This window comes from Pempheris klunzingeri, chromosome 13 (assembly GCF_042242105.1).
Source record: "Pempheris klunzingeri isolate RE-2024b chromosome 13, fPemKlu1.hap1, whole genome shotgun sequence".
NCBI classification, from domain to species: Eukaryota; Metazoa; Chordata; class Actinopteri; order Acropomatiformes; family Pempheridae; genus Pempheris; species Pempheris klunzingeri.
The window spans coordinates 6637144-6688975 of NC_092024.1; the positions used below are offsets into that span (position 1 = coordinate 6637144).

Below are 51832 nucleotides of genomic sequence, written 5' to 3' on the forward strand. Positions count from 1 at the left end.
GGCTGGGGTGGGTGGGCTCCCTCGCAATCTTCTGCAGCGCTGCTTGGGGAGGGTGGTTCTGATGGTGCGCTCAGCCGAGCGGACCACCCTCCTCAGGGCCAAGAAGTCCTGCTTGGTGCTGCTGCCCATCCAGGTGGTGATGCTCCCAGCCTGAACACTCTCAATGGTGCAGGTGTAAAAGTTCCTGAGCACATTGAGAGGGAGCTTAAAGTCCCACAGGCGTCTGAGGTGGTAGAGACACTGTCGAGCCTTCTTCACAAAGATGTCGATGTGACAGGACCACGTTAGATCCTGCGTGATGTTGACACCCAGGTATTTGAAGCTGTCCACTCTCTCCACCTCGGTCCCACTGATCCTGAGTGGTTGGTAGCTCCTCTGCTGCTTCCTGCTGTAGTCCACGATCAGCTTCTTGGTCTTGCTGACGTTCAGGAGGAGGCTGTTGTCTCTGCACCAGTCCTCCGGGTGGCTGATCTCCGTCAAATAGTCCTCCTCGTTGTTGTTGGAGATCAGACCCACCACAGCTGTGTCGTCAGCAAACTTCAGGATGGTGTTAGAGTCTGATGTGGACAGGCAGTCATGTGTGTACAAGGAGTACAGCAGAGGGCTCAGCACACAGCCCTGGGGGGCACCGATGTTCAGGGTGCGTGGGGATGACAGGTGTTTCCCCACTTTAACCACCTGTGGTCTGCTGGTCAGAAAGCTGTAGACCCACCTGCACAAGGAGGGGGTGAGTCTGAGGTCCAGCAGCTTAGTGACCAGCGGCCTCTGAATGGTCAGACCAGCGCATCACTTCTCTTTCTGCCGTGGCCGCACGCTTCAGCTGTTGTTTGTATTTGGGCAGAAGGAGAATAGATGGAATGGAGGTTGAGTCTTTGCTGCATAGCCGTCTTTGAAAGGAGAATAACAGTGATCCACAGTTCTCTGTCCTCTGGTGGGGAAGGTGATGTGCTGGCGAAGTTCCGGCATCACCTTCCTCAGGTTGGCACTGTTAAAATCCCCTGCCACGATGAGCCACGATGAGGGCTGCTTCCTGGTGGTTAGCCTGGTAGCTGGAAATAGTCTCATGTAGCTCAGCTAATGCAGCGTCCATGTCTGCCTGTGGTGGAATGTAGACGGCGCTGAATATGACTGAGGTGAATTCCCGGGGGAGGTAGAAGGGCCGGCATTTTAGTGATAAAAGTTCCAGGTTGGGCGAGCAGGACTTGGTGAGATAGGCAACATTTCTGCACCAGTTGGTGTTAATCATGAGACAGACTCCCCCTGCCTTTAGATTTTCCAGACTCAGCCGTTCTGTCCATACGATGAACTGTGAAGAACTCCGCTGGTTGAACGGCGTGGTCCGGTTTCATGGGGGTCAGCCATGTCTCTGTGAGGCAGATAATGCTGCAGTCCCTTGTGTCCCTCTGGTACCTGATCCTGGCTCGGAGTTCGTCCAGCTTGTTGTCCAGAGACTGGACGTTGGCGAGCAGGACACTGGGCAGCGGAGCGTTGTGTGCTCTGAGCCTCAGCCTGTTCCTGATGCCGGCTTGTTTTCCCTGGGGCCTCTTATGCGGTGTGTAGCCGACGTGTCCTTTGTTGTTGTTGTTGTTGTGTAGGTCCCCTCGCAGGATCTCGCTGGGCCAGGATGCGTCGGGAGCCAAAGTGGGTGAAAATGTGTGGAAGCCAATGTTCACCAGTGTGTCTCTGTCGTATTTGATATGACGAGGGCACGACATGGTGAGGTCGGTGCAGAAAGTTAAAGAAAAAGTTTAATAAAACTAAAATAAAAAGAAAGTGGCCTGGAGCAGGTGCGACGGCAGCCACACTCACCGGCGCCATCTTGTATTCAGTATCGTATTCAATAGGACCACAATCCCAGAAACTTCTTGGAACAGGTCATTCACATGTACGATGGCTGTAGACTGGGTCAAGTGCCAGTCCATCCCGTGAAACAATGTGTCCCATATACTTGACTGTAGATTTTCAAAACCAATTTCTTTGGATTTAGTTTCAAACTTCTTGTCTGAAGCGAGTCAGAATGTCTGTCAGGTTTCGAAGATGATCCTCAAAGTTATGTCCCATACAAATGACTTCATCCAGATAAATGACACATATTATCCTGTGGAGACCTCTCAAAACAAGCTCCATTAGTCTCTGAGTATTTCAGACCCATGGGCATCACCTGCTGTGAAGGCTGTTTTGGGTTTGTCTGCAGGATCCAATTCAACTTGCCAATATCCACTTGACATGTCCATGGTGGAGAAAAACTGAGAGCCAGACAGTGCATCCAAACTATCATCAACTCTTGGGAGACGATGTGCATCAGCGATGGTAAATGAGTTCAGTTTCCTGAAATCGACACAAAATCTGTATGTGGCATCTTTCTTCTTCACCATAACTACTGGGCTTGCTCAGGGGCTTGTACTGTCCTCAATCAGATCCTGAGCATTAAGCTCCTCCACTTGCTTTCAAGGAAGGAGAGTTACGAAAGGCTCTGGTAGCTATCTTGTGTGTGACCAGGTGCATCCAAAATCATGTGAGTGTTGACTGAACACATCTGAGAAAGACTCTAAAGTGTCTTTCAGTTTCTTATGTTGCACACTTGTGAGGTCAGAGTTTGAAACAGTGTCAAAAGACTTTTTCTTTAGATTGAGGAGATTGGAGCCAGCTTGCGAATTATAACAAAGTTTAATCTTGCATGCAAGAGGAGCGTTTAACAGTGCAACAACATCATAGAGGTTACAGAGTAAAAGGCTCAACCAGAGAGCATGTACAGTTGGTTTTTATAATGGGCGTTGTGGGTGTAGCTCTCATACATCATGTGATCATCTACTGGCGTGAGGCGAAAGGCATTTCTTCTTGTCCTTGTAGATATGAGGCTACACACCATTGCAGAGCACACCCTGAATTGCCACTCTGTCTGGCAATTCGCAAGCATGTCCTTGGATGGGGATTCTTATAACATTCCCTCCTGTTTGCACTCACAAGAGTGCAACCTTCCACGTAACATATAAGAACATTACCTTACATGTACAGTGGGGAAAATAAGTATTTGATACACTGCCAATCTTGCAAGTTTTCCCACTTACAAAGAATGGAGAGGTCTGTAATTTTTATCGTAGGTACACTTCAACTATGAGAGACAGAATCTAAAAAAAAAAAATCCAGAAAAACACATTGTATGATTTTTAAATAATTAATTTGCATTTTATTGCATGAAATAAGTATTTGATACAATAGAAAAAGAGAACTTAATATTTGGTACAGAAACCTTTGTTTACAATTACAGAGGTCAGACGTTTCCTGTAGTTCTTGACCAGGTTTGCACACACTGCAGCAGGGATTTTGGCCCACTCCTCCATACAGATCTCCAGATCTTTCAGGTTTCGGGGCTGTTGCTGGGCAACATGGAGTTTCAGCTCCCTCCAAAGATTTTCTATTGGGTTCAGGTCTGGAGACTGGCTAGGCCACTCCAGGACCTTGAAATGCTTCTTACGGAGCCACTCCTTAATTGCCCTGGCTGTGTGTTTTGGGTCATTGTCATGCTGGAAGACCCAGCCCCGACCCATCTTCAATGCTCTTACTGAGGGAAGGAGGTTGTTGCCCACAATCTCGCGAGACATGGCCCCATCCATCCTCCCCTCCATCCTGTCCCCTTTGCAGAAAAGCACCCTAAAGTACGCTGTTTCCACCCCCATGCTTCACGGTTGGGATGGTGTTCTTGGGGTTGTACTCATCCTTCTTCTTCCTCCAAACACGCCGAGTGGACTTTAAACCAAAAAGCTCTATTTTGGTCTCATCTGACCACATGACCTTCTCCCATGTCTCCTCTGGATCACCCCGATGGTCATTGGCAAACTTCAGATGGGCCTGGATGTGTGCTAGCTTGAGTAGGGGGACTGTGCATGCGCTGCAGGATTTTAATCCATGACGGCATAGTGTGTTACTAATGGTAACCTTTGAGACTGTGGTCCCAGCTCTCTTCAGGTCATTGACCAGCTCCTCCCATGTAGTTCTGGGCTGATCCCTCATCTTTCTCATGATCATTGATACCCCATGAGGCGAGATCTTGCATGGAGCCCCAGACCGAGGGAGATTGACAGTCACCTTGAGTTTCTTCCATTTTTTAATAATTGCACCAACAGTTGTTGCCTTCTCACCAAGCTGCTTGCCTATTGTCCTGTAGCCCATCCCAGCCTTATGCAAGTCTACAATTTTGTTCCTGGTGTCCTTAGACAGCTCTTTGGTCTTGCCCATGTTGGAGAGGTTGGAGTTTGATTGAGTGTGTGGACAAGTGTCTTTTATACAGGTAACAAGTTAAAACAGGTGCAATTAATACAGGTAATGAGTGGAGAATAGGAGGGCTTCTTAAAGACAAACTAACAGGTCTGTGAGAGCCAGAATTCTTGCTGGTTGGTAGGTGATCAAATACTTATTTCATGCAATAAAATGCAAATTAATTATTTAAAAATCATTGTCATTGTCATTGTCAAATCATGTGTTTTTCTGGATTTTTTTTTAGATTCTGTCTCTCGCAGTTGAAGTGTACCTACGATAAAAATTACAGACCTCTCCATTCTTTGTAAGTGGGAAAACTTGCAAGATCTGCAGTGTATCAAATACTTATTTTCCCCACTGTATATCAAAAGCCCATGGAGTGTAAGAGCAAAAAACCTATCTGGCAGAACAATCAATCTTTCTGGACAGGAAAATTCTCTTACGGTCCCGCTGCCCTGGCGACCGCACTATGGCACTCCCAGAGGGTCACAATAATTGTCAAAAATAAACAGCACACAAAAGGTACACAATGAGAATAACAGCTGTTGTCTACTCTAGAAACTTTGAGTGTGGGAACATCCATGAAAGAACAAAAACTGTCCACCTCCAGGCTGGTCATCCCATCGCACCTGTTAAGTGGACCTGCCCCTAATAACTAATCATTATTTCCCTGATAGACGAAAACAAAGTAAAACATGGATGTGAGTATGAGAACACATCTATTATCACCAATCAGTATCTTTTTCCTTAAATTTTTGTTTAGTTCTATGAAATCCATACAGATAATTTGAAAATGGTAGGGTGCTTCAGGAAATTTACCTTGTCTTGGAGTAGTTTTGGTAACCATAGGTTGTAAATGTTTTATTTATCACAGATACCATCCCTCCTGTTGAGACATGTGAAATCCCATGGCTCAAAATAGGTGCAAATCAAAAATGATTCTGCTGACTGATCATGGTCATGTTGCCACTCGTCCTCCTCGTGATCCTCGTCTGCGTTTTAGCCCTCTGTCCAATGTCCAAATTTGCCACAATTGTAGCATCTTTCGTCCCCATCCTCGTCCACCTCCTCCTCTAGGATCATTTCCTCGGTAACAAACATCATAATATTCATCAGTGGGAAATTCATCACAGTCCTCAGTTAGAAAAGTATCATTACTTTTAACCTTAAGTTTCTTTTTCTTTACATTCGTTTGTTCCTCACCATGTTCTGCATCTTTGGTGGCTTGAATCCCTGCACATCTCCATTCTACGAGCTGCTTTTTAATACCATTGCAGATTTGTGCATGCATTCCGAGTAGGAATGCATTTTTTAGCTGTAGGCTGTAATTACTTGTGTCTGCATGGTCTACAGGAACACAGCTGTGAGTTGCAAAAATCTGACTCAGCCTATTGAAATAGACTAGTACTGACTCCTCTGGTCCCTGTTTGCACTCTAACACTTTAGAGTAACAAGCCTGTCCTCTGTAGTGTTGGACTATTCTACCATACAATGCCTCTGTCCACTCATTGTACTGCCCATCTTCAAATGAGATGGGTGCGTTGTTTTCAAAGGCGTCCCATGTCCCCTTCACCAAACGCCAATCCTGTTTTACCACACATCGCAGAGCACAGCTTCCACTGTGTCCAGCCTGAAAACTGTCACACAGTCTTTTTTATCTCTGTTATGAATTCTGCTGGATTTGTTTTGGGATGGACGATGCCAGCAGCAGCTTCTTTCACGTCCGCATCAGTCCATGGTCTATACACTCTGACAGTGGGTGGCTGATTACTCTGTCCTGCTCTGGGATTTGGCATTTCTATCATAGGAAACACTTCTGCATCTTTAAGTCCTAGATTAGGTACTGGAGGTGTACTGAGGTACTGTAAAAGATTGTATATATTACCACTTCGGGTGACAGGGGTGGTTGTGCAGTCATGGATGGTTGAGGCAACTGGTGGGGGGCAGACGAGGAGGAGGACGATCCTGGAGGGGAGGACTTTGAAGCGACTTTCCCCAGGAGAGGTGCGGCCAGCAGAGGTGGTTGTTGGGGATCCGGGTATGGCGGTAGACTGGGGAAAGGACCCAGGGGTGTGTATTCGTTGTCCTCTCGCTTATCTCAGGCAGAATACAATTGAGGATAAAGGTTAGAAATTTTCTCATCCCTTTCTGATTCCTTCTCCTTTTCTCTCTGTCTCTGTTTTTCCTCCCCCTCTTTTTTCTCCCTCTGGCGCAGAAGGCCAGTTTGTCTAAGTTCTGCTTTGTTTAACCATTACTGTTGGCTTAGATGTCACTAAACTCTGAATGTTGACATTGCAGACTGAACCTTCCATCACAGTATACTCATCTTTGCTACTGCCAGACATAGCATGAAAAGTCCCTATTCCACTCCCAGAATGTAGAATAATTTCCTCACTGGAAGGATTAGCCATTTTTACATAGATGGAACCATGTTCCGCAACGTCCATCACGACACAACAATGGCATTGGCAACCAGGAAATCGCAGCCCAAAATAAGAGGTTTAGTACAGTTTCTGACATGTGTCATTAGCTTGTATACTTAAATTGACTGAGATTGAGTCCAGAGGGTCAAATGTGACTCCTGTAAGAGGAACAAAGTTCTTTACAATGGGTTTTTTGTCGAGTGCAGTTGTAGACACTTCACTGATAACTGAAATGTCTGCTCCAGTGTCAACGAAAGCATGAACAGTGTCCTCAATCACAACTGATACATATCTTTTTAACACATCAACCTCAGCTAGACTGTCTCTGATATCGTCTGTTGATGAAGCATTACCATCCTTGTGGGCCTAGGTGAAGTTAGTAGCTGACAATTGGCCCTCAAAGCTAATTACTTGTAGTTTACCTTGATGAAGCTGATGTGAGATGGAGAATAAAACCGTACATGTCCAGGACTTCGAGAGTGGTGAGAGGGATGACTGTTCCCATGGCATTCTGGACAGTGGCCATGTTTTGTGTGGTCCCTTGGTGATGGGCTGTAGCCATGTGTATGGCGCTCAGATGATCCAGAATCTCGTCTGTCATACTCGTCCCTTTCATGCCTAGGAGGTCTGTGCGAGGTATCACGAGCTGAGTGTCATAGGAAGACTCTCTATAGATATTTCTATCTGAGGGATAGTAGTGGCTGCAGCCTCCATTATCAGGGGTGGGGCTCCTCTGACGAAATCTGTAGTCTGATAAACTGTGACTTGTGTGTTGATGCTGGCGTTGCACCTCTAGCTGTAACTGTTCCACATTTTCTGACTGTCTCCAGTGTTCTAAGCATTTTCTGTAGATCATCTGAGGTGGCAGAGCTGACGCAGAGAGAAGTTGAAGGTGTAGGAAGGTGAGCCACAGAGCCACTCCACATCACTCCACAAACTCCTACAGGCATCGACATCACACCATGTAGTTCCCTATCTACATCCGTGAAAATAACGCACCACCATTGATTGAATTATTCAAATTCTCTCAAACCTGAGAAGGCAATCTCTAAAACAAATAAAACAAAAACAAATCTCATTTTACACTAGCTTTGTCCACAAACTCTAACTGGGCATATATAGCATAGCATAACTATATACATGGCCAAGCAATAATTAAACCTTGTGAATGTATTGGTTCTGATTTGCTTTAATGATCATTGAGTTTGATTATTGTGATGTGTTGTAGTTTACTGTGCAGCCATAAAGTTTAGTTGATGTTAGTTTGCTCACACAGACACAGAGTCTACAGACTAACCATCCTCTCCTAACCTGGTACCTTTATCTACACACTCACAGGGGGGTCTGGTGCCCCCCCCCCCCCCCCCCCCCAAGCTTTAATCCACATGCTGTCTTCTATAATACTGTACAACTGCCAACTCTGCCAAGAACTCCAAAGTCCTTCGACTAGCTATTAATATGGCAATCTTGATAGTAGTTGTTAAGTTAACTATTAGTCATAATACCAAATTGGTAGTTTAGTTATTTCATGGGACTGAATCAGTTAAATCTTTTTCCTCATTTATTGAGGTGGTGCTCCAATCAAGGTGGACTTTACACCAAGTCCCATTAATCAATAAAATTATCAATTATCTTTCATAATTATTAAATTATTTCTGATGGCTAAATTGCCCCAGAAATGGTGCAAACCCATAATGTTTGTTCCTCACTGATGTGAGGTGATGATACCACTGCTGTGGTATCATTTAGCCAGCTGCATAGCTGTCTTTTCACGATACTGCTCTCCTTGTGTGTGTCTATAGGTACACAATTCAGCAGTAAGCCAAACTCCATTCACATGCATACAGGAGTCAGGATATGGCATCCAAGCTCCTCGTGCTTTGTTGGGTGGCGCCTTCGTACACAATCTGAATTGGAGTGAAACTAAACAAAACAAAGAATAGGATATAATAAGGAACATGTACTATCAAGTTGTACATTTTAGTATCCAGTCCATATAGCTACTATGCATTTGTATCATAAAACTTCATAGTGTACAGTCGATATGGCTTTATGAAATACAGAAGTATAAAGGTAATGAAAATACTGTCCACATATTTTTCTATGACTTGTGATTAACTGATACTCACAGACAATGTCTTCGAAGGCATAAACAAAATAACTTTTACAGTAGATGAAAAATTTAACTATTCAGCAAAAAAATATAGATGCCTGCTTAAACTAAAATGAGTGATCCAGGTCCAAGTGCATATTCAAGAGAAAGTACAACAAAATCACTAAACTAGGAGGCAGAACAATGGACATCAGTAGATCTTGGGCAAAAGAAATAATCAAAAGAAACATCATTAAAGAGTGGCAGCGCAATTGCTATACAGGGAACACAGGATGACACCTTTCTGCAATACAGAGAGAAGGTGGCGCAGTGAGGGCAACTAGAAACAATACATTTTAACAAGGCTGAAGGTAGGACACACCATACTTAATAAAACACTACATTTGATGGACAAGCTTCCCACAGGATTATGCGAGTATTTTCAAGTAGTGGAGACAGTGGAACATGTCATTCTACACTGTCAAAAATACTCTCAAGAGATCAGGAAGCATAGAGTGAGAGAACTTTTTGTTAAAGGTGTGTTTGACATTGGGTCAGAGGACTAGATTGATTAAAACAATTCAGTGTTTAGAGATATAGTTCCTTTTTTAAGCTTACGTATTTATTCATTTAGAGAAGGGGATAATTAACTCTGGTCCACACTCCAACACAGGTTGCACTAATGCACCTTAAAACGCTGGTTGCCACCCACCAAAAGACCAAAACGAAGAAGAACTTGTCGAGTGACAGCAAACTTGAGATGGCGATACCACTCTTTATTCAAACTTTAGCACCTGGCTGGAAGGTGTACCATTCTGTGCATTTGCTATTTGGTGTGTGTGTGTGTGCCAACCCTGAAGATATTTCCACTGCTAGCCTTGCTTAGCTCTTTGTCTGTGAGGGTTGCAGCTTTTGAATGGGGGTGTGCTGGTCTGGGTTATTGTTATTGTATTCTATTTCTGTGTTCATTTTAGCAATCATTACCAATACCCAGCCTCTGTTATGCAACATGGGACATGATATTAATGTATAAAACTTTGGACAAGTACATCTTTTTTTTTAAATGTATTGTCAATTCTTTCAATGTATTATATTGCTGTGGATTTTGACTATGATATACATTTTCATAAGAGTTTTTCCTCATCTCTCTACATGGCCCTTACTATATGTTCACGAGTCCAACACTCTTTTAAAGGAAAATAAAGAGTCATGAATTATCAGTCTGAGACTCAACCATGCTTCAGCTGGGGATACTACAGTGGTAGTAAACAGTAAACAGTTCAGAAAAGGAACCACTTTTTTTTTATAAGTTTCCCTTAGTCTTCAGGTTCCACACCTTTGTGCTAAATGCACCCCTGGACCCAGCCGTCAGGCCACCATTGGTCAGTGTGTGAGACATGACCCAAGACATCCTCAGGTCAAACAGCAGAGCTCCACAGTTGTTCTCTCTTCTCTTTGTCAGCTGCCTCAGCCAGCACACTGTTGAGTCCCATCTTCCCTTTTGGATATTCATACACACACTGTTGTTCTTTAGTTTGGCACATTTAGTTTGTTTGCCAACCCCTACTCTGCCAAGAAGATCCTTCAACTAGTTATCGATATGGTAGTTATTAAAGTTAACCACTAAAGGTAATACCAGTTATAAATGGCTATAATTTTCTTCCTTTTAAAAGTGGTCCATGCCACCCCACAAAGGTAGACTTTACATTAAGTCCAATTAATCAATATAACTATTAATTATCTCTGTTTATTTACGATAACCAAATTTAACCCAAATGCCTGAAAAGTGGTGCAACCCCAACACAGCTAATTAAGAGAGATTAATTCTGGCAATCTGGCAACACTTAACACCGTATATATAACTGTTTTCTACTCCTTATAAAAGTGAATGGACACTAGTTAAATCAAATCCAACAGAAGCAGAAGCAAGGAATCATTCATTTTGACATATTCATGATACAACAGTGCATTACAAAAAAATAATACCAGAGTGTTTAGATGCTCGTAACAACGGCTGAATTACAAAGGACAGAACTCACAAAATCACAACAGAGAATCTCTTTTACACTTTTTGACACCATGAAATGAATCCACTGGACTTGGGTTAGTTGGGGGGGATCAGTAATGGGATGGGATCAGTAATCCATAATCTTTCCATCATTTCAACTGCAGCACCACCTGCAAGACACAAATACATAGAAATCATTAGCAAGTCATTTGACAGATTAAGTGCAGACACTTCAAACTCTACACTTTGTTGCAGGAGGAAAGGTTGGGCTGTTGATGTAGTTATAGGGGGGGGAAATGCTCTGGTTTGCTAGTATTTCTTTAAACCACACACACCACAGTTTTGGTTGGTGCTCAACCCAGGATGTAGCGATTGCACTCTAGCAAAATAATAACTTTTTTCGGTTTTTGCCTGGTGAGCCCTGGCATTAAAAAAGCTAAATCCCCACAAATCAACTAAAACAGTAACACCTAAAACACAAAAATACATACAGCATGTTGACTATGTGATACGACTTCTACTGATAAAAAACAAACAAACATAACTTTATCCTGTGTGCCCTTGAGGTGAAGTCTGCCTCTAGAGAAGGTTGCTGTGGTTACCTATTGTAATAAGTCTGAAATGGAATGGACCACAGTGGACACAATTGAGACCGTTCTTTCACACTCATTCACACACTGAAGCTGCTTCAGGAGCAAGTTGGGGTTCAGTGTCTCCCAAGGACACTGCGACATGTTGACCCATAGGAGCTGGGGATCGAACCCCCGACCTTCTGATTGAGGGACGACCCACTCTACCACTGAGCCACAGCCGCCCATTGAAAAGCCCAGACCCTAGGGCTGTGCTACAGCCAGGTATATCACAGCCAAGGTTTCTTAATGTGAGCTGGCTCTACAAACCCTAAACTGGATGTTTCAAATAAAATGTGCAGTTACTAACTGTCTTTGTTAACCCAGGATTTCTGCTTCAGGTCCTGGCCAGGCTCTGTGCACGTTCCCATAAAAGAGGGCATTTGAGACATAGTTTTACTCTCCCACCGCACAGAATCTCTAAATGTGTTCTCAATAAAGACTAAAAGAAAAAAAAGAAATGCTCAGTGACACTTGGTGACTCTCAGTCCTCCCATTTATATATATATATATATATATATATATATATATATATATATATATATATATATATTTCTGACATAGCAGCTGTACAGTGTAAACCTCTTATTAAATATAGCAGATGTAAACCTGAAGTGCATTTAGGCCTTGTTGGCTGAATCAAAGTGTAATGAGCCTTTAATGCCTTTATTAGACTGGAGAGCTCTGACTTTGTACTGTCACAATGCCACCACCTAGTGTTGATTCTCCATAAAAGTGGAAACATTTGCAGGTGGTAGTGCTTCGTCACTACCCCATTTATTATTTTTACCAGTGTGTTCCTTTGACTTCAGTCTTAACCCTTGGTCTAACCCAGAGTTTCTCAACCTTGGGCTCATGGCCCCTTGCAGTGTAACGTGATCTGCATCACAGTTATAGAGGTCACTAAGACTCATGGTCTTAGTAGGTCTTTCATATTGACTGATATTTATTTTTCATTCATTTGTATTTAAAATTAAAGGCTGCTGCCAAACATGAATCTGTTGTTTTTCAGTTAATTGACAAAAATGACAAAGAAATGTATACCCAAATGATCCAAGAACACATAATGTTACACATCAAAGTGTTTTCCACTGTACTCCAAAAAAGGAAAAAAATAGGAGAGCCTTTTGTTGCCCTAGAGCAAGCTGTGTGAGGTCGGTCCTCAAGTCATTTCACTTTACAGACTGTTGGGCTGAGAGCTATATGTCTGTAGCTCCCTGCTTGAGGCTCCCTGCTACTAGCATTACACCACCACATCCTCCACCCTGAAGCTGGTGCCCCTGAAGGCTGTGTGCTCAGCCCTCTTCTGTACTCTCTGTCCAGACACCACTGTTTGGCCAATCAAAGCTCCAACACCTTCACTAAGCCTGATTCAAATCAATGAGGACCTGACCTGGATTCACCAGACAGACATCGTCACAGAAACACTTCTTAGTCTCAAGGCTGACTCCAGGATACTCTGAAACCTCTACAGTGAGAGTAGGCACAGAAAGAATATTCTGACTCTTCGCTCTACAGTGCTACATCACCAGGATGGAGTGTGGGATAAAATACTGAGATATCACATTATGTGACTATAATGTATTGATTAAGTGTTGATTAAGATGTAGTAGGGATTGATACATGATGGTTAGTATGACAGGAGTGTTGATCAAGTATGTAACCTCGATAAGCATGAAATAATGGAACTAAAATATAACCGAATATCATATTTTATACTTTAAATGTACAATCTTTTACACTTTGTTTTAAAATGCAGTAAGAGGAAACCCAAATCTGATGGTACAAATTGGAGTAAACACTTTGTATTAGAAAATGCAATAATAAGAGAGCAGGAACCTAACGGTGTGAGCTGAAGTGAAGGTGAAAGTGTTAAGGAGGAGTTGGGACCTGCTGGTGTCGGAAGATGGTGCTATAGGATGATGGAAAATTACCAGCTGCCCTGTGGAAGCTCACAAGGTCGGACAGAGTGATCCGGTCAGAATAAGGTCAAAGGGACAAACTCCTCCTTGCAGTAGATGGTATAATGTAATTGGTTAGGGACAGATGCTGGGGGGCAGGCAGATGAGATCATTCTGCTGATTTTAGGTTATAAAAGATGGAACCCTTGCAGTGTTTAGTCAGAACTGTTCAAGTTCGGGCTTTGCTGTCGACACTAAATCTCTACTGCGCTGAGCTCTGAAGTCTCCAGGTGCCTGTTTGGAAAACTTAGAGTCTGAGAAAATTGCCCAAATGGATTTGGGAAAAACTTTGACACTTTGGAATAACTTGGAAAAGCTTCGATCCTGGACAGAGACGATTGACACTTAGTCTCTGGCCCAAGTTTGAGGGACTCTCTCCCCCACACTTCCACAGGAGCTGACATTGGTGGAGGACCTTTCTAACATCTTTGTATCAGTATAATCCGCCTCATCCCCGATCATGTGCTCAGTCATGGGGGTGCGTGAGTATCAGTATCTGTCGGTCTGTCTGCAACATTCAAAGAAAAGTTTGGTCTCCTTCTAAACCGGATCATCTGCAGATGAATTCCACGCCTGATAAATCCCCATTTCTGGAGGCTTCACTGCCACGTTGACTGGACAGGAGACCAGGGTTGGTCAGAACACTCTTCACTCTCCACCATAGTTTCTGTGGCATCCTTTATGTTATGTAATTATTTATGTTATTCTTAAAGGTGACTGGATGATTTGTGATGAAATTCATGTTGTGCATTTCTACCTGCCGGCACCATCAGAAAATTCCCAATCTTCCCCTTTTTAAACATTTTTGCACAATTGACTAGTGGAAAGTTTGTGAAAGTGCCATGTGTGTTTTAGAGGTAAAAAAGAAACAGCATAACAACTTTGAAGCTGCAATACTAGAGACACAAATATGTTTTCGAATCCAGGTTGGGAGTTTGCATGTTCTACCCGTGCTTGTGTGGGTTTTCTCCGTTTACTCCGGCTTCCTCCCACAGTCCAAAGACATGCGGGTTAATTGGTCACTCTAAATTGCCCGTAGGTGTGAATGGTTGTCTGTCTCTATGTGTTGGCCCTGTGATTGGCTGGCGACCAGTCCAGGGTGTACGCCGCCTCTCGCCCAGTGTCAGCTGGGATTGGCTCCAGCTCCCCTGCGACCTTGAAGGATAAGCGGTATAGATAATGGATGGATGAATGGATGGATGTCCTTGGACTATGGGAGGAAAACTGAGTACCTGCACAGAACCAAGCACTGGGAGATGGGACATGCAAACTCCACACAGAAAGGCCCGAGGCTCAAACTGCACACCGGCAGGCTAACAGATTCGAACCTGGAACCTTCTTGTGCTGCCCTCAAATCAATTGTGTCAAATCGCACTGCATCGCAACAGCGGTGAATCGTATCATGTTGCACTGGTGGTAACTTCACATGTGTGATTAATGTATCTGATCATTGACAATGTATTGAGATATGTCACACTGGCCTCGGTGATGGAGATGTGCATGTGTACATATATGAATATATATACCCATAACCTGTATACCTGTGTACCTCACTAAGAACATACATTACTACATTGCCACACAAGCTGTCTAGACCCTAAAATGTAATGATTTACGTTATTGGGATCACACATACACAAACACACACAGAGTTTTTACCGTGTGTGTACCTACCTTATTAGCAGCCTCTAGTGAACTGATGAGTTTGTTTAATTCCTCTCTGTTCATCTCCATAGTGAGAGACCGGGGGGTTCTGTTCTCTCTCATATCCAGACTGAGACTGAGCAGAGGAGTGTGGAGAGATGAGATCTTATCACTGGACAGAGCTAACTGAAGGAAGAGGATGGGAAATAGAAGAGGTCAAGTTTAGACGTAGCAGCATGGCAGGTGAACGGTCTGTGTTTGTATAGTATACTACTCAAAGCGCTTCACACACTGAAGTTATGCTTCAGGAGCAAGTTGGGACACCAAGGACACTTCAACTCCATGACTTCGACATGCTGACTCATAGCTGGGGATCGAACAACCGACCTTCTGATTGAGGGACGACCCACTCTCTGAGCTCTGAGTACTGTGAAGCCACTATTTTACTATGTATACTTTAAGATTCCCTTGGCAGCTGTCATAAGCTGTCATTCAGCCCCCTGAATGATGTGGGCAAGTATGTGACCTACCAGTGACAAGATGAATCCTGTTGTTGAATTAATTACATAATCTAATAAGTTTTAAAAAATGGCCAGTGTCTCAAAATGAAGGTGGTAGTAATTCATTTACATTAAAGTCACTACTTAAAATACCACGGTTATGATGACCCCCTGACCTTAGTGCTGTCCTCAGGTCAAGTGATCAACTAGAGCCTTCTGTGTTAGGCCTCTCTGGGTGAACATGAATTAACATGGAAAAAGGTTGGGTTTTTTTTAATAGTAAGGATATTTTCATATAATGCATTATAATGTTTTTTAACCCTGTCTGCTATCAGCTCATATATGCTGCATCCCCTGGAGATCGTTTGTCATCTGTGTGTTTGCTAGACGCTCAAACAAAGAGATGGTTTCCCAAAATCTTAAAAGTGGGTGTTTGCAGTAGAGATGAGTGTGCAGATGCTTTCACTGACTTTAAGATATAACGCTAATCCAATTATGACATTTGCATTAGTAACACATTAGAAATAAGGAGTGAGGCCTATTAAACACTCAAGTGTGAAGCATTAAGTCACCTTAAGCTGCCAGTCAAAGTCCTGCAGAGTGGCAGAAGAGATGGCGTCGGTTCTGCCCAGGAGAGCACGGCGGATCTCATCTCGTCTGACTCTCAGCACGCTTAGCACAGCCTCTGCTTGGCTGCTGCCTATACCTGACAGTCTGGCCAGCACCTGGGAGGAGGAGACAATCTGACCTGATGATAAAAGTCACCAAAGACACCAACTGTTCTAGAAATACTGTAAAAACACCTGCTTCCTGCACACAGACTGTGTGCTCTGTGAATATGTGCCTTTAAATCCACAGTTCAATAACACAGTAAAAGACAAGTCACATAAAGTTTGTTTAGAATGGGCCATTTGTCACATCATAAAGGAATCAGAGGCAACTCTGCTCCAAATGGCAACGACAACCTCAGCTACCATCCGACCTGTTCTGTTGTCGCCGCCTCACCTCTTCATCAGAGCTGTTGTTCCCCACTGCCAGACAGAAGAGGGCTGTCAGGGAGTTGAGTAGCTCCAGCCAGTCCTCCAGGCTCCAAGTGGCACTGTAATCCTCCCTGCGAGGAGGACCCCGCCCACACAGGTCATCCACCACCCTGTGACACAGCTACACACCAGATAACACCGTGAGGATTTGAAAGATGAGATTTTTTTTTTCCTCCTTCCTTTTTAAACTATACCCTGAGGTTTTTTTCTTCTAAAATTCATAATCATTACATAAATCCCCATCTATCCTTCATATGGGGGACATGGCTTTAGCTAGAATATGAAACTGATTATATCCTGATGATAATAACTCCTGCAATAATCAGCATTTCATTTTCATATTCTATTTATATTATTCAGTTGTATTCTTACTTAGTGTATGTCCTCTGTACATACAGATCATTGTTATTCTAGTTTATTGTATTCCTATATTCTCATGTTTCTCTGTATCAGAGCAACTGTAAGTAATTGTGTCTCAGTAAAGCCTAGCATGCATCCACAAGAGGAAGGGTAAACCACTGGACAAGCCACAAGTTTGTCTCATGCTGCCACTCAAATTGCTGTGAGCTGAAACAAGCTAGAAATATTAAACTGAACTTTTTTATTGCTTTAATGTATAATGAATCAATTTATAGCTGCTCTTTAAAGTGCATGAACTGATCAGACACTGAGATATATAATTACACTGATGGCACACTCCTCATACCCTTGACTTAATCCAGATTTTAGAGTGAATACTTTAATGAACTAGTACTGGTACTGGGCATATACTGTAACGTTGTGTGTTTCTTAAATAGGGCAAACATGTGATCATTCTCTGAAGGCCTCCAGCCCTGATGAGAAACAGAAAACTGATATCGATATAATGATATAACTGATACAAAGTATTCCTGCCGACTGACTGACTGACTGTGTGCCCCCCCGTGTCTTGAGTACTGAGAAAGCTCTCAGTAAGAACTGCTGAACATTTAATTAACTGTCTTCTCTTAATGATCTTTTCGAGGTGCCACCCGCAGCTGTCCCGTTACACACGTAGCTGAGTGTCACTATTCATGAATACAACGATCAGTACTCACTTTCAGACATTCTGCGGCAGACAGCCCGCTCAGTAACGCCACCATGTTTTCATTTGGTTCCGCCTTCTGATCAGCTGAGCTCGGTCACGTGGTAGAGTGAGATGCGTTCACATGACTTGGAGAAAAAGGAAATTCAACGTCTTCCAAGATGTCTTAGTGTTCGCACGTGACGTTAGTAGGTTATATACTCTTTTGTACATGTTCGGCTGCTGACTATGGGCTTTGCCGTGAAACCACAGTCTCAACCATCGCGACACGGCGACACTGTACAACTGTGTGGCGCCAAACTCCGTTTAGAGATCTATCAATTCCTGTGACCTTGATTACTGGCGAGGGGAGGCAACAGGCAGAGTGGGCCAGATGGAAATGTCTAAAATGTTCTTTTACGAGAATATACGATGAAGAACTTGGATGCCGAATGTAATACGAATACCCAATGATTCGTACAAATGTGAGTTCGTATCGATATACGGATGTATTATTTCTGGTTTTGATGTAAAGGAGAAGTTCCACAGTTTGTCATTGGAGTTCTGATGAACGACGCTCAACGGGAATGCGGAACGTTTAGCAGCATTTCACATCCTGCTTTGTGTCGGCGTGTGTCTGCTGGAGTGGTCCTCTGATCTGTGGGGAACAGCGAATAGCTGCTTTTACAGCTGATGGAAATCAAAGGAAGAGCAGGGTGAGTGATGTCTGCCACCATCTCTACTGGGGACTAAGACGGGGCTCCAGGAGTGAGGAGCGTAACACTTGTTCATTCATTACAGTAATGGTGAACAATGCCTAGAGAGGAAGAGCATTCTCAGGTGGTGTCGATACTTCAGGGCTTCAGAATTCATCCTGCACGATAAAACTCTGTGTTCCTCCACTCTAGATGTTATTAGACTCCAGCAGCAGTAAGAAGCTGTTTCAGTTGGAGCCCCTGATTAGATAAGCAGGGTAAACAGGCGTGCCTCGGTGCTTTCATGCAGTCTGTGTATGTGTAAGCTGCGTCCTGTAGTTACAGTAAGTAAGTTAAGTGAAGTACATCCGAGTTCATGTTGCTATGGTGTGTGGATTAGTTCTAATGGAAGAGTGAATTAATATGTGCTGTACCCCATAATTTAGCTGGAGAGAGATGACCTGATGCTCAGTGAGGAGATGGACAGAGAGGGGGGGTTTACAGTGAAAAACATGACAACAGTTAATGAATATTAATAACACAACTATTATTAGTACAAGAGAACCACAGCAGGAGAACCAGGACCAGGATCCACAGGAACCTGAGAACCACAGCAGGAGAACCAGGACCAGGATCCACAGGAACCAGAGAGTTAGTTCTCGTCAGAACACGAACAGCAGCGTTCTGGACCAGCTGGAGAGTCTTTAATGACTTATTGGGGCAGCCTCTGCGTCATTCATAGACAGGATGGGCCTGATTTTAGCAATGTTATGTAGATGGAAAAGGGCAGTCCTGGAAATTTGTTTTATGTGGGGGTTAAAGGACAAATCCTGATAAAGATAATTCAGATTCCTTACAGTGGTGTTGGAGGCCAGAGTAATGCCGTCCAGAGTCGCTATACTGTTTGAAAATGCGTGTCTAAGGTGTTTAACCCACCTGTTGTCCTCATATTCTGTATACACCCCGTGTCCTCAGGGTCAAAATGACCCATCTTCGTTAAACCCCCAATATAAGCAACTTAATTGAATTTGAAACACCAAATCTTATTTTGCTTGAAGAAACAACTTGTCATTCACCACAAATTGTGTGAATACCTGAGTTTTCCCTCTTCACCTGGCAGAAAGATTGCATTTATTCAAGACACCACTCGTTGCTATGACACTGTCAATTGTATTATTGTTTCTTGTTGTCTTGACTCCCGGTTATCAAATCGTAGCAGTCTTGAGTAGGTGTGAAAGAGTTTGAGTGGTATTGTGGCTCAGAAAATTGGCCTTCCACTCTCTGCATCCCATAGACTAGCTGCAGTTGCATGACTGTATACACCTGCTAAGATTATGGGTATTATAGGGTATTCCTCCCCATCTTCTTCTTCTGATACATCCTCCACTTCCTCTTCTGAATCAGAGTTGTCTTGCTGGACTGTCTTGCTCTAGAGCCTGTTCGACGTTATGACACGCACTCATGGCTTCAGCACAGAGATAATTCGGGGTACTCTCATCTGCAGCACCTTTATAGCCTCTGGGAATCCACAGACAAAGGGGCAATATTGTTACATTTGGGTCAGATCAAAGGCAGAGCAGTCTGCAAGACCACCTGTCTTGTCTTGTTTATGTCTGCTACTGATTGATCTGAGACAGAACTAAAACATTCTCACATTCTGTGGTGTGTAACTAACTCTGTGACTGTGATTTCAACTCAATTTGACTGTCGGGTCATTTTGACCCGAAGACGATTTTTGTACCTTTTTTTGCACAGCTTACATGGAAATGTGAATAAAGGCAACAATTCACTTTTTCTAATGTTGGGGTCAATCTAGGAAAAGTCATCAAATTTCAAGTTGAAAAAATATCGTTTAGGGGAATTTTTTTTGGTTTTTAACACAGTGGCGGGTCATTTTGACCCGAGGACAACAGGAGGGTTAAGGCTAAGCACAATAACTTTATAACTTTACAATGACTAAGTTTTGTCTGAGTTTAGCAGCAGAAAATTGCTGCTCATCCAGGACTTTATATCTTTAAGGAGACTTGGACTTTAGTCAACTGATTGGATTCATCTGGTTTTATTGATAAGTATAATTGGGTATCATCTGCATAACAGTGGAAATTTATCGATTGTTTCCTGATAATATTACCCAGAGGAAGCATATATAAGGTAAATAGTATCGGTCCAAGCATGGAACCTTGTGGAACTCCATGTCTAACCTTAGTGTGGACAGAGGGATTCATTGTTAACATGTACAAACTGAAATTGATCTGATAAATAGGACTTAAACCAGCTTAATGTGGTTCCTTTTATGCCAATGAAGTGTTCCAGTCTCTGTAATAGGATGTGATGGTCAATGCTATCAAATGCAGCACTCAGATCTAACAGGACCAGTACAGAGAGAAGTCCTCTGTCTGATGCCATAAGGAGGTCGTTTGTAACCTTCACCAGTGCTGTCTCTGTGCTATGGTGCGCTCTGAAACCTGACTGAAAATCCTCAAATAGATTATTGGAATTTAGAAAATTACACAGCTGGTTGGCTACAACTTTCTCCAGGATCTTGGAGAGAAAGGGAAGGTTGGCTATAGGGCTATAGTTGGCTAATACACCTGAATCAAGAGTGGGCTTTTTCAGAAGAGGTTTAATTACCACCATTAATTAAAGGTCTTTGCCACTAACATTACTCTCAGATCCTCTCTGTAAAGTTAATGGAGCATGTATCCTCACAGTATAGAGTTACAGAAGTGGCTTTCTTTCAACCCAGTTAGATCATCATGGTAATTTATGCTGGTCTGGACCAGGTTATGTTAACCTGCATGTCTTTGGACTGTAGGGGGAAGCTGGTTGTACCCAGAGAGAATGGTTGCATGGGGAGAGCATGCACAGTCCTCACAGAAAGGCCCCAGATTCAAACCGCAGATCAAGCTGGCCTGCAGATTTGAAAGTGAAACTTTCTAGCTGTGAGGCAACAGTGCTAACCACTGCACCATTGTGCTGCCTGACAACTGGCTAGTATATGAACCTGAGAGATGAGAAAAGCACAGAAAGGCTCCGGGGAAGATACCAAGCTAGTAACAGACATTAAACAGACATGAGGTGTAACGATGGAAAGGAAGAGGAGGAGAGAGGAGCCCAGTGCATCTTGGGAGTCCTCCGGCAGTCTAAGCCTATAGCAGCATAACTAAGGGCTGCTCCAAAGCCTGAGCCGGCCCCAAACTATAGGCTTTATCAAAAAGGAAGGTTTTTAGTCTGCTCTTAAATGTAGAGAGGGTGTCTGCACAGGAAGTCTAGGATCCAGTTGCAGGTGTATAAGTTTATTTCCAACAGCTGCATCTTCTCAACCAGCTGCTGTGGCAAGATTGTGTTAAACACAGAGCTAAAATCAATGAGCAGGATCCTGGCACAGGTGTTTTTATCTTCGAGGCAAGTCAGAGTGAGGTGGAATAGAGTGGATATGGCATCCCTTATTTTGTGGTTTTCTGTCTGCAGGATAAGAAAAAAGTGAAAGTGAGAAAGTCCAGTGTGGACCACAGAGGAGGGTCAATCTCGTAGCTCAGCGAAATCTTGCAGCTTAGATGGAGCGGATCCACTGGGTGCAGCATCGATGTCGGCAGCTACTGGTGGGAGACTCTGACCGAGGCCGGTACTCTGCTCCTGATGGCCTGCCAAACAAAAGCTCCCTGGATGCCGACAGCTCCCAACAGAGAGTCAGCGGGAGGCGGAGAACGGTGTTTGCCTGCCATGGGCCCCACCAACAGGAGTACAAAACTGTCTCTAAAAGCTATAAGAGCAATGCCATCTGCACCACGAAGTACACCTTGTTGAGTTTCATCCCCATGAACCTGTTTCAGCAGTTCCACAGGTAAATCTTTTACTTACAAAATAAATGAATGAAATAATTTAATTTTTATACATCAATAAATATTAGAGATATTTTAATCTAATGACACAACCAAAGTGGTGGACCAAAACTGACCAACTGACAGGAGATACATGCTGGTCTCGTTGTACACCATTGTAAACGGTTTGGTAGCACATGTTTGCACTTTCACGGCTTCTTTTGTACATTTGTCTCTCCCTACTAATTTACTGCTCTGGGCCATCTTTGTAGGGCTGCCAACCTCTACTTCCTGTTCCTGGTGTTACTGAATTGGGTGCCAGTTGTTGAGGCCTTTCAGAAGGAAATTACCATGATTCCTCTGTTGGTGGTTCTCACTGTTATTGCCATCAAAGATGCTATTGAAGACTACAGACGCTACTTGTTCGACAAGAAAGTCAACAACAATATAGTGCGTGTGTTCTGTGGGTGAGTAAACCTGGGCCATTTCCATTTTCTATGTTTCTGCATGACTATGAGGCGCTACATCCAGAACACAAAGATGATGAAGCATCTACTCTTAAATCGATAGTATAATAAGCAAATGCTTAGACTCGACGTAGTGCTGTTTTTGTTGTTTGCTTAATCCTGTTCTGTATCAGAAGATAGTGAAGCGCATATGGCGCAACAGACTGCAAGATGCAGCACAATCACTTCTTAGCTTTTTTTCCCCAAGAGACAATGAAATATTGCAGTGTAATGCTTAGTCGGACTATCTTGATACTTTGAGGAATAAATAGCTTGCTTCTGGAACCATCATCTACTATGCAATCTTTGACACTACTGGAAAATGTGGTTAGGGTTAGGGTTACACTGTCTCCTAAAATATACATTCATGTCTACATTCAATATACATTCATGTCCTACTCATTTGTTGTTAAAAGAAACTGCCTGAATTATGTTTTTAGTGTCAATGGTCTGTATTTGTATAGCGCCTTTTTAGTCATTTCGACTACTCAAAGCGCTTTTACATCACATCCTCATTCACACATCATTCATTCAGGAGGAATCTAAGTTGGAGGAGACGCTTTCAACACACATTCACAAACTGAACAACAAACTGAAGCTATGCTTCAGGAGCTTCACTGAAGTTGGGGTTCAGTGTCTTGTCTTACACTCCATGTTGACTCATGTGGGTCGTCCCACTCTACCTCTGAACCACAGCCATCCCTGTGTGTATGGGACTAGTTTCAAGTGTTAAAGTCCTATGCTTTTACATCTTCCCTCCACACTTGACCACTCTTCAAACTCTTATGTTGTACAAGAACATAACACTTCCGCTGTCGCTGTAACCTAGGCATCCATTATGTTTCCTCCAAAATGTATTTAGCAAAACTATTTAGCAGTGGAGAGACATCATTTTTAGGAGGGTTGATTTATAAGCACATAGGCTGGGGATGGAATTTTTATTTTGCCTCCTTCACCTCCTCTGCCTCAGCATGACTGCGCCTGTGGCTGTTTGGGTTTATATTCATACTTTTATGAGTTGAAAGAGCCATCATTTCAGTATTTTAGAGTGTACAGTAATATATCAATATCTGGAGGATTTTTTTTATCCAGTCATGCTGTTCAAGTTGACTAATGGATACATACATTTTGTCCGCTGCTCTGATCTTGAATGATCCTCTAGAAAACAATGGCATGGCTCTGTGACCCTCCTTTCTACTTTCTACTCTACTCTCTTTTGAGGCATTTATGAAACTTGAACTTTGAGTTTGTTTGCAACATGAAGCCCATCAGAGGAGTGGCCATGATTTCCGGCAGCAAGGTAGTTAACTATCCACTCATCCCTCCCATTCCGCTCTCTGTCCATGCCTTTACTTGGGAAAGACGAGGAGAAGATTCCACATCAGAATGGTCTGTTAGTATTATGGACAGCATTAGTGCTAGAGTAAAATTACAACTGGTTAATTCAATTCAATTCATAACAGTTGCAGTTAAGTAAGGCTTCTAAGTGGAGAAATAAATCGGGAAGCAGATCTGAATCCACTGCAGCGGTGGACTCATGTCCCATCTTGATTCAACCAAGGAGCGCCTGAGGAAGACTAGGACAGTGGTAGCTACCTCTACAGAGGACGAGGAACTGAGGCAACTGCTAAAGTTGTATGAAAACAACAAGATCCAGACAACAAAGTATTCTCTCCTCTCCTTCCTGCCCAAGAATCTGTTTAAGCAACTCCATCGCTTTGCCAATGTCTACTTTATCGTCCTTGCTGCGCTCAACTTTGTTCCAGTGGTGGAGGCCTTCCAGCCAGAGATCGCTCTGGCTCCTATCTTACTGGTACTGTCAGTAACAGCTGTCAAAGATATATGGGAAGACTATCGCAGGTTTAGGTCAGATCGTTCGATCAACAGGCTTGGCTGCTATGTTTACAGCAGGTAGGTTAAATGTTGCTTACAGTCGCTTTGATGTGTCAACAGCCAATATCTAAGACGTCTTATTCGTGTAGGCCTGTCATCTTAACGGTTAAAAACGGATCTCATTTTTAGTTTCAAGAAGGATCGTTGCAATCAGTTGCAGTGCTCCCTTGTTTGAGCTCTGGTCTTTTTTATTAACAGAAACAAGAATGGATGTATTAAAATCAGTTCACGTGAAAAAACACTTCACTCAAAGTTCATCTATAAATTTCCTCTAGAAATTTAGAAAGAGATAGAAGGTTCTACTAGATTATTTTTGAAGAAATTTGGAGTGGACCTTGAATTACTCTGTCGACGAAAAGCAAAGTTGACTCCTGGTATTCCTGGTAGTATTCCTGGACTGTTTTCAGTATCATACTAGTCATACCACTCTTACAACGGTGATTCATTGTGGATAAGGTCATGACAGTTACAGTAATTCCCCTGTCTTGCTGTATTTCAGTCATTGCCTGTAAAAGGCGTTGAACTGCAGGTGTAATGATTAACCGCCGATTGTACCTTGAGGCTGCTGCCTGTTACAGCCCTAAACAAAGGGGTGTTGGCAAATACGACTAGGACCCTTCCCTAGAAGATATTGGATCTGATTGTAGGCCTACTGAAAAAGTTTTGAAAGGGTGCACAACAGTACTGCAGCAGCTCTACTAAGCTCTAATAAGGGCAACAAATGACTTGCTGCTTTTTAAAAAATCTGGAAATCATGCTATTTTAAATTTGTTAGACCTGTAAATTGTCTGTATTTGTATAGCGCCTTTCTAGTCATTTTGACTACTCGAACTTTACATCACATCCTCATTCACTCATTCATACAGGAGGAATCTAAGTTGGAGGAGACTATTCTTTCATAAACATTCACACACTGAAGCTGCTTCTTGCCTAAAGACACTTTGACATGCAGACTAGGAGGAGCCAGGGAGCAAATCACAGATCTGCCAATTGATAGACGACCCACCCTACCTCTGAGCCACAGCCGCCTCATAAATGAGTTTCAGGTGATCCTGTGCAGCTGGATCAGGGACCTTGGGCCTCTATATCCCATTTCTAGACCCATTCCACTGGGTTTCAGTGCTTTGGTGGATTGTCGACTGTCTTTTGGACCTGGCTCTGGTTTCCTCATCAAGTGCTTTCCCTAACCCACTCAGTAATTTAAAAGCCTATCCTTTAAGCACCTAAGATAGATGTTTCTAATGCATGTCAGCCTACCCTCAGTCTGGTGGGTTTACTTCTCGATAAACCTGGCAGATTGTGCTACAGTGGTTTCAGCTGGATTCAGGTCTATAGTTTACTTGTTGGTACTACTTGGCTATGGCTATGTCGAGGTTGGATTCATGCACTGTGTCTCTAATCCTATTGCAGACTTCCCTTAATGTCCTCCCAGAAGCTTCCAGCATCAGGCTGGTCCCAAGATAGAGCTCATCAGATAGCCTCAGGTCGAATTCTTCATACTGGACTGAACCTGTCAAGAATAATCTAGCTACCAAGTTCAGCTATATGTGGAGCACCATGGCTGGTGTTGGCGTCATCTATGAAACAGCAACTGATAAAGATTTTGTAGGATATGACTCAAAAACCTTTATAAAAAAACATTTACATCAGTGCATGTACATATTACATATGTTGTGTAGGTAGAAGTATTATTACTTCACCTGAGATAAAGAAGCCTGGGTGAGACCTAAAGAGTCGTTAAACAAGGCAAGACACTCTTCAAATGCTTAGAATGAATTATGAAATTTCCCATTGCCAATAAACATACACAGTAGGAATAGACAATGGTCAAAGAAGTACATACTTCTGGGCAGTGGACCAAGCTGTCAACACAGCATTGACACATAGAAAGTTGATATGGTGAATATGTTATAAAACTGTTTTGTAAACTGTGTATTTCGCCTTGCAGCAAACACTAAGCAATATAACCATTCATCTGGAATTGTGCTTTTGGTCAATATACGCTCTCAATTTAGCTCCATGACCTGCAAAAAGAATCTGACTCTGAAGAATGGTTGTCTGTGCTCACCAGCTAGTCCCTAACTTTGTCTGAACTTTCACTGAAAACAACTGCTTGCTGCTGCTGAAAACCACATTGATGGTAGGGTAGCAATAGAACTTGTACTTAAGTTTTAAAGTTAAAGTATTCTTTATGCAGAATGGTACCCTTTTGATATGTGATTTTATTACAATGTTGTATAGTTGTTGTTATTTATTTAAATGCAGATGTTGGCTGTTTCATGAGTTGGTTGTCACAGTGCCAACCTAGAGGGCGCTGTTCCATCATGTTGATATCAAACATTTGGTGTAATGTCATGCTCATTTTTATTTGGCCATTGTGTGTCAGACATGTTTTACGCTATGATATGTCCGGTTAACCAGATCCTCTTCCGATTTGGTCAAAAAAGCCTTAAGACATTGACAACGCTTACTAGTGAAAATGAGTCTTTGTTGATGGGCATTACCATGACGGTGCTGCAAATTTTTTAAATTTAAATTGTTTAAAAAAACAGGCTACGCACTTTTTTTGTTGTTAAATACTAATTTCTTTCCATTGTAAAACATGCAGCAGTTGAGCCTCTGCCTGGGTCCTCTAATTTCTGAACTTAACTTTTTTATCAAAGATTCATTTTAATAAGGATCAATGATTCAATAAGGACCAATAATTTAAAGAATTCCAAACTGGTGTCAGAAATGGCATTTACAAAGTTGGCTCTTCACAACGATTCTGCTGCATTACGGTTACAAATGACTATCAAATTTGGACCACATGAGCTTAATGAATAATGCTATGTTTAGTCTTCTGTCATAGTGTGTTTGAGTGTGTATTGGTGTTTCCACATCTCTTTGTTCTTGAAAGTATGAGCAAGTTATTATGTATTTGAGTGTATGCTGTTTGCAGTTTATCCAACAACCTAACCTTAACCAAACTGTTTTAGAATATCAAAAGTAAAAGTAATGCTGATAACATTATTAAGTTGTTGATATTGATTTATCAATGCATAAGCAACATTTTACTACTACTTTATGTACAGTTGGGTAGTTTAGTCTAGGGGATGATGGACTGATTGGACCTCTCCAAAGGGTTTGTGAAATGAATTGGTGGGAAAGGAAAGATGGTATGAAAGAAGAAAAACAGAGATAATTTTTTCTCTCTGTGATCTTTGATTTTTGTGAAATATTAGGTAATATCTCTTTCGGCCGCACATAGTTATTTAAAAATGAAAGCATTTGATTGCTTCAGAAGCTGCTTTTTTGTAGAGGGGTTTTATATTGTACAAAAAATATCTAAATTTGATAAGTGTGAATGTATATTATGTCTAAGTAGAATAAAATGAAAATACAGGCGCCCCAAAATTGTAAATGTTCAGTAAATGTTCATTTCCACCTCTGCCTAACCTCATGTACCCCAAAAATGATGTGGTCTCTGCTCTTTTTTTGGTACTCGATTATTTGCCCTTGATGTTTTTAATCTTCTCTCTTCTGTTTCCACTCATATTGTCCCATAGCAAGCAGGAAACCTACATTGAGCAGTACTGGAAGGATGTACGAGTTGGAGATTTTGTCCGTCTTTCCTGTAATGAAAACATCCCTGCTGACATGTTGCTGCTGTATTCCTCTGACCCACATGGGGTTTGTTACATTGAGACCGCCAACCTGGATGGAGAGAGCAACCTGAAACAGAGGCAGGTGGTTCCAGACCTCCCACTGCAGGTACTACATGAAGAGGGTTAATAGGTTTAAGATGTATCCAACAGTTTGGAATGCTGCGTTTCATTTTTTTCACTTCATTATCTGATTTCAGACAACTCTCTCTGGAGACACAAAAGGCTGTCTACAATTTTTACAATTACATTTTCATATATTCACCAGTACCTTCCAACACGTGGAAACAAATATGTGTGTGTGTGTGTGTGTGTGTGTGTGTGTCTTTACCAGGGAGAAGTGTTGACCCTTGAGAACTTCCACGGTCGTATTGAATGTGAGAACCCCAACAATGACCTCAGCAGGTTCAGAGGTTACATGTGAGTTGCTTAATCATATACACAGTGCCAAGACATAAATACAGTAGCACTCAAAATTATTCAACCCCCATTGCAAATTAGGTGCATTGGCTAAAATGTACAAACTTTCTGCTGTGCTCAATGAGCAACTCATTCAAGGACAATTTAAATAGCTCAACACAACTCAGCAACTGTATGTTGAACCTGAGCAGTCTCAAATCTTATATTTTTACAATATTAGCTGTGTATAATTGTATCTTATCCTGTGTAATGTGCACTTTGTTGAAGCATTTCCAAGGGAAATGTTGCAGGCAGTAGCCTTGGCGATAGATAGATAGATAGATAGATTTAGCATTTAGGTTTTGCACCATTCATCCAATTTCAGCCAATTAAGATGTGATCACAAGGGAGTGGATGGAAAAAACATAATTTTCAAATACTCTTGATTTCCACACGGCTCTGTGGGACCCTGCCCAACCATCATTCAACCTGGGCCTGGTGGTCCGCAGCAGCCTTCATCCCGTGTAAAGTCCTCTTCTTCCTGTCTCGCTTGGGAGGTCTGTGCTACTCTGAACAGGTGGGGAAATCCTTGGATGGTTCTACACCACCCCAACCCGCCTGCACAGTCACCGTATCTTTAACCGGTGACTTCAACCCACATCTGACTGCGCACTCTCCTGCCTACAGAACCCACAGCCCTCCTGTCCTCGTCCCCTCTTCTCTCCAACCACATTGATAATTGGGGACTCCATTACCAGAGACGTCCATTTCTTTAATGCAGCCATTCTTTGCTTCCCCCGGAGCCACCATCCATGACATACTGGAGAAGCTCCCGGGGCTTCTGAGCTCTATCCCAGCCTCTGTTAGCCGGCTTATTATCCACGATGAGAAGAATGACGTGGCTCGTCAGCATTCTGAGCTGACCAAAAGGGATTTTAAGGATCTTTTCAACTTTTTAAGTAGCTGTGGTAAAGCTGTTTTTATCTCCAGTCCGATTCCCACAGTGGCCCATGGAGTTGCACGCTTGACTAGACTCCTCAGCCTTCACACCTGACTCACTTCCGCCTGCAGAGCTCACATTTTATTTTATTGTCGAACACTAGCAGCTAACTTGCAGCAGCTGCAGCTGTACAGACTGCTCCACATGATTGACTGTTTACATCCCACACACCGTCACCAGAATCTCCTTGGATTTTCCCAATACAGATGATCACCAGGCACAGAGCCCCCATTCATACACCTATTCTAAAGGTGGTGTTGTGCTCAGTACTCTGGGGCACCAATAAATTTTGGGGTTTGAACCATTTCTGGGGCAATTTGGCAATAATAATGAATAATTATTAAAGATAATTAATAATTATATTGATTAGTGGGAGTATAAAGTCCACCTCGATCAGATCAGTCTGGTTTTAGAGCACTTCATAGTACTGAGCACTTGTTTAAGTTACTAATGACCTGTTGCTGAATGCAGACAGAGGCCATTGTTTGATTTGAGCTCTTTTAGATTTAAGTGCCGCCTTTGACACCATTGATCATAATATCCTAGTGCATCGCCTGAAGACCTGGGTAGGCATCAAGGGCTCGGCTCTTAGCTCTTATCTCTTTAACAGAACTTTTTCAGTCTCTCTGGGTAACTGTACTTCCTCAACAACAAAACTGAGTTGCGGTGTCCCTCAAGGCTCAGTTCATGGCCCCCTCCTGTTCTCTCTATATATGCTGCCACTTGGCCAAGTCATTAATGACCATGATGTTTTTAACCATCTTTATGCTGATGACACTCAGTTATATTTGCCTTTAAAACCCAGGCAAGCAGCCTAGCTAGCCTAATCTAAGCGCGCTACTTGCCTGTCTGATATCAAATCCTGGATGTCACAAAATTTCCAATTCAGAGGTCATCCTATTCGGTCCCCCAAACTCTGTCTGCTCCCTTGATGTTAATCTTGGAAGGTTGTCAAATAATACTACGCAGGCTGCTAGGAATCTTGGGATAATGTTTGATTCTAACCTCTGTTGTAATGGCCAAGTGAAAAGTGTTGTTCAATCACGTTTATACCATCTCAAACTTATTTCTAAAATCAGACCATTCCTGTCAACTGCTGATCTAAAAAAAAAAAGTTCTACATGCTTTTATTTATTTCAATTTCAATTTCAATTCAATTCAATTTTCAATTTTATTTGTATAGCCCAATATCACAACAGAGTGTCTCATAGTGCTTTACAAAGTTCACTGAAATAAACAAGTGTAAGCGAACAAACAATCTAATAAAGAGTCCAGCAGTTGTTTATTCCCAACTGGATTACCACAGCTTGCCCCACCATCTCCAGATAGTTCAAAACTCTGCTGCTTGACTCGTCACTGGAACAAAGCTACATGAGCACAACACCCCTGTGCTCGCCTCTCTATGTTATTTCTGATTTTTCAGGCCCTCAATGGCCTTAAGTATTTGTCCGAGCTGCTCACCCAATATGTGCTCTCTCATCCTCTACAATCAGCAGATGGATGTGCTTTTATCCTTTGGTTTTATCCTCATTTTTGACTTTCTTGTCTGGTTTTACTTTGCTTTGTAAAGCACTTTGTAATGTTGTTAAGAGAAGTGCTATATAAATAAAGTTATTATTATTATTATTATTATTAACTCTGACCTGTTGTGTGTGTGTGCATATTACTTGACAGGGAGCACCCCAGTGGGCTTCGTGTTGGCCTCCACATCAACAACCTCCTGCTGAGGAGCTCCACCATTCGCAACACGGAGACTGTAATAGGCATCGTGGTCTATGCTGGTAAGAATGTCACTTACAAAAGATATGACTAGTAGCAATTACATTTGCTTGCTCACTCTTCAGTCTGAGCTTTTGGTTTGAAAGCTATGGTTCCTTTTGTATGTCTGAAATACTACAGGTGTTCTTATATGGTGCTATAATATAGAACACAAAATGAATGTTTGACACATCTTATTTGTAAATTTGTCCCCCTGAACTGATTGTCCAGTTTGTTCACCATAAACAGCCAGTGTAACGACCAGTATGTTCAAAATGTAACTATCAATACTAATACTTTAATTTCAAAGTAATGAGTTTATTCACAATATGAATGTCTGTGTAGAGTAATGTGTTACAGATTACACTTGTATTTTCACCACTTAAGGTAGATTTGGGAAATGTAATGTACAGAAGATTGTTTGTATTACTTTTCTTTTAAATGATAAAAGTTATATATTAAGTCAAATATGACAACAGATAAAATAAATAAACAAGTCAGGTGGAGAAAAGTTCTTCTTAATTAACCAGCTCTCAGTCACCAGAATTTGATTTGTCTACGTTGGTCCATGTAGCCCAAAGAAGGATGACATTACCAAACCTGTCTAATGAATGACTCACCTGCCAGTTCATATGACACAAATCAGAGGCAACAAGGACCATGCTTTTCCTTGGCTGTAACTTAATATGCAGAACAACAGGTGTGACAGAGACCTGTGCCAGCCAGTTCAGAACTGTCATCCAGGGAATGTTTGCACTTCACAGAAACCCAGATCTGTATGTGGCATTTATATTTATTCTCTCCACTACACCTACACTTTGAAAATGATCTAAATATCAAAATAGATCCAAATATCCAATAAGATTTTTGTCTCATCTCAGTTTATATGCTTTATCTCTTGTGCTTTCTCTACATGTGGTGGTTGTGATACTAGTGATACCATCCATCCATCCATTATCTATACCGCTTATCCATCAGGGTCGTGGGGGAGCTGGAGCCAATCCCAGCTGACATTGGGCTAGAGGCAGGGAACAGTTCACCCTCACACTCACACCTATGGGCAATTCAGGGTCACCTATTAACCTGCATGTCTTTGGACGGTGTGAGGAAGCAGAAAACCCACGCAAGCACGGGGAGAACTTGCAAACCCCTCTTTTAAGGATGTGAAAGCATAAAACAAACATTGAAACTGCTACACCGTGGACCTTCACAACAACTTGTAATATGTCAACTCAAGGATAAAACAATGAAAGTCGTGATGCTATTAACTAGAGTGACTCTATGATGCTCTGCACACTATGTGAACTGCTACATTTTCAGTTTTGCTAATGTGCTTCCTACAGTATAATGGTCTGTGTAACTCAGCGTGCCTGTGGTCTGTTTGTCTCTTGCTTTGTGACTCAGGTCATGAAACTAAAGCCATGATGAACAACAATGGGCACAGGTATAAGCGCAGCCAGCTGGAGAGGCGTCTAAACACGGACGTCCTGTGGTGTGTGCTCCTGCTCATCGTCATGTGTCTGACTGCTGCTATTGGTTCGTACCAACACTGACTGACACCACATAGCTCTGTCTTCAATGCAGTGGAAGCTGACAACGGAAAAACTGCATTTCCAATGTTTTCAATCAACAAAAGGACAGTGACAAAAAAACAGCAAATGTTCCCGAGTCTAAGGGATGTCCACTTTTAATCTTTTGTTGTGTGTCTCTATGTTTTTCAGGTCACGGCCTCTGGCTGAAGAACCTCAAAGACCCTGTCTTTCGGATTGATAGGGACACTTCTCCTGCTCTGTCTGGATTCTATGTCTTCTGGACTATGATCATTGTTCTCCAGGTATCGTGTTAACCATTTCAACCCCAGGCCCAAAACCCTTATTAAAGACAGGGCCTACTATTACTAAGAGAGGCTGTCAGTCAGCGGTTGTATATAGGAGGAATGAGGGTGGTGGCAGTAGTTAGTCCTCCAGGAGTAACATTAGTCAGGCAGCACATTCAAGTGTTGCTGGGGAGTGGCTTTGCTCAAATCTAGCTACTCTTGCTAGTTTCTTCAGTGTCGCAGATTCTGCCTTTGAAGAATCTTATTAGGTGCAAGTATAGATCTGTTATACCATTTCTTTTTCAGGATAACCGAAGATATTTGAAAATGAATAAACATTAATTTAACGGGTTATATGGATGCAGAAATTACATATTAAATCCAGTATTCGCATTAATCAGTGAAATTAGACATTTTTGGTGACACTGACAACAATGATGGGCTTACAACAATTAACATAACAAATAAATAACAGATGCATCCAATTCTAGAATCAATAGTAAATTCTTGACATACTCTTCACCCATATCAGAAGAGATAGAAACAGCCAACTGCATATGTATATGTTGTTCAGATCACCATAGCAATATGAAAATAGATGCACATTTTGACTAGCACATTTTGACTCACTATATCATATTGAAAACATGTTTTACTTACGACATCTCAACCATTTGGTAGAGGCCAATATTTAAAAAAATGTGGGGTCTGTTCATAAAAAAACATTGATTTTTGTAATTAGTGCCCCAAGGAAATAAAATATATAAAGAATACATTTTTTCATTGCTTTTTTCTTGGTGAGGACGTTAAAGGCTTAACACTATATCCACCTTCACCCATTCACACACCTGGGTCCTTGCTGAAATTAATATTTCAGTATTACACCCATCATGGGTGTGTTTATAGTGGAATGGAGAGACGTCCTGTCAGGAACCAAAGAGGGGAGGGCAGCCAGTTCTTAGTGGCTGCCACTGTCCCTACACTGTACTTGCACACTCTGCTGACACTTATGTATCCATGACACATTTACTCATTACACTTTCATACATGCACAGACATACATACAAATTTGAATCTATACGTAGTTTTCCCACTAACAAATCAGCTAAAGCTCTGTACAAGGTTTGAACCTCCACTTGTTATGTTCCACTGTTGTTTTTTTTCTGTATATCTTGTTACGCCTCTGTCTGTATGAAACAAAATGTTATCACTGCTTGCTTCATTTAGCAGTAAAATAATGAAATACATGAACATATAACAATATGTTAACAGAGTTTTACCTGACACAAAAACATTGCTCAGCAGTACAATTAGGCTTGTGAAAGTAAAATGTCATGCAGATGGTGTAATCAGTTTCTGTCCTACAGGTTCTAATCCCCATTTCCCTGTACGTGTCCATTGAGATTGTGAAACTGGGCCAGATCTACTTCATCCACAATGATTTAGCCCTGTACAATGAACAGCTGGACTCCAGGATCCAATGCCGGGCCCTCACCATCACTGAGGAACTGGGTCAGATCCAGTACCTGTTCTCTGATAAGACAGGAACTCTGACAGAGAACAAGATGGTGTTCCGCCGCTGCAGTATCTATGGGGTTGAATATCCCCATGAGGAAAATGGTAAGACCTAATGATCTAACTGCTAGAATGCTTTGACTCTCATGTGCCACTGTTGGAGATTTTCAAAGTAGTGAGGAATTCCATTATCAGACCAGAGAACCAGTAGGAGCAATGATGAGTCCGTGGCTCAGGAGGCAGGAGGAGCGAGTCGTCTGTTCATCGGAACATCGGTGGTGTGAAAGATACTGAACACCAGATGAAATGACAGAGCACAATCATATCCGCTCTGGCGAACTAATGTTAATTCCGTGAGTAACTTAATGAAAAAAAAAAAAAGGTCTCTGTTTGTATTCTGCAAGGATGGTTTGTGAGAGAAGAAGGTCCACTCTGCTGTTGGACTGTTTGGACTGTTTAACACCAACAGAGCGATAGGTCTTCTATATTAAAACGATCAACTGATCATCTCACATCAGTTTCAGGAGTCAGACTCTCCAGCTAAACCTTCAATCATATCTGGCACAGTTATAAATCGTTTGTTAATGTTAGTTCAGCATGAAAAAGCTTCTGTCACACCGGATCTCCAAGTATCTGTATTATATCTATGTGGTCAGAGTTATGACAGAGAGTATGAATTTTGAGAGTATGGAAAACCCTTGGTGGCAATTGTCCACCAAAGGTTTTGAAATGCCTTAAAATCCTCCCAAAACTGTGTGTCACAGCCGCTGCTGCTCCATCAACCACTGACCATGTTGGTGAGCAGCCAAATCCTACTATTCCAACCCCCAGAACACCTGCATGCACCTGTCCCTTTCATGGCACACAGTATTTTAGTTTCATGCCTCTCCCTCCATGCCCCTCTTCAACTTTCCCACCCCCCTTACTGGGTTCCCTCACAGTTTTAAAAAGCTCTGCTTTATATAGATAATAGTTTATGAACATAATAGCTTTGAACCAGACCCTTATATGTGTGCCAGATTTAGTGGGCCTCAGATAATGTATCAGTGTACCAGGTAGCCCTCATACTTAATCAGCCTTTATGTAAATATAGTACCAAATCAAACTTAGGACATTATTTTTGGAATTATTTTTTTTTAATATTTGTAATGACAAATGATATATCACAGTATATAGTGGAGAGTACACATTTATGTCACATGAGGTTGGACCACCAGGCACTAACAGCATCTTGAGAAACACCAATAACTCCGGCAGTAGAAAGCTTAAGGTATTTGATATTCAGAGAAAAAAGAATTAAGAATTGTCTAATGAAGACTCAGCTAACGCCATCTGTCTTTGTCTTGATAAAATTCCTAATATTGACAAATTATTTATAATTCTAAGAGAAAAAAGGTATTGTCATGGCAACGACATCACAGGTGATGTAATGCTGGACCAAACATTAAAGCTGGAACTTTAACACTAAAGCTGAAAATCTATGCCAAACAGTTTGTATACATTCTCGAATGGGCATTAAGGCGTCTGACTCATTTTACCAAGGCAGCTATGATCCCAGATCTCAGCTGGTGACTAGTGTGCTCTCATCCCCTCAGACGGGTCAAGAAACACAAGCAGTCACACCATCGGAGACTTTTGTAACAAATTCTCAGATTAGTCATATTTAAAAGACAGAACATTATTATCCAAACGTCCATTACACTTTGAAGACAAACCAAAATGGTTTGAATAATCTGGGTAAACTGTTGGTTTGTTTCCAACCTGTCTGACTGTTGGACTGTTAGTGTTTCTGGACTTGATGAACATTATTGTAGTGATGTCACTGGGTTCCCAAATCTAAGCAATTACTTTGGTGAGTACAACTTTATCATAAATGACAGAAATCACGACCAGACCCGGTATATATCCAGCTTCTAAAAGGGACATTTAAGTGAAAACTAAGAGTAAAACTAATCATCTGCAGTGCAGCAGTTCTGCTTCAGTAGAAGGCTTTCATCACTGTTCACTGGGGACGACGTGACGTGACGGACCCCACCTGTCATAGGTCCTCACAACAGAAAGAAGCTCATGGGTTATAATTGACTTCTCTGCTCCATTAAACTTTTCAGCTTAATTTAGTTAATCAAGTATTATTATTACAAACCCAACGTCACACTCCAGACGTCGTAGTCCAGTCCTGTACGTGATGTCAATTCTCTGTCTGTGTTGCTGTGCGTGTGTCAGCTCGGAGACTGGAGGTGTACGAGGCAGAAAAGAACGAGGCAGCTGGCCGCTCTGGGACTCTGAAATCAGGCTGCAGTGGTAAATCTCTGAGGTGTCGCTCCCTCAGCTGCAACCACAGCTCTGTGTCTCTGCACACGCTCACTGCTGAGTCAGAGGAGGAAGACCCACAGTCCAATCACACCCAGCGCCAAACAAGCGCCTTCTGCAGTCGTGTGGTCAGGCTCACACACACACACACACACACACACACACACACACAGTGATTTTTTTGTTAGAAATTAAGTTCTATTTCTAACTGTTCTATTTCTGTAACAGTGGCATAACAACATGTGAAACTCCTTTGGGAGCATGTGGACACATTTTGCTGAATGTGGTCTTTTTTTTTACAGTAAAAACTGCAGATGATGGTTTTGTGCTTTGGTCTAAATAACCCAAAACTCATAAACACACTGGTGTGGTCCTTTTAAATCTTTAGGTTTAAAAGGTTTAGCCTTCATGTTCTAAGATGTGTTTTTAAATGTTTTAATAAGGTTAAAGGGGCACTCCAATTCATCAGTCTGCCTTGCATATTAAAGTTTTTACATATTAGAGTGTTTATAGGCACAGCAGTAACACGTCATTGTAAAACACACGCAAGTAGTAAATCTGATTTCTAGCCTACCATTGACTTAAGTGCACGCAGCAGTGTTTACCGAGCTCTGCTGTTCTTCATAATGAACGTCATATTTTCCTCTGTGTAGCATATGATGGATAAGCTCCTGCTGCTCCTCTGTCTGTCTGTTCAGGCGAAGGATGTGGTACCAGACCCTGAGCTGGTGAGGAAGTTGAATTGGCTTTGCGCTCCTGTGCTGCCTCTGAGTGACGGTGCCTCTGGGAGTCCATCCAGCCTGGAACTCACTTACATCATGGACTTCTTCCTGACTCTGGCCATCTGTAACAGTGTGGTGGTCTCCTCACCCAGCCAACCTCGACATGTAGTGAGTTGATGGCATTTGTGAGGCATATTACGTCAAAAACATCTAAGATCGATATTTGATCCCTGTACTTTTTGCTGATTTGTTGACATGAAAGTAGGTTGATGGAAAGAAAACTGGGATGTAATATTTCTTCCCACATAATGCAGCTCCAGACTTAATGAACAGTCAGCCAACACTACAGTAAATTTAGTAATGCCAACTGAAATGACTGTTTGATAGCTGAATATACCTGCTTTAGAAAGAAAGAGATACAGCATTTAAAAAACTAACAACAGAGACCCACTTTCTGCATTTAATGTAATTAACTTAAAATATTTGAATAAAAAAGGTATATAAAACCTGTTCAGTTCTTTTCCTTACAAAAACTGACCCCATCTCTCTTTTTTTCTTCCCTGCAGATGCCTAAAGTCCGAACACCCCTCAAGTCCCTTGAGGAAATCAAACTGATGTTCCAGCGCTTCAGCTTCTCTCCTTTGTCAACCCTCTCCCCTCCCCAGATCAAAGGCAGCCCTCACAGCTTCACCAGCAGGCTGTTTGCTCAGGGGAAGGCTGGTTCCTTCTCCTCCTCCACACCTCCCAGCAGCAGCACAGACGGGTCGGAAACCAACCAAGAAAGCAACCTGAAAACCTCCGACCTGAGGCATGAGCTGGACTTATCTTCTAGAGTGGAAGGAGGAGAGGCTTGGCAGGTGGAAGACAGGGAGACAGTGGAAGATATCAAGGATACAAAGACAAAGACTGACGGTGCCATGCAGGACGTGGTTTTGGACCCGACCAGAGAAGTGGACGGTCAGTGTGACGTTGATGATGAACTGCTGTATGAGGCAGAGAGTCCAGATGAGGCAGCTCTGGTCCACGCAGCCCATGCGTACCGCTGCACCCTGAGAGGACGCTCTGCAGAGAGCCTGCTGGTGGATCTACCAGGAATCGGCTCTCTGACTGTCCAGCTGCTGCACATCCTGCCCTTTGACTCTAACAGGAAGCGGATGTCAGTGGTGATCCGCCACCCGCTCTCAGGACAGGTAGTGGTTTACACCAAGGGAGCTGACTCTGTGATCATGGACCTAACTGAGACAGCCAACGGTAATCAGCAGAAGAAATATGGATAAAAGATGAGGGCATATGGCCCTGACTGAAGAATTGTGTCTCCTTATGATCTCAAGATGAATAATAATTAGTGCTGGGCAACAATTACAATTTTTAATCGTGATTAATCGTATTGTTCTGTGCAAAATTCAATAATGAATTCAAAAGTAGTGTATTGCACACTTTTATTTTAAAAGTACTGCTATATGAACACAAGTACAATAACATTTGGTTTACAAACACTTAAAAATAAGGTGCTTTTTAACAGCAGTATTCCCTTCACACAGTAGCAGTTAATATTTCGACTTCAAACGAAAACGGAAGCCACAAGCAACCATGACATATAGTCCTCTGACCATATATCAATAAGCGCCTGCACCTCCTCACTACTCCACGTCTGCCCATGAGACATTGGTTCACTTCCTCTCTTTGGTTCGCTGATAGTCCTTTTGCAGTTCCCACTGTGGCGGCTGTGGCTCAGTGGTAGAGTGGGTCGTCCCTCAATCAGAAGGTCGGGGGTTCAATCCCCAGCTCCTAAGGGTCAACATGTCGAAGTGTCCTTGGGCAAGACACTGAACCCCAACTTGCTCCTGAAGCAGTGTGTGAATGAGTATGAAAGAATAGTCGCCTCCAAATTACATTCCTCCTGTATGAATGGGTGAATGAGGATGTCATGTAGTAGCTTTGAGTAGTTGAAATAACTAGAAAGGCGCTATACAAATACAGACCATTTACCATTTACTGTAAGCGAACCGCACCAGGGTTCACTTGCAAGCGAACCAAGACCCACGTTTTCAGGCGGACCAGAGTTCAGAGCTTTCACACCTGCCCAAATGAAGCGGACTATCCGAGGAAACAAACTCTGGTCCGTTTAAAGCGGACCAACCAGCTCTGGTGTGAAAGCGACCTAAGGCCTAAGACCCCAAATGCTCTCATTGGTTGAGACGCGTGATGACGCCCATCCCAAGCCAATACTGATCAACACCCCCCCCCACCTGTGACCCACGGTTTGTCTGTGTGTGTATTCAGAGCCAGTGAGCAACAGACTTTCAAAATAATAGTAATAATAATAATAATAAAGAACTGCGTTAATGCGTGATAAAATAATTGTCGGCGTTAATTGATTAATGCGTTAACGTGATAGTAACGCGTTAACTTGCCCAGCCCTAATAATAACGATAATAATAATAATATTAACAGCAATGTTTGTCTATATCATTCTCATTGTCATTCATCATGTCCCCATTATTTTCAGGTGCAAAGCAGGCTCAGGAGATCTACAGTCACATCCGAGAACAAACCCAGAAACATTTAGACAGCTATGCCAGAGACGGCCTACGCACACTCTGCATCGCTAAAAAGGTAAAGCTTTAGGAAGGTGAGACAACACATTATATCATGAGGGCCTGTGGCTCTAAACAAAGGATGAAGTATATTACAGTAAATCCACCTTGCCCTCTTCACCTCCAAACCTTTTTTGCCAAGAGTTCAGATTACCGCTGAGCTGGGGGGTTGTGGTCTCTCAAAACAGACTCGAGTCAAGTTTCAATTTGGGGAGATATAAAAAACTGAAAAACATGTAGCTATTGTATTATAGCATTTATATGATACCCTACAGTACAATGAATAATATCAAAAACAGAAATCCAATGTTCCATCCATCTCTGCTCTATGAGGCTGACTTCATTGTCTGTCAATTCTGCAGAATATAGTCAATCTAGACTTGTGGCACGGTCTTGTTTTCTGCACCTGTACATAGTTATTGTGTGTGGATTTGATTCTGGATCTTTCTTAAGCCTAGTGCAGAGTGCAACTTCTTTACATTGCTGAATCACTGCGCTGCTCACACCACAACATATTTTTGTCCCAGACCGCACAGCTGATCAAACAAAGATCTTATGTTTTACCCTTTTTATCTATGAATTCACTGTGACATAACTAAACAACAGGCAGCATGGTGGGTGGTGTGGTGGTTCTCCAGGTGCTTGCATGGGCTCATTACGGGTGCTCTGGCTTCCTCCCACAGTCCAAAGACATGCAGGTCAGGTTAATTGGTAACTCTAAATTTCCCATAGGTGCGAGTGTGAGCGTGAGTGGTTGTCTGTCTCTGTGTGTCAGCTCTGTGAATGACTGGCAACCAGTTCAAGGTGTACCCCGCCTCTTGCCCAAAGTCAGCCCCCCCCCCCACAACTCTTAAGGATAAACGGTATAGATGATTGTCTTGAATAACTAAATGAATCATTTTTCACTGTGACACAGATTTTCTATGCCACATTAAAGTCAATTCACAGCACATGAATCAGAGTGAAGAGGTGTTGTGCTGTGTGTTGTCCAGCAGTCTTTGAGACAGTTTGAGACAGCTTTGCCTGACTGCATTTGGTTACATTTGTGATTGATTGCAGTGTGAAGGGATGGATTGTGCTGTAGAAAGCTGTACACCAGAGGGATCTTTTGGCACAAGTCTTGGTAGCTGTTGACACCTAGTGGTTGTAACAACAGACAGCTGATTTTCAAACTCACTGGTGTTTCTCTTAAGCTTTTCTAGGCCTCTCCATTTCCCTCCTGTCTTATTCGTGAAGTGTAGTCATATATTCGTGTGGTGCACACTCACACATACTGTGTTCCATTTGCTGCTTTTAGAAATGGCCCAACTCTTCCTGAAGAGTAGAGAAGTGTCCACTTAGGAGCGAATCTGCCCTTTTATGAAAGAAGATTTGTAATTGTGTTCCTGAGTGACTGTGTTCTGTGTCTGGAGCAGGTTCTGGAAGAGGAGGAGTATGAGGTGTGGCTGCAGAAACAGCTGCTGGCAGAGAGCAGCATAGAGAACAGAGAGGACCTGCTGCTGGAGTCGGCTCAGAGACTGGAGACCAACCTCACCCTGCTGGGTTGGAGAGCCGCTCAACGCAGCTGTCACATAGACCACTCCTATCAGAGCTCGGAGCAGTCGTGCCTAAAGTGCTTTGTCTCTGTATCTGTGTGTGTTCAGGTACCACGGGGGTTGTAGACAGACTGCAGGAGGAGGTCCCAGAGACCATTGAGGCTCTTCAGAGGGCTGGGATCAAAGTCTGGATCCTCACTGGAGACAAAAAGGAGACCGCTATCAACATCGCCTACGCCTGCAAACTCCTTTGTCCCACCGACCAACTGTTGACTGCCAGCTGTGGAAGTGTGGTCAGTAGCTGATGGGCAGGAGCACTGTTGTTAGGCTTATTTGAAAAAGTTGATGTGTATATATCTAAAGCTGTGTTTGGTCGTGCATTCCCATCACACATCTCTGCCTGTCAACTTGTTTATCCACATTCTTGCTCTCCTGCCCTCATTGTTCAAGTGCAAATGCTAAATTGCAAACCGTTGACATAGCTGGCAGACAGTATGTTAGTAGCTTAAGTTTGCATCATGTATTATGGTAGGGGATGATAATTACTGTGTCAGCCCGTCTGCCCATTCAACACTAAAGGAGGTGGTAGGCAGAAAAAGGTTGATCTTAAGAATAGAGATGGTCTTGCTAGGTAAATAAAACTTCAAATGAAAGATACCATTAGATAATACCATTAGAATATGAAAGATCTTGTGTGTGGAATGCTGATATTTAGGCTTGATGGAGCGTTTAGAGAGAAGGTCAGGGTCACAAAGCAAGTAGGGCATCGAATCTGAAATCTGGCAGTTCGTGTATGAGATACATTGTCATCGACCAAAATCTAATCTGAACATGGTGGTAGAAGAAAGGTCAGGGGGTTTTGAAAAAAAATATATATCTATACCAAATTTGATTAGAATCTGCTCAGAAGTCATTGAGATATAATTTGAATTGACGAACATACCAAAAGTTCCCACTATCTTCAAGCCCAGCTGCTAGACGGATAAAATCCCACAAACCAAAAATAGTAATAGAATAATATTGAAAGAAGGAAATTATAATAATTACATTGTGATAAATATAAATAAATAAATATATGGATGTACTGGTGTCTTTTCTATCAGGAATCGTGTGCAGCTTTACTTGAGGAGCTCAAACTAGAAATACAGCGTTGTGATGCCATCGAGACCGAACTGACAGCAGCAGGGAGTTCTGAGGAATCCTCAGACGGCAAAGCCAGCTTCATTCTGGTTATAGATGGCCGCACGCTGGACTGGGCCCTACAGGAGGAGCTGAAAAGTGACTTTCTGGAGCTGGGCTGTAGATGCAAGGCAGTCATTTGCTGCAGGTCCACTCCACTACAGAAGAGCCAGGTGGTCCAGCTGGTCCGTGATCAGCTTGGTGTCATGACCCTGGCTGTGGGTAAGGACTCAGCTCGGAAGCTTGCATGTGTTCCCCATTAATTAATAATCAGAATGTTTCTTTAACCTGTGTATATATTTCTCCTAACATAAAGAATGAAATATAATATTAAAGAAAGGGTTGGTTATATGGATAAAACGTGTCGTATGTGCTTCATACATATCCAAACATGTGTGACAATTAAAAGTTGTTTTTGTTTGATAAGGTGATGGAGCCAATGACGTGAGCATGATTCAGGTGGCTGATGTGGGCATCGGGATATCTGGTCAGGAGGGCATGCAGGTAATGGCCACTAGATTCTTCCTGGCAGAAGAATAAATGGCTTAGGTATTTATTTGAAATGAAATGAAGGTAACTTTAGTTCATAAGTGTTGTTCAGCTGCCGTAGTTAAACAGTGACAGAGCATGGAATGTTTCTAGGCTACAAATTTTGCACTAAAATACACTTAAGGAACTCAAACTAGAAGTACAGCGTGTGCGTATACATATATATATATACATACACACATATAGTGTAAAATGTACATGTACATAGCAAAAGTATATCTTACACTTCTCTTAGTAATGTGCAGCTGAAAGTTCAAAACAAGATTATGTGCATATGTGTGCATCAGCATATACGTGATACCACAGTAGTCAGTGTCATTATGGTTTCAAATGCCAGTAGGAACTAACAGAAACGGATAGCCTCTTGTGTGTGAAGCAGTCAGAACAGAACATGTGTTCTCTGTCTCAACGTTTCCCCATGTGGTAATATTTTTGTCCCTAGGCTGTGATGTCCAGTGACTTCGCCATCTCCAGGTTCAAACACCTTGGGAAGCTGTTGCTGGTTCATGGCCGCTGGTGTTACTCTCGTCTTGCAAACATGATCCTCTACTTCATCTACAAGAATGTGGTGAGAGCTCTGCATAGTTTCTACACGTATAAAATGTTTATAAAGTAGCGCGATTAACGTATGTGGTTAAGCCTGTGGTGTTGGCACTCACATTTGGTGTCCAGTGTAGAAACATTGCACCCTCATCTACTCGATCCATATATGTGGATGGAAGTATTTTGCTCACACGGTTTTCCCTGCCACTCTTCTCACACACATATTCGTATGTCATGATTGTAGCTGTTTTGCTGGATATTTGTTCTTTAAGCAGTTGCCTTAAAATTCCTATTGTAGAGCCACACAGCTTTTATTAGACCCATCTCATACAGTGTGACATGAATCTGCAAATGTGTGATGTGTTTCCTCTAGTAGGTGGAAAATAAAATAAAAAGCTACATATCTTAACAAAACTAGCAAAAAGTAGAATGTATGTGACTTTTTCGTTGAATATATGAACAATATACTGTATTCATACGCATATGTGCATCCTCAACCGTGTACATAGCATGCTTACTGCAATGAGAATATCACCAACTGCTAATTAACATTCATTCTTTATACATTTGTCAGGGATCATGTACAGAAATCATTCATCTCAAGCCAATGTATGCTTGATTTCACTACCTACTCTGCAGTCCCTGGTCGACACAAGCAAGGTAAAACAAAGAAGCACAACACCAACTAACAAACGGTCCTCCCTGCTGTTGCCTGTGTGTCTGCAGATGTACGTCAATCTGCTGTTTTGGTATCAGTTCTTTTGCGGTTTCTCTGGAAGCGTCATGACCAACTCTTGGGTGCTCATCTTGTTCAACTTGGTCTTCACCTCCATCCCCCCTCTCATCTATGGCATCTTGGACCAAGACATGCCTGCAGACACTCTGATGGAGCTGCCTGAGCTCTATCTGGACGCACGGACCTCCAAGGTGACTGCACACACACAGTACACCACACACTGCCCTTTCAAAACCTACAATCACAGATGCTGTTTGCCAGTATTTTCTATATATATATATATATATATAATGTTCATTATATAAATGAACTTGCTTGAAAACTGTAAAACTCAAATGCATCACACTGCACTGCTGAAAAACTGAAATGCAAAACAGGAAGAAGAAGAAGAAGAAGAGTTAGAAAAGTATAAAAAAAAGAACATAACATTTGAATTTCACATTTTAATTGTTTCTGTAGTAGTAGTAGTGGTAGTAGTAGTAGTAATGGTAGCAGTATTACAGTAACAGTAGTAGTAGCAGTATAGCAGGAGTAGTAATATTAGTAGCTGTAGCAGTACTGTGCTGAGGGATTGTTGAGCAGAACTGTTGAAGGTCTGTAGTTGTACCACTCAAACAAGACACTGAAGGTGTTATTGCAGAGCAGTTTTCACTGTAAGCATCTGAAGAGTTACTGAAGAGGTAGACATGTGGATAGAGTTAGAAATAACTGAGATATCACATTTTATTAGTTTATTATTGTTGTTGTTTGTTGTGCAACCCCCCCCTATTGGGGAGTTTACAAGGGTTTTGTCAGAAATTTTAAAAAAGACACAACGGCAAAAGAGGCTCAGTGGGAGACATCGGTGACAGCCCCCCATTTTAAGCAGCGCAATAAACACTTATTATAAACATAGAAAAAAAACACGACATTTAAACAGTGATAGTTCTATAACTGTAAAAGTTTTCAAAAGGTTGAATAGTTGAACTAAAAGTTCAATCTTTTGTGACCCGTTTAACCATTTTTTTGTATAGCACTAATGATTAACACACACAAGAACTGAACGCATAATCCAAAAAAAAAATCAGCCAGGCATCATTTCATAATGTCTGAGGCAGATGACAATTGTTTGCTGGCCTTTTTAAATTGAAAACAAAGTCTAGGTAAACTGCCAGCTATAGCACTGACAATAGGAGTGTGACTAATAAATTAGTAAGCACGGAAAAACATGACGGGTGGCTGACGATCAGCAGCAGTGATTCATGAAGCCAGAGAACCACAGCAGGAGAACCAGGACCAGGATCCACAGGAACCTGAGAACCACAGCCAGGAGAACCAGGACCAGGATCCACAGGAACCAGAGAACCACAGCAGGAGAACCAGGACCAGGATCCACAGGAACCTGTGAACCACAGCAGGAGAACCAGGACCAGGATCCACAGGAACCTGAGAACCACAGTAGGAGAACCAGGACCAGGATCCACAGGAACCAGAGAACCACAGCAGGAGAACCAGGACCAGGATCCACAGGAACCAGAGAACCAGGACCAGGATCCACAGGAACCTGAGAACTACAGTAGGAGAACCAGGACCAGGATCCACAGGAACCAGAGAACCACAGCAGGAGAACCAGGACCAGGATCCACAGGAACCAGAGAACCAGGACCAGGATCCACAGGAACCTGAGAACCACAGCAGGAGAACCAGGACCAGGATCCACAGGAACCTGAGAGATGAGAAAAGCACAGAAAGGCTCCGGGGAAGATACCAAGTTAGTAACAGACATTAAAGAGACATGAAGCATCAGGATGGAAAGGAAGAAGAGGAGAGAGGAGCCCAGTGCATCATGGGAGTCCCCCGGCAGTCTGAGCCTATAGCAGCACAACTAGGGGCTGGTCCAAGGCCTGAGCCAGCCCTAAACTAGACTAAAACAGGCCATGTGTTGACCCAAACAGGTCTTCAGCGAACAAATAGCTAAACCCTTTATAAAATCCTCAAAATTGTCAAAACATTGAATGGTTGCAAAAGACTCAAGAAATCAATCATTACACAATAATCAGTGGCATGTTAGTCAGCTCAAGTGTTTTTTTGTTTTATCTTCTTGTGTGGACTAAAAATGAATCATTAATCTCATCCATTTGAGCAACCCGTGCATGAAGTCAGTGGTCCTGCAGACGGACCTAAAGGACTAATAGTTGAACCCTGTCTCCCCTGCAGGTCTATGCTCCCAGCGCATTCTGGATCACAATCCTGGATGCTTTTTACCAAAGCCTTGTTTGCTTTTTTGTGCCTTACTTTGTAAGTATGCTGTGTCAAATCGTTCTGTTTAGTCAAATAGTTCCGTCATCGCTGTTTTTATCCCATTAGTTCACTTTACATTTGTGGTGAGCAGTTAATCTAGCTGACTGACAAGATCTTTGTACATTATTGTTGTGCACGGTTTCTCAACAAAACCAGTCAACACTGGTGTAAATGTTTGATACCTTACAGCTGAACAGCTGGTGTCACATTTAATATTACACAGTAATAAACGCTGCTCATACAGTCCTGGTTCCACCCCATCGTGAGACTGTTGTGATGTTTGTCACAGGCACTCACAGGATCAGACGTTGGGGATCTGTCCTTTGGCTCTCCAATCAATGCCTCAGCTCTCCTCATCATCCTGCTGCACCAAGTTATTGAGAGCCATACTCTGGTCAGACACACTGTTACACTCAAAGTTGTTAGAAATGACTTCTTTCCTTTTTTTGTCTCAATGTTGCACCATTGGAATGATTAATCGTGTGGCCACTGTGTATGATATTATAAAAGATGTGCTCAGTCTTCAGACAAGTACTAACAATAAGACTGTCTCCAGTTGTGCTTGAGAGTTTCTAAGTCTCTGTTTTGTTTTGCAGACGTGGATTCATGCGCTGGTGTTAGTGCTCAGTGGTGGTTCCTACTTTGGCTTCGTGCAGCTCTTTAGTTTGTTCTGTGTGACCTGCAACCCCCCCACCAACCCTCTGGGGGTAGAAACACATGAGATGTCCAAGCCCCTCTTCTACATCGTATGTGCTCTCACTACTGTGACAGCTCTGTTACCCAGGTACACACATCCACCCTCAGATACATTACAGTAAATGTCCACCCCACTCTCATTTAGCTGGCAATCTCCACTCCCCCCCTCACCTATGGGTCATGAGCTTTGGGCAGTGACCAAAAGAACAAGATCGCAGACACAAGCGACAGAAATGCCTTTGAGGTGAGAAGCTCGGACATCCAGGGGAAACCCAGAGTAGAGCTGCTGCTCCTTCGCATCGTTGAGCTAGTTGAGATGGTTCAGGTGTGGTCAGGATGCCTCCTGGGCGCCTCTCCTTGGAGGTCTTCCAGGCAGGTCCAACTGGGAGGAAACCTGGGGGCGGACTCAGAACCAGTTGGAGGGATTAAATATCCCATCCAGCCTGGGAACGCCTCAGGATCCCCCAGGAGGAGCTGGAAAACGTTGCTGGGAGAGAAGGATGTCTGGAGTGCCCTGCTGACCTGCTGCCACAGCAACCCAACCCCAGATAAGCAGAAGAAAATGGATGTACGGATGTATGGATTGCTAAGTTCTTTCATTCTTACAAGAGGACCAAGCCTGAACATGGACATAGGTCTACAATGACAAGTTGTTAGTTGAGTGGAAAAAATACTGTGAAAGCAATGAAGTCATAGTTGTGCTGATGTCAGTCCATTTACAGAGCGGTTACTGGATAACCGACTAATACACACGCTCTCTTGTGTGTTCTCCTCTGCAGGTTGTTGTTTCGAGCTCTGCACAACACCTTACACCCCTCTGCTGTTCTGAGATCAGCTCAGATTAACGAAGTGGATTCAGAGAAGTACCGCAGAAGAATGCAGCGCTGGAACACAAGTCATTCCAGAGTCAACAGGCTGCCAGTGAGCGCCGACAACCCTGGCCTGGAGACCAGCATAGCCTCAGTGGTGTCCTGATCTCCTTCAACACAAGCACACACCCACAAGCTTGCTGCTGCTTGCTGCATCTCCACAGTCAGCTTGCTGACTGTGGAGATGCAGCAAGCAGCAGCAAGCAGTGTATGGCCCAGCCAGAGAAGACTGTTACTGTTGACATTCTGGATGGAGTGCATGTCACTGGCAGAATGGATTCTTTTGTGCCCTGCTCCACTCCCCGGCTAGTTCAGGCCCTGCCTAAATGTCACCCGCCACATGTCAACAGCCAAAGAGAGACTACTTTTATAAAGAAAACCATTTTTAATCGGACATTTTCAACTCACTGACTGAGTCAGAATGGTGACTTATCTGTTGAAGTATCCTACCAAGCATCAATAGCGCTGTGAACCATCAGGTAAACTATTTAGCAACAATACTATTGTAAAGAAGCTGAATGGGTCGTTTGAACAGGGAAGCATCAGCTTGTTTGTGAAGGAATGGGACCAGCTTCGACTGGACTTCAGTTTGTGCTACTTGTAACACTGTGAGCCACTAGACAGGATGTGGCAGAAATATGCTGGATTTATGCACAAGGTGCAGGTGAAAGAGACCGAATGAGAATGAATTTCCTTTATATGACTTTATTTTTTATTTTTTTTATATCATTCCATCGTGATTTTTGCCATCACCTTCTGCTGTGTAACAATACAGAGGTATTAATTGGAAGGACACTGAGGTGACAGACCTCACTAAAAGCCAGTATTGAAATCTTGGCTGTCTTTTGTTTTCTCACTCGCACTTTCATTCATATTATATGGGTCACGAACAACTGAGATAATAAAATCGGATCTTGCCAATAAGTCAAAATTGAGCAAAAAAAGCTATGACAAGTGATTGTTGGCCACAATGAGGCAGAATGAATAAACAAACTGCAACAATATTGTAATGGCAGACATGTTAATATATAACTAGAACACACCAAAGGGACACAGACCAACAGTAGTATCCCTTTGCTTGTGTCCTCTGGGAAGTCCAACATCGAGCCAGCTGTTAGTTGTGGTTTTGTCCTTGCTGTCCATGCTTCTTTAACTTCGACTTCAGATATTTGACTCTGTGTGCCAGCCACTTGAACTCTTTGCTTTCTGGTGCTGGGCAGCTAGCATATAGTTAAAGCTGTAAAACTAAAAGCTGTGTGTGTTGGAGAAAAAGGGAAATGAGATACGAATCACGTTAAAAGCCAAGCTTGTTTAATTCTTAAAGTTTAATTCTTATTCTCAGAAATGACTGCTCGACAAAAACTAATCAGCTCAAGGTTAACTGGTTGTTTCCAAAGCTGTCAGTTACAACTTGTGGCCCTTCTCAGTGGATGGAGTTGCTCGGTTTTTATTGAGATCGCTGATCCTTAGACAGTGGTTCCCCTCTAATGTGTAAATATTAAAATGACATTTAACTTAGCTGAAGCAGTCAAAAGCCAAAGAGATTTCTCGACGGTACAAAACAGGAAGAGGATACTGACATCGATTGATGATGAACAAACACATGTTACAATGAGCAGCCTGTTTTCGTTCACCTGCTCAGCTGCTCTCTCTGCAGCTGTGACACCAGAGTAGACGAGTCGATAAGTGTGAGTGAAGGATTAGTCAGGAATCTCTCTCATTTGATTTTGGACCAGTCTGTTTATTTCTGTGCTGTTCTCATGTTCCTGTAATTGGCATTCGACAAAGGCAGCAGTTTGCAGCTAAAGCATAAAAGACATGACGGTACCACCTGTTCTCAGGTTAGACTGATCCATGAGTCTGAACTCTTAGATGGAGCTGCACCAACAAGGATCGACAGAAATCAGATCAAGATTTAAAGATATATATAGGATTTAACGTAGCCTCTTAAAATTGAAGAAAACGTAAGTTTGATGGTTTCTCATCCATATTGCAGTTATTAAATATTCCATATTTAACCACTACAACAGTTTAAACGAAATATCCACTGATTAACTGATTATTGCTGTCATTGTCCTTCCAGGCAACAGTTCTGACGATAACTCTGTTTATGATATTCAGCTGCGTGAGATGTGGCAGGCTCGTTGTGGACTTTCAATTGAATGCTAGAATGATTCATTTTGAAACAAACACCATAATAACAAAAATCATCATCTTTGATTTGTTATCCAAATAAAAACTGAATTAAGAAGGAATAGCTCAACAAATTCCATCTGATTCCTAAACTAAATTGTTGCAGCTTTAGTCCTTGTTGGTGCGCAGCGTCAGAGGAACACTGACTGTGACCAGTGAATGCATCATGTGGCACACACCCATCCGTCCATTAGTAGTAGACCTTACTGCCTCTGTGCACACCTGTTTAGCCTTAACTTTGATGCGATGCTTTAAGATGTCGACCTTTCCACAAAAGCCTCACGCACAATCAGTATCAGTACAACAGTTGTCACTGATGAGGATTTTTATACTGTGTAATAATTCAGTTTTCATATTTATTGAATACTCCTGAAAACAAACTTCCCAATATTTGTACTGTTTTAGACATTGTATTAAACAGATCTTGTGTAGTATGTGTAGTCTTGTGTATGCTGAAATTCACTGAGATCTGTTTTGATTGTTTTGATTTGTAATATGATAGAGAACTACATTTATAAAAAGCCTTGTGCTTCTTCCACAAAATAATAAGTTCAAATACATTAGAATTATGGTAAACTGTCATTCGTTCATCATTCATACGGGACTGACTTTATATCTCACATTGTTGCTCTGAAAATGTGGTTACACCAAACCCAGTTTTATTCTCACATACACGATCACACACATGAATCTAGCAAATATGTACAATAGAAATATACAAAATAGAATGCAAACGAATGGTGCAACAGTGAACAATAAGATCAGTAATGATTGTCGATGTTGAGTGTGACTTTCAGAAGAAAAGAAATGGTAAAACAGTTAAACAATCAAGCCAGTACAGTACACTGTAGTATAGCCTTCAGTCTGTTGGTACTGGTGACATCAGTACGACAGTAACGTACAGCAGTTATAATACTTTCTAATGACATGTTGTGGCCTGAGTGAAGAGATTCCTCCTCATCCTGTTTGTTCTGCCCCCC

The 51832-nt window shown here is 42.4% G+C and overlaps 2 protein-coding genes across 3 annotated transcripts; one reads left to right on the forward strand and one right to left on the reverse strand.

The window, feature by feature from the left end:
- Positions 1-10752: 10752 nt before the first annotated feature.
- Positions 10753-17688, reverse strand: commd8 (COMM domain containing 8). The gene is made up of 5 exons (XM_070842737.1): positions 17631-17688; positions 16520-16675; positions 16087-16239; positions 15045-15200; positions 10753-10950 (listed from the first exon to the last, which is right to left on the reverse strand). Exons 1-5 carry the CDS (start codon positions 17673-17675, stop codon positions 10930-10932), a joined length of 531 nt encoding a protein of 176 aa, XP_070698838.1. The 5' UTR covers positions 17676-17688; the 3' UTR covers positions 10753-10929.
- Positions 17689-17800: 112 nt separating this feature from the next.
- On the forward strand, positions 17801-48808 carry atp10d (ATPase phospholipid transporting 10D). 2 transcript variants are annotated; one of them, XM_070841681.1, is made up of 23 exons: positions 17801-18312; positions 21763-22135; positions 22385-22579; positions 28060-28264; positions 28490-28575; positions 31229-31335; positions 32717-32848; positions 33034-33146; positions 34496-34748; positions 36867-37081; positions 37652-37843; positions 38242-38926; positions 40185-40291; positions 41688-41814; positions 41916-42100; positions 42911-43208; positions 43414-43490; positions 43978-44103; positions 44805-45005; positions 47011-47091; positions 47384-47488; positions 47691-47878; positions 48570-48808. In XM_070841681.1, the coding sequence occupies exons 2-23, from the start codon at positions 21849-21851 to the stop codon at positions 48763-48765; spliced, it is 4161 nt and encodes a 1386-aa protein (XP_070697782.1). In that variant the 5' UTR covers positions 17801-18312; positions 21763-21848; the 3' UTR covers positions 48766-48808. The 2 variants fall into 2 exon arrangements, with proteins under 2 accessions (XP_070697782.1, XP_070697783.1); XM_070841682.1 differs by lacking the exons at positions 17801-18312; positions 21763-22135; positions 22385-22579 and adding an exon at positions 24081-24529 and having other exon boundaries at positions 48570-48807.
- Positions 48809-51832: the final 3024 nt, after the last annotated feature.

Coding starts and splice junctions, on each gene's coding strand:
- commd8 (XM_070842737.1), bottom strand. CDS start 17,675: ATGGTGGCGTTACTGAGCGGGCTGTCTGCCGCAGAATGTCTGAAA. Junction 16,676..17,630: donor CTGCCGCAGAATGTCTGAAA/GTGAGTACTGAT, acceptor TCTGGTGTGTAG/CTGTGTCACAGGGTGGTGGA. Junction 16,240..16,519: donor ACAACAGCTCTGATGAAGAG/GTGAGGCGGCGA, acceptor TCCTCCTCCCAG/GTGCTGGCCAGACTGTCAGG.
- atp10d (XM_070841681.1), top strand. CDS start 21,849: ATGGAGCGGATCCACTGGGTGCAGCATCGATGTCGGCAGCTACTGGTG. Junction 22,580..28,059: donor ATAGTGCGTGTGTTCTGTGG/GTGAGTAAACCT, acceptor ATTGTCCCATAG/CAAGCAGGAAACCTACATTG. Junction 32,849..33,033: donor GTGTCTGACTGCTGCTATTG/GTTCGTACCAAC, acceptor TATGTTTTTCAG/GTCACGGCCTCTGGCTGAAG.